This window comes from Panicum virgatum, chromosome 1K, assembly GCF_016808335.1.
Source record: "Panicum virgatum strain AP13 chromosome 1K, P.virgatum_v5, whole genome shotgun sequence".
Lineage (NCBI taxonomy): Eukaryota > Viridiplantae > Streptophyta > Magnoliopsida > Poales > Poaceae > Panicum > Panicum virgatum.
In genome coordinates this window covers 46374848-46441427 of record NC_053136.1, presented here as the reverse complement: position 1 = coordinate 46441427, position 66580 = coordinate 46374848, and the positions used below count along the sequence as shown (strand labels likewise).

At 46.5% G+C, this 66580-nt stretch overlaps 5 protein-coding genes, 1 long non-coding RNA gene and 1 pseudogene across 7 annotated transcripts; 3 read left to right on the top strand and 4 right to left on the bottom strand.

Moving 5' to 3' along the window:
* Positions 1–2119: 2119 nt before the first annotated feature.
* Positions 2120–8104, bottom strand: LOC120712757. Its single transcript, XM_039998625.1, has 4 exons — positions 7533–8104; positions 4813–5037; positions 4373–4717; positions 2120–3106 (listed from the first exon to the last, which is right to left on the bottom strand). Exons 1-4 carry the CDS (start codon positions 7992–7994, stop codon positions 2639–2641), a joined length of 1500 nt encoding a protein of 499 aa, XP_039854559.1. The 5' UTR covers positions 7995–8104; the 3' UTR covers positions 2120–2638.
* A 2736-nt stretch (positions 8105–10840) lies between these two features.
* Positions 10841–13174, top strand: LOC120655910 (helicase with zinc finger domain 2-like). Its single transcript, XM_039933894.1, has 4 exons — positions 10841–12084; positions 12164–12491; positions 12585–12840; positions 12937–13174. Exons 1-4 carry the CDS (start codon positions 11005–11007, stop codon positions 13172–13174), a joined length of 1902 nt encoding a protein of 633 aa, XP_039789828.1. The 5' UTR covers positions 10841–11004.
* A 10866-nt stretch (positions 13175–24040) lies between these two features.
* On the top strand, positions 24041–24578 carry LOC120657520. The gene is made up of 2 exons (XR_005668223.1): positions 24041–24315; positions 24400–24578. It is a non-coding gene; the product is annotated as an uncharacterized LOC120657520 (long non-coding RNA).
* A 1217-nt stretch (positions 24579–25795) lies between these two features.
* Positions 25796–26969, bottom strand: LOC120712731 (transcription initiation factor TFIID subunit 4-like). The gene has a single exon (XM_039998600.1). The coding sequence runs from the start codon at positions 26955–26957 to the stop codon at positions 26094–26096; it is 864 nt and encodes a 287-aa protein (XP_039854534.1). The 5' UTR covers positions 26958–26969; the 3' UTR covers positions 25796–26093.
* Positions 26970–27464: 495 nt separating this feature from the next.
* LOC120712741 (tobamovirus multiplication protein 3-like) lies at positions 27465–30432 on the bottom strand. Of its 2 annotated transcripts, none has more exons than XM_039998612.1 (8): positions 30188–30432; positions 29473–29563; positions 29329–29381; positions 29068–29232; positions 28485–28603; positions 28106–28223; positions 27945–28022; positions 27465–27814 (listed from the first exon to the last, which is right to left on the bottom strand). In XM_039998612.1, the coding sequence occupies exons 1-8, from the start codon at positions 30320–30322 to the stop codon at positions 27716–27718; spliced, it is 858 nt and encodes a 285-aa protein (XP_039854546.1). In that variant the 5' UTR covers positions 30323–30432; the 3' UTR covers positions 27465–27715. The 2 variants fall into 2 exon arrangements, with proteins under 2 accessions (XP_039854546.1, XP_039854551.1); XM_039998617.1 differs by having other exon boundaries at positions 29068–29223.
* Positions 30433–32065: 1633 nt separating this feature from the next.
* On the bottom strand, positions 32066–33117 carry LOC120712725 (annotated as a pseudogene).
* Positions 33118–37163: 4046 nt separating this feature from the next.
* On the top strand, positions 37164–39373 carry LOC120712717 (pentatricopeptide repeat-containing protein At3g49240, mitochondrial-like). The gene has a single exon (XM_039998578.1). The coding sequence runs from the start codon at positions 37212–37214 to the stop codon at positions 39120–39122; it is 1911 nt and encodes a 636-aa protein (XP_039854512.1). The 5' UTR covers positions 37164–37211; the 3' UTR covers positions 39123–39373.
* Positions 39374–66580: the final 27207 nt, after the last annotated feature.

Here is a 66580-nt window from a genome sequence, read left to right as displayed (position 1 = left end):
ATGGATAATGACATTTAACTACTATGGCAATTGGCAAATTGAATTTACTTGCATAAACGAACCAAAAAAGTGTAACATTCTATACCCGTTAGTATTGTTGTCCATAAAATTTATTTGGGATAACAGCAATACTAAAATTAAATTTTATGCAACTTACCAACCATTTCCACTTTGTTTGCTTCTCATGTGAGGGATAATGCATACAATTTCTCTGCTTCAAAAAGTTCTTTGTTAATACACATTCAGAGTGTTGTTTACATCATTTGGAGTTGAGTTTTTATTTTGCACTAACTCTTTTCGGACCCTCTTGTATTTCTACCTTTGTCTGTTTTCATTCAGTAGGTGTGTGAAATCCTTGAAGATAATGCTGTGAATGCCAAGATTGGCAATTCTGATTGTGAACCTTGGGTGGTTGCGTCTTGGCTGAGGGATCATCTGCTGGTTCCTCGAGAGAGAAAGAATGCTTCCTTGTGGAAGAAGGTAGTTATCTTGGTTGTCATTTATCTAAATTATTTTGGGATGCCGTAGTTGTTATGACTTTAGAAAGCTGGCTGTGACAGGCTCAAAATGTCATGGCAGTGCTTGCCTGTAATCCAAGCAATGTATGGATTACTTGCCATAGTTTAGATAATAGATTCTTCTATTAAATGTAATTAGCTGCAACATTTATAGCAACAATACTTACAATTTCACGTGCATAAATGATTTATCAATGCTATTTTTCCTGGATAGTAATATGAAATTATAGTTTCAATCTAATAGTTTTGAATATGTTATAAGTAGTTAAAAGAAAAGACTGCTCTTTGCTGCAGCTTATTCAGGATACACAATTTCTCTGTCGATGGCAGTGAAAAGGGCTGTACTGTCTGGGGTACTTGTATCGTGCACATCTTTGTTATTGGCAGATAATCAATAGAGTTCAACCCTTTGTTGTTATATTAATGAGCCTCTAAACATTCACCACTTGCTATTACTCTTATATGTTACAAAAACTCATGCTTCGATTCTCATTTCTGTTTTGACGTAGGTTGAAGAACTGGTACTAGAAGATTCTCGCATAGATCAGTACCCAAAGGTGATTAAGAGGGAGTCTAAAGCTGTTTACGAGTGGCAAGGTACCAATACAGTTCCTGTTGCGGAGCAATACCAGAGTTAGTGGATACTTATTGTGTATTCTTGTTTACTCACTGTCCCTACCTTTGCAGCTGGTGGCTCGCTTAGCGGAAAGATTAAAAAGGTACAAGAGTCTGAATCAAGGACTGCTGTGGGTGCCATAAAACTTGCGGAAGAAATGGGTGCCTGCGTGGGTGAGGTGAGGGAGCAGGGTTCATGCGATCCAGCACGCAGAGACAGAACTAAGGCCTGACGGCTTGAGCCAAGCTCACCTGTAGTGTAGTAGCTAGGTAGGTTATGCCTCCTGAACGATGGAATTGTTTTCCAACTGCATGAGAAGTCCATGTACAAATGTAGTGATGTTGACTTGTTTGGATGTACTGTTTGTTTTGTGTTGTTGCAAGCAGGAATAGCTCAAGTCAGATTGGGATATCCATGCATGGGTCAATTGTACGCAGGACCTGCGGATTATTACGGCAAAACAGTCCGTACCTATATATACTATAGATGACTGAATGAACTGTGAGCATGCAAGGAAATGGATCATGCATGAATATGTATGCATTGAACTGAATGTGATCGCTGGAAGATGCTGCTGACGGCTTCTTTGCTGCTTAATGGGCCTTATCTATCTGTCGCCCGGCAGCCCACGGAGTGAATGAATTCTCACCCGGCCTGCCCGATGAAGAATGCGTATATATGTATGTATGCTGTTTGATAAAGTTCCAAAAATCCAGAGTATGAATGTTGCAATCAACTTGGCTAGGTCAATTTGATTTTTTTTTCTAGATATATAATTGATCGGGTGAAGAAGGACCATCCATCCAATCCATACAGTACCTAATAAAGAAAAAAACAGTGAAAGGATCAAACTCAACGGACGATAATTTAGTTCAGACTGATATTACAGGAGAGAAAAATGAACTGGACATGCCCTGGGCCTAATTTCAAGACCCAGAAACTGCAAATGGGTAGCTGGGGAAGAAAATGGATCTGTTCCTGGAGATAACATTGAACTTATGTATACCATGAAACAAAGAAAGCTGATAGTACAGATTCCACAAATTAAAGGAAAGCATTCTGAATTTGGCTATCGTTTCAAAGTAGAGTAACAGTTTCAGCGTCACAAATCTTGATAAGCGAACAAAAAAAAAAGCTAAGTCTACCTGTTTCCCTCTCGCATGCATGATACAACACACAGCTGTATTGAACTTTAATATGCAAGGATACAATTCAAGATAGAAACACGGATTGAACGCATTATAGTTTCCCCACTCCCCAAGAGGGTGCCTTCCACGGTGCATCATACAGTGAACCTGCTGGAGAGAGTTATGCACAGCAACCCAACAGGAATAGACAAGTCAAGGTCCATACCCCCTCCGGAAAATTGTGAATGGGAAGATCCATCTCCTTCATAGGTTCTAGTGGAAAGCAATGGTTTTTGAACCAAGTTCCCAAAACCAAACCCTTCCATCCAAATGCGGTCTGAAGTATAGTTAAAGATCTGAGAGACCTCGAACCAAATTCAGACAGCACGGTACTCGATAAACAAACCCAACTTCTGTACCAACATTGCTTGCGAACCATATATTGGCTTCCTCCCTTCACTGATCCAATTCTTCTCCAAACTTGCTGGTTTTGCATTTGCTCGCAGGTCATCAATGAATGCTGAAACTATCTGATAAACTGAAGTCCGAAGAACATCAGCCATGGCATAAACTTTCTTGTGCAAACCACCTTTTTGCGTAGTTGCAATTGCAATTCCAGATCCTTTTCGTCCTGTGGACAAGTTAGCCCACTTAATGTTTTCAGGACCCAGTGCGGGCTGTGGGTTCATTTTCTTCCCTAAACATGCCTCAATTGCCAATAGAGCAGACAGTAACGTGGTCATCACGGCAGCATTGCAGCCAGTGAGTTGAGCAACTCCATAACGGTCCTCCTGGTGTGAGCGTGCAGTTAATCCTGCCAATGTCCGAGCACACCATGTGCATATCTACAATCAACAAGTCACAAAATAATTTAAAATTGGGCATTAGTTTACGAAAGCACCATTGACTGATACCAAACAATTAGAAACATTCCAAATGAAAACACCAGTGGCTGCATGATGCTCAATATGAATGTTAACAACTGTAATGTTGTATTCACAATATAAAAACTACACTTTCAAAATTATCACAACATGATTTTTTTAAAACTAATAAGGCAGGAGCTCTACTGCTCAATTAAGATGAAAGAGAATAATGTACAAGAAAGTTAGCCACCCCACGCGACACGGCTGAAATTATTACAACATGAATGATTTTATAATGTAGAACAGAGTTCAAACTACATGTGTTGACCATAATACCAAAAAAAATTGCTGCTATGGATCAAGTTTTGCAAGAATTCATTGTGGATACTTCATGCCTGCTAGCAGTTCCATTCTGGTGGTATCTTACAATTATTAACTGGGGGATCCTTTTGGAGCCTCCACGTTAATCCTCACGAGACTTGTCATCTATTCATCATTTTGATAGTAATAGCCATTAAATCTATCATATTTTCTTAAGAACTAACCACACATGCCATTATGAAAATAGTCTAAAGTATGCTTTCATAAAAAAAAGTCTAAAGTAACCCCCTAAAATCTATATAAATTACTCACACCTACCATTATCAAAATGATAATACCTCTACCCTTAAATACATGACATTTAGGAGAAGCTAATTGGTTAAAAAATGAACTAGATTGCCTGTCCTAAACGTCACATACTTAAGTACCCTCCTAATATTCATACCCTCTAAATTTGCATTTAATTTACCCATCTCCCCTATTAACATTAACAATAACCTAAAAGTAACCATGTAGCTCTACATCTAAATTATTACCATCCTCCATTATTACAAAAAAATTCCCATGGTTCTCAGACATATGTGCTTACAGTTACCCACTTCTGATATTGTTAACATAAAAAAAACTAACTCAAATTATATGTATACTACGAACAAGGATGAAAATTGAAAACACATAAAGAGTAATTGTAACTAAAGTATATCAAAGCTCTATAAGATGAGAAAATATCTATACAAATATTATGTTATTAGAATATGAACAAATAAGAGAGACCACAAAGATAAGGAATTGTCATTGGCTGTGGCCCAACTAAGACTGCACCATGATAGCAACCAAGACATAAACACAAATAATTCACAGCATAAATTACAACATCAAAAGTAAAATAAAGTTTTATATCGACCCAAGTCATATTAGCTTTACCTGAGAATCATCAAATGCACTGAAGAGTAAGGACTGTTGTGACAATGATTCTGTCGAATACTCTTCAAGGGCTCTAGCAATTATTGAAGTAAACTCCTCAAGTGGTTTCAAACAAGCTGTCACAATTCTTTTATAAGTTTCACCAGATTCCTCAAAGAAGGCACCTCGGCGCCAAGGTTCCAAGTTAGACTCAGATACCACACACAAATCTTGGTAAGCAAGATATTGTATTAATGACCGTGGATCACTTTGTTCCAATGTTTCCAGGATAAATTCTGTGGGATTAGTCTCTGCAGCGGCAGTGCTCTGAGGTGGAGCAAAATTGCACCTCCTTGTATGTACAACCTGAAATTTGTTGGACGGGAAATTCAATTACAGATCAAAGGATTTCAAGTTAGTCATGCTCTAAACACTGAAGACTTGGATCACAAAAAGGAAACCTGGACAAAATGATGGCTTATTTCCAAACAGAAGGAAACCCCAGTTGTGACTATAAAGATGCTGATCTGAGTAAGTATTTGGCTTCCAATAGAGCCTCCAATTCTGAATTGCTGAGGAAGGAGTAAAATCAGGACAAAGGAAAGGCAGAAGGCCTGAAGCGACACTTTCAGGGCCCTTTTTCCAGATGGCAGAAGCCCCATCTTCAATCCATAGAATAGAGGTCGCTGCACAAAAAAGAAGTAGCAATTAAGAGTACTGGCCCGATGCCTAAGAGATTGGTAGAAGGAACTAAAGTATACTCCTTTTTCCTTCTATATGGCGTATTAGAAGTTTACAAAAGCTGTTGAAAGTATACCTAGACAAATACTATAAGTTGCTACAAAATCAATACCACAACAAGAACCCATTGATGCATCTTTGGTATAGTAAACATACAAATAATTTGAATAACTACTATTAAAAAGTTATGAAGTCAACATTTTCATATCCTAATACATCCTACATATTGCTCGAGAAAATACATCCTACATAAAGAAATGGAGGGACTACCACACAAGCCAAAAATAAACGATGATTTAGCAAGTGGTTTAGTTGGCCCTTTCACGTTTGCACAGGAACATTTTATCTATGTGCCCCTATAAATAGTGGTAATAGATAGATGACTATCGACAGCACAAAACCAAGTCATAGACTTGAGTTCAATTCCTCACTTTTATCTTTTCAAGGAGATTCAAAGACAAACTAATTCAGAAGAAAGTATAAGCAACTGAACTGGCAAGCAAATTAGAAATCATTTGCACTTAAAATTGACCAAACAAAACTTTCAAAGGATTATTGATTCTATTAAGTTTATACGAAGTCACCACTAGCCATCAGGTATCAGGTATCAACTCTCTGCACAAGAGTGAACCTAACTGGCTAAACACACCCAACCAACAAATAGAAGGAATAATTTAATGTATGCATGCAAATTCGACCATAACCCCTAGATGAAAGCACAAGCCTATATGATAGGACAGGTCTAATAAATCATTTGAAAACAGAATAATACTAATCTCCTTCCTCATGTCCATTTCTTTACCTCAGATTACAACCAAAGCTGGAAGCCATCCCCACATAAGTTCACAATACAATAAATAATAAACTACAATGAAGCTGTAGAAAGCAGAAGGAATCATGCAGCAAGCAGCATACTAGAATAAATCAGGAATAGCCTGAACACTTGCCGTTGCTTTAGTAACATAAAGAGTAAATTTCACTGGCGGTCCCCAAATTTGTCCCGAGATTTCAAGTAGGTCCCGGTACTCTCAAAATGCACATCTAGGTCCCTGAACTTGTCCCGAGTTCTCATCCCGGTCCCGGTACTCTCAAAATGCACATCTAGGTCCCTGAACTTGCTAATCCATTTCATATAGGTCCAAATCTCCATAACATGCTCTCCAAACAGTACGATTAAGTGAACTAACAGGTGGGGCCCATATGGCAGTCACAGCGTCATCGATCAGAGCGTGTACAGCCCCTGACTAAAAGAACTGAAGAGAGAATGAGTAGTGTTAGCTTAGCTCTACTCAATGTTCAATAGCTGACACCATTCAGCAACATTCAGCAATAGCCAATAGGACGTTGCTGAATGTTGTCAGCTATTGAACATTGAGTAGAGCTAAGCTAACACTACTCATTCTCTCTTCAGTTCTTTTAGTCAGGGGCTGTACACGCTCTGATCGATGACGCTGTGACTGCCATATGGGCCCCACCTGTTAGTTCACTTAATCGTACTGTTTGGAGAGCATGTTATGGAGATTTGGACCTATATGAAATGGATTAGCAAGTTCAGGGACCTAGACGTGCATTTTGAGAGTACCGGGACCGGGATGAGAACTCGGGACAAGTTCAGGGACCTAGATGTGCATTTTGAGAGTACCGGGACCTAGGGGTGGGCATTTAAAACCCGAAAAAACCAAACCGAACCGAACCGAACCGAATAGACCGAAATGTCGGTCTATTCGGGTTCTCGGGTTCGGGTTCGGTCCACACTTATGGTTTAATTCGGGGTACGGGTTAGGGTTCGGTTCCTAGCCTCCAAAACCCGAATAGACCGAATAACCCGAAATTCATTCAAACTCTTGGTATGCCATGATATCTTATGTGATTTTTGAACTTATTAGCTAATAGTTGTTATCTCATCTTAATATTTGTATGTCTATTTCATTATGCTATTTTTTCATAGTTACTTATCGCTATTACTCGTACTTCTATTTAACTATTCATTGCATATATTTTGATGGAAGATGATAGTGTGTTTATTATTCGGTTAATTCGGTGGACCGAATAGACCGAACCGAAATATTCGGTCTATTCGGGTTCGGTTCCTAATTTTGTCTTTAAAATTTCGGTTCTCATTTTTTGAAACCCGAAATTCGCAAAACCCGAATAGACCGAACCGAAATACCCGAATAGACCGAATGCCCACCCCTACCGGGACCTACTTGAAATCTCGGCACAAGTTTGGGGACCGCCAGTGACATTTACTCTAACATAAATCACTACCATCACCCTAAGCAGGTGATCGAAACGCATACCAATGTGATGCCTAAAACCTGAAAGTTCCTCTTCTATTGTTGCAACGGCCTCGTGAAAACTCAATAGACCATCTTCAATTCGATAAAACTCAAAACAATTTGATGTATGAGAAACCCTAAATTCCCCCCAATCCACTCACCTGCACGACGGGGAACTGGAGCAACCACCTCCCACGGCCAAAGTAGTGCGCGGCGAAGACGGCACCCAGCACGGCCCCGCGGAACCCGAGCCCAGCGACCGCCGCCCACCCGGCGTCCTCGGGGAGAATCGCCGCGGCGGCGCCCACGGAGAGCGCGCCGGCCGCGGCGAGGAGGGCGGTCGCGAGCGCGCGCCGCTGCAGCGGGGGCTGGCGCGGGCGCGGGGACGCGGTGAGGAGGAGCGCCAGCGCGAGGAGCCCCGTGGCGGCGCAGGCGAGGAGCGGGTGGAGCGCGAGGAGGAGGCCGGCGGGGACGCCGAGGTGCGGGTGGCGGCGGCCGCGCGGGGACGCCGCGAGGTGGAGCGCCGAGGCGGCGGCCGAGAGGACGGCCTGGAAGGCGAAGACGGCGAGCCACCGCTGGCCCACGGCGTCGCGGGGCGCGCCGCGCGGCGGGGCCCGGTCCATGGCGGCGACGGCGATGGCGAAGGCGGCGGGGGCGAGGGTTTTGGGAGGTTTTGAATCTCTGGACTCTGGAGGCTTTTTTTTTTCCTTCCCCCTCACGCGCTGCGGTCTGCGGTGGGGGGTCGGTCGGTCTCAGCGCGTTTGAACTGGGAACTTGCTTTGCTTGTGCCGTGTACCGCGGACGCGTGCGTGCGTGAAGCGAGGTGGTTGTCTCTTGTCTGTTTTGAGCCGCTTCGCTCATGTGGTTGCCACGCGGAGTGGCGACTACTGATACCGGATGTGAGCGTTTCCTTGGTAGCTTAACCTCAAAGCTATGGCTATGGTGATGGCTTTTATATTTTTCCATAGATAATACTTTTTTAGCAGTAGGAACCAAAATTCGGAGCACAAGGGCCGGCTCTAAGATATCAAGGGCCCCCGAGCGAACCCGACTTTATGGGCCCTTTAGACTAAATATTTTTTATTTTGTAATACGATACAGAAGATAGTACTAATGATGTATATATAATTTTTGAAGAACAATGTTTACAGTACAAACTAAAAGAATGGAAAATAAAACGAGTATAATTACCTTAAATAATAAATAAGCTCCATAACTCGATCAATAATAATGCTTTATTCCTTCGCAAAAAAACTCATTCGGGCATTTTTTGATGTAATATCATTAAGAATAATATCAAGATCAATGTTGTCAAGGTATCCTTCTCAATACTGCACCTACCTAAGCCATTCAATCTTTGTTGTAACCTCAAATAATTTTTTCGTTGCTTCAAATATCTAACATTGCTAATAAATAAAATAAAGATTGAAATAGAATTACCATGCAGCGGCCAGCGGAGGTAGAGACGCAGGTGCCTAGGCGGCAGGTGCACGTGCCCAGGCAGCACGGGCTGCAGGGGCGGCAGGCCAGCAACGGCGCCGTCGTGCAGACTTTCATAGTTTCATCTGGCGTCTAATTAATCTCCTCCATCTCGTCCGGCGTCTGCCCATAGTCTCCTCTCTTGCGGGGCAGGCTGCGCGCGATCCATGTGGGGGACTCCGAGGCGGAACGTCTGGTTTCAGCAAGCAGCCTTTTTCTTTCATGCGACTTGGGCTTTTGTTTTTGACCAAACATCATGGTCTGCAGCCTACTAGTACTAGACTACTAGGTACTAAAAATTTTGGGCCCCCTTCCTCCCTACGCCCCCGGCCGTCGCCTCCGACGCATGGCCCCAGTGCCGGGCAGCACAATAGTCCCACGAATCTTTGTGGGGGTTGATTCATAATATGCTTTCATAAAAAGAGAATCTTGAAAAAGAAATTCCTTGCAAAAAAAAAGTGTTGAAAAGGTACAAGAATTCGACAGCATGGTCCAGTGGACAACCCTGGAAGTACTCCGGAGCCATGTGCTAGCAGCGGCGCATCTCGTAAAGGTTAATTCAGCAGTCAACCTCGGAACCGGTTGTTCGCGGCTGTCAATTTCGCGCGCGTAGCCAGTGACAGCGGTTCCTGCGACCGCTCGGTTGTTTCCGATGGATCGATTGCTCCTCGGTTTCCTCCCGCGGCGATGAATTGATGGCCATCCGCACTCAGCTACGCAGCCCAACAACCATTGAGAATTGGAACGGCGGATTGCATTGAATCCATTGATCAATCGCTTGGCCTCTGGCATTCCATCTCAAAATTTACTCGGCACTTCAGGAGGATCCCACTGGTCACTGGTGTTCGCCCCTATAAATCACCGAGGCGACGCCTGGCGTTCGTGCTAACCGCACGCATTGGTAGTCAGTCTGTAAGCAGTCGAGCATTTGTCATCAGTCGCCGGAGTTCGGCCGGAGGCGCGGCGATGAGCGACTACTACGACAGCGACGACGACGTCGGTTTCCGAGCGAGGGGGAAGGAGACGACCAGCAGGTACGGGACGTGGGAGCAGAGCGAGCTGGAGAAGCAAATGTTCTCGTGGTCGCTCCAGGATGTGCTCGACAGGAATCTCCTCAAGAAAAAGGTCTGCATCTGCGTTCTCCGCCTTTCCTTTTTTATAATCTTTGCCTGTTCTCATGCACAGCTGAAATGCATCGCCATCTTTTTATTCTTGAATTAGGAAGGATGGGGCCATACATTTTCTAAAGTGATTTGGTTTGCTGATGAATATGCCCTGATTTGTCTGTGGACGAACTACACATACCGTGACTTGTAAAATATCTGATCACAAATGCAGGTTAAGAAAATACCCAAGACTTTCGCCTCGCTGAAGGATTACATGCAATCCTTCATGATGCCACTGGTCGAGGAGACCCGAGCCGACCTCTGCTCCGCGCTGGAGGGCATCAAGCACGCGCCGGCGGCCGATGTGGTCAGGATGGAGCAGCTCGCCGGTGACCAGCCCATCTTCAGCATCGCCGTCAGGAAGGCCGATCCCAGCGCGCCCCAGCGTGACCAGGTCTACGCCCCGAAGGACGCCGACGTGCTGGTGCTGACGGATCGGAAGCCCAGGCACAGCTCGGACCTGGGGCGGACGGGCAAGTCCTACCTGATCGGCTCCGTGCTCAAAGCCGAGGGCGGCGACGGCACGGTCGTCCGGCTGTCGCGCAGGCCTGAGGGAGGACTGCCCCTTGTCGCGGTGTTCCTGATCAACATGACCACGTACAACCGCATACAGAATGCTGTGGACGTGCACGCTGCGGCGTGCAGGAACACGAGCATCATTGAGAAGATGCTCAGCCCAAAGGTATGGATGGCTCCATTTCCCTAGCTAGTGAATATGCTGTGATTATTTACTTTTATTACAGTCTGTAGATTTCGTTTTCTCTTATGACAGATTGGCCAAGGGTACAATGTGTCGTCGACAGTGCTGCCGTCCTGTCTTCTGGATGGGGACCTTGACGCACTTGAAAATTTCGAGCTCAACGACTCGCAACTGAAGGCCGTGCGCGACTGCGTTTCAGCAGTGCAGGAACCGACGCCCTCCGTGCGCCTGATCAAGGGCCCACCCGGGACGGGGAAGACGAAGACCATCAGCGCGCTCCTGTGGTCCATGCTGATCAAGAACCACAGGACTGTGACCTGCGCCCCGACGAACACCGCGGTGGTGGAGGTGGCTTCTCGAGTCCTCAGTCTCATCGAGGAGTCCTCCGGCGGTGGCAGCAAGAAGTGCTTCCTGAGTGATGTCGTGCTCTTCGGCAACGAGGACAGGATGGGCGCGGGCGGCGACCTAAAAAGGATTTTCATGGAGTCCCGTGTTCGCCGCCTGCGTCAGTGCTTGACGCCAGGGTCAGGGTGGACACACTGTCTGAGTTCTATGCTCAGTCTTCTTGAGCATCCTTTGGTTCAGTATGAAAGGTATATTGAAGGCATCGAGAATGACATAGATGAATTGATTTCAGAAGAAAAGGAGGCAAGGGATGATCTTGTCACTAAGATGAAGAAAGTGCAAACTTCATCCAGAAAAGAAGAAATCAAAGAGTTACAGAAAAAGCTACAGGACATACAGAAAAGTATACAGGAAATAGAGAGAAATAAAATGTCGTTCAAGACCCACTTTCAGAGTAACTACAAGCGTCTGGAGAAAGATTTGTGCAGCTGTGTGGAGATTTTCTGCGATGATCTTCCCAGATCTGCAGCCTCTGAAGAAAATTTTTGCTGCATGGCTGAGGTTCCGCCCTTGCTCAACGCGTTTGCAGAGCTCGTACAATCTGAATCTGATGAACGCCTGCGAACCCTGTTTGAAAGTGACGACGATGGAACAGACCGTTCTTTGTTCAGGAATTTTTTGACCCATGTGCACGACGGTGTGAGTTTTGAGCTGAAGCAGGCAAGGTCGTCGTGTCTTCGGAAGCTCAAACACCTATCTGTTCACTTTGAGCTGCCAGAATTATTCGACAGCCGAACCATTGAAGAATTCTTGCTTCAGAGGGCAAAGAGCGTGCTCTGCACAGCATCGAGTTCTAACCGTCTGCACTACCAGCCGAAGGCCCAGCCGTTCGAGGTCCTCGTCGTGGACGAGGCTGCGCAGCTTAAGGAGTGCGAGTCGCTGATACCTCTGCAGCTCCCCGGCGTCCGTCAGGCCGTTCTCATCGGTGATGAGCGCCAGCTTCCGGCACTGGTGAAAAGCAAGGTAACTGCCATGACATGAAATCTGCACTGTCAGTTTGGATGAAAAAATTCTGATCTATTGACAATTTAAACTCTTGCAGGTTTGTGAAGATGCTGGATTTGGAAGAAGCCTGTTCGTGAGGCTGACATCCCTGGGGCAGCACCAGCACCTCCTCGACGTACAGTACAGAATGCACCCGTGGATCAGCAAGTTCCCCGTCGAGAGCTTCTACGGCGGCCGGATACTCGACGGACCCAACGTCCTGAGCAGGAGCTACGAGAGGCAGCACCTCACCGGCCCCATGTTTGGATCCTATTCGTTCATCAACATCGAGGGCGGCAACGAGAGCACCGGCAAGCACGACAGGAGCCTGATCAACCCCGTCGAGGCCGCCGCCGTGGTCCGGATCCTGCAGAGGCTCTCCAAAGGTAGCCCAGCTCCCTCCCCACTCCGAGTCAATTTTTCTACTCGGTTATCACATCCGACGATTTTTCACACGTCGTGCACGTGCACGCATGCAGAGTCCGCTGACAAGAACAAGGCGGTCCGCGTGGGCGTGGTGTCGCCGTACAAGGGCCAGGTGCGGGCCATCGAGGAGAAGCTCGCCGGGGCGTGCGCGGCGCACGCCGGGTTCTCGGTGAAGGTGCGGTCGGTGGACGGGTTCCAGGGCGCCGAGGAGGACGTGATCATCTTCTCCGCTGTGCGGAGCAACACCGCCGGCAAGATCGGCTTCCTCGCCGACATCAACCGCACCAACGTCGCGCTCACCCGGGCCAAGTGAGCGCCTAGCCAGAACGTGCGCGCGCCTGTGCCTGTGTAGGCACGAACCTTTTGTGCGTTTCACTCACCGTGGCGTGTTCTGTGTCGTCGCAGGCATTGCCTGTGGATCCTGGGCGACGCGAAGACGCTGGCGAGCGGCAAGACCATCTGGCGGCAGATCGTGGCCGACGCCAAGGACCGGGGCCGCTTCTTCGACGCCAAGGACGACGAGGACCTCTCCAACGCCGTAATCAAGGCCGCCATCGACCTGGACCAAGTGGAGAGTCTACTCAAGTTCGATGGCCTGCGTATCCGTGGCGGTGGCGGGTCGCGGTCAGGGGTCCGATGGTAAACGCTACCAAATTGAGAAAACTTTGGCCGTACGAGGCCGGCTCCCATTAGCAGATTATTGTCCATCACTAGAGTTTACCTTGCTTTGTGTATGAGGTGACGATTGATCTGGACCCCTGAACAAAAGAAGGTACCAACCATCTCGCTTGCTTGTTCAGTGTTCACTATCTTCACGCGCGTCTTCGAATATAGAAAAAATCACGAGTTCTGCATGCGACGTTTTTTTAATCGAGATGATCAATCGAACCGATTTAGTTTCTGGATTCGCTGACGAATGGTGGAACTGTGGAAGCTGTCGCGAGTGTCTGTATAAAAAAAGAGCAGCACCCAGTCACATAGGCACGACGTCCATAACAGTCAGCAAAGATGGTCGTCGGCGAGAGCGGGGGCGCAGACGCCTTCTTCTCCAAGTACGAGGCGCTCGCGTCGTCCCTCCCGGCCCGGCAGGGCTTCGGGATCACCCCGTACCGGGAGTACCACGGCTTCCGATCGCCGAGGATGCCAAGGCGCCGATCGCCGAGGATGGAGGCCGCGGCTGTGGCGCCGGCGGCGGGAGCTGTGGATCGGGAGGCGACGGATTGGTTTTGGTTTGATTTGGGTGAGGAGTCGTTGCAGGGCAGGGCAGCTGCTGCTGCTGCTGCGGCAGCGGCGGTGAGGGAAAGCCGTCGTCGTCCTGGACGGCCCCATGGCTGCGGCCGTCTGCTGGTCCGCACGGTGAATGAGCAGCAGCCGCACAAGGGCAAAAGGGTCAAACACCTCTCCAAATACATGTATTTCAGTTTACCAAATTGATTAAAAAGACCAAACATCATGTATAGCAAAGAGACAATGTTTCAAATGTCATTTTAGCGAAGTTGATGTTTGAAGTCCTAAAACAGCGAAGCGCAACATTTGGAGTCCCAAAAACACAATTTTCTCGGAAGGCACACATGACGCCGGAGATGGCGCAGAAGCTCGACGGCATCGTGGAGGAGAAGCTGTGAGGATCTGGGCTCTCCATCGCAGGTGAATGATGGAGGTAGCGCCTCGTCCCTCCAAACTGCGGATCTTCAAATGTGTTCTGCTTAGTCTTTACAAAATATAAGTGTTTTGTTTTAGCTTTTGGCTCTGGTTTGTCTTAGGCCAAAAGTCCGACCTACGTTGTGAAATGTGATGGCTTCGTTGCCATACATGAATTATAAATGTTTCCCATGTTTAAGACTGGGCGGAATAAAAATATACTGTCATACCACTGTAACATGTATTGTACTGTGTCAGGAACAAAAAGATTGCCATCTTGAGCTGGTGATTTTTTTCGTTATATGCAGAGCCTCTTAAATTGGATGTAGCATTTTGTTTTCTTGCTGATTTTAAAAAGAAAAAAATCTAGTTTACACCCTCGAGCCATCATAAAAATATATATTTTTGAACCTTCAAATACGAACTGGATAACAGAGGCCATCTGACTGGTCAGTAGTTTCGAAGGTGGATTTCCATTTTGTGAGAACTAAAATTATTTAAATTGAAAAAAAATAAAAGTAATTTATTTTAAATAAACAAAATGCAAAATGGGTATCAAAAGTTTTCTAAAAGTATAATCAATTTATTGGCACGATACTTTTTAATTTGTTCAGATCCAATTTTTGCGTTTATAATATTTAGTAGCTTGCAGTTATACCTACTATTTTGAAATAACTAATATTCAAGTAGAGAAGTAATAGATAGGTTACATTTTAAAAAATGGTACCAGTTTCATATTTTTTAAATTTAGAATAAATTAATTTTGATTTTTTATATCTAATTAGAATTTTTTATTTTTTTAAGAAAATATAAACCTACCTTCGAAACCACACGAAGGAACAAATTTACCCGATTTTAATAATTGGATGACCTATGTTATCCGGTTTTGTAGTTGACGGTTAAAAATTGAATTTTTGCAATAGTTTGAGTATGTAAATTGGACTTTTCTTTTTTAAAAACTAATATGATTTGCGACAAGATTTAATTATGGTTGTCTCCGCAACATTCTCCACCAAAATGCCCCTACTGATTGTTAATCACTACTGATCTTAGACATCCAATCAAAATGGACAAAAAAATCAAAGCAAGTACATTAACTTTTTGTAGAGTTCACTTTCCATTTTCAGCTTCGCCACCAGACATTCAGCTGTGTTAATGTGTTTGGTATGAGGGTTGTAGTGGGTTGGAACGGATCGGACTCAGATGAATCGGCATTTGGTCACAGATGCATGTATGTTGATTTCATCCCACGAGAGAATATTCCGTGTAAATTCGGGTTCATTTGATCCGCTCAAAACGAGCGGTCCGGTCGACCCGCTTCTCAACCCACTTTTCAACCCGTATGCCCCCACAGATTTCGGGCCCACACGTCAGTGACTTAAAGTCACGTTACTGAATCCGCGTCCTCCGCGTACGTCTCGCGAGCATAGGGCGGGCGGCCGTCTGGTGAGCAAGGTTCACATTTTCGGCGAAATTTCGGCGAAATTCCGGAAAAAATTTCGTTTCCGCTAGTTACCGGGAAGAGAAATTTCGCTATTTTTCGGTGAATTTCGTTTCGAAATTCAAAAATTCAAAAAAAATTGTAAAAAAATATGATAAAAAACTAGGTGCTTTTTTGAACGAGTAGCACTTGAAATCGTTCAAATATAAGTTGATTTGGTTGGTTAAAATCACTAAATGAGTTCGGACCCGTTAACCCGTTAACACGGTAAACCTTATCTGCTCGTCAGTCATCACCCCTCAGGGTCGCCCGAGCATCTTTTTTCCCCTCCACGGTCTCCTCTCTGGTCCCCTCCGCCGCCGCCGGCGATTTTCGCCTCCCCACACCGAAATCTCGGCGGAAAGGCGGCGAAATCCGGGCGGGATGGGGCGGATCCCGTTCCCTGGATGCGCTGCCGGAAGGGCGCCGTAATCCGGGCGGATTTCGGTCCATTACCGGCGGAAAACCGGTGAAACTGACCGGATTTCGTCTCGGCTCCGGGAACTAAGGTATGAGAAGGGTTTTTTTTTATGTTGACGCTTGTTGATGTCGATCTAAGTTAGTTGATTTGAGATTCTAGAGACCATGTGACATAGAAAGCATAGAAAAAATCAGTTAGTTGATATGTATGAATTTTTTCATGTTAGTTGATATGTATGAATTGGTAGTTTTAATGAATTGTTAGTTTATGTGATATTCATGGGTTGTTAGTTGGTATTCATCAAAAAGAACACGAGTTGCTACTTCATGTGTTATTCATGAACTTACACCTTGCTATTTTTCTGTAATTGTAGGACAATGCCAGACCTAGTGTGGGAGCATGGCCAAAAGATCAGGGGTGGTTTCAAATGCAAGTATTGCAGGGAGGAGAAGAGTGGGGGAGGAGCAACAAGGTTCAAAGAGCATTTGGCACATAGGGGGAAAGATGTGATGGACTGCCCTTCGGTTCCAGCCGAAGTTAAGGCCTTCTTTAGTGAGCAGTTGGACAGGAACAAGGCTAGAGCTAAAGCAAGGGCCCGAGAAAAGCTGCTGAGGGACCAAGCTGCAAGGGGGCCGCACATTGACCTAGAGAAGGAGGGAGGCTAGGGGCTCGACGAGGATGCAGAACTACAAGCGGCCTTACACCAGTCCCGCCAAGAGTATGAATTTATGCAGCAAGCTGGGCCACGATATGATAGGGGTGGCGGATCGGGATGTAGTAGTCGTCCTGATCGAGGGAGTGGTGGTGTAGGAGGCAGTGGTGGTGTTGGAGGCAGTGGTGGACCGCTGCCTTCGATGTTCAGAAGGAGCCAGTCACAAGTCCCCGAGAGGGTTAGGGACTACCATCTAGGGTTGAGCAGTGGTCCACGGCAGCAAAGGATTGATACCGGCCCATGGACTGTCAAGGGGAGGACATCAAAAGAGCTTCTAGGGAGGGCATGGGCGAAGGCGTGCCATGCTGTCGGTATTCCCGGCCGGAAAGTCGATGACCCATACTTTAAGGCTGCGATCATAGAGACCCAGAAACAAGGTAACAACATCTATTTTCAGTTACATTACATATCCTTCATTGTGATTTTAATGCTTTCTCTTCTATGACCGCAGGTGTTGGAATCAAAATACCATCAGGGAGGGAGATAGATGGAAAATATTTGGATGAGAATGTGAAGGAGATAGAGAAAGAGATAGAGAAGTGGAAGAACGAGTGGGATGAATGTGGAGTCACGATCATGTGTGATTCGTGGACGCCACTCGGTCATTAATTTCTTGGTGTATAGCGGTGGCACCATGTATTTCTTGAAGTCCATCAATGCGTCCGACAAAATACAGGACCATCAATACTTGTTGAAGGTAAGTCCATGTATCGATGCATTGTTCTCACCTTGGCATAAAATATAGGACCATACGCATATCACATTGGCAATGTTGTGCATGAGATACGAGCAGTGGTCATGAAAGTGGAGCCTCACAATGTGGTTCAGCTTGTCACGGATAATGGTTCGAACTACAAAAAAGCCTGCAAAATTCTCTGTCACGAGTTCCCTACCATTGCATGGCAGCCTTGCCTTGCCCATACCATCAACCTTATGCTGAAGGACATAGGGAAGTGGCCGGAGCATGATGCTTGTATTCGAAGCGCGCAACGAATTTGCAGCTGGCTCTACAACTCCAACAGTTTACACAGCATGATGAGGGAAGCCATCGGTGGAGAGTTGGTTAAGTGGAATGTAACAAGATTTGGGACTAACTACATGTTCCTTGAAAGCATGTATAAGAAGAAGGACCAGTTCATGACATGGTTAGTGTCACCTGAGTTCTGACGGTCACGCCACTTCAAAAGTGAAACTGGAAGGTACATTTACGAATGCATCACAAGTCTTGAATGGTGGGCGAATATGGAGTATGTGATCAATGATGTTGAGCCTCTGTACATGTTTCTGAGATTTGCTGACACAGACAAGACACCTAATTTGAGTGAGGTGACAATGGAGTATCAAAACATGAGGCAGACATATGCCAGCAAGTTCAGCAGTGACTACCCCCGGTTTGAAAAGATCATGGCTGTGATAGATGCAAGGATGAACACAGTGATGTCAGGCACATATATGGCCACTGCTTGTGCTCTTAACCCTTACGTGCAGTACAGTTTGGGCACATCACAGACAGTCATGGCAGTAATGCGCAATGGGCTGGAGAAAATGTTGGATACTAATTCAGCAGCAATTGCATTGCATGAATTTGAAATATTCAGGACGAAGCAAGGTGAGTTCTCTAGTGACATTGCTAGGCGAATGGCCATTGACCGGAAAACTTCACCAGCTGCTTGGTGGGCTACATTTGGGGGAGATACACCAGTGTTGCAAAGGGTCGCCCGACGTGTCGTGGGGGTTCTAGGGGTACCCACAGCCGGGTGGCGGAACGCACCCGCCTATTCCCCGTGAGGGAGTACTCGGGGAAGTACTAGGCGATGGGGCTGAATCTACGCTGAGACTAGGGCCCAAGAACACACGATTTAGAGTGGTTCGGGCCGCCGGAGCGTAATACCCTACGTCCACTGGGAGATGTATTGTTCTTGGTGTGTATGAATCTATCCTCTGCCGGCCTTGGTTCTTGCCCAGCCTGCCTGAGGTTTTCTAGCGGCGCTCCCTCCTTTTATAGATCAAGGGGGAGCGGATACATAGAACGTTGATGCCCCGACAGGTGGGCCCAACGTGACTGTGGCTACAGTGGTAGCGAATCTTTTCCTCCGATATGCGTACTGCTGCTCCTCTGACACAGGGGGGTCTTCTCTTGTCCCGTCAGCTAGGTGCCCGTTGGAGTAGCGTAGCTTGCGGCGTGGTCTGCTGAGGCTATTATGTAGCGTCATAAAGGGCGAAGCCGAGCCGTCGTATCCATCTGTTACGGCAGACTGGCAGACGCGGCGTGGGCGGCGCCAGTGCCCCCACTACCTTGGTAATACGCGATCAATAGTGTCCCCTGGCTAGTCAAACGCCTCGGCTTCTGCTATATCAATGCGGACGTCCACCTACCGCAATGAATGCGAAGGTAGGTGGACCTCAATATGGAGACCAAGGGCCTCATACACGTGTCGGCCCCGGACCAACATGAGGCGGGACGTCGAAACCTTCCCTTGGAGAGGGGTCCGATTGCTATGCGGGGGGTCCGGGACCCTCGGGAGGTCCGGAGCCCTGGCTGCTTGTGCTTGAGCGCCTGTCTCTCCTGGGACACGTGGCGTCCCCGGACCTTCCCCGGCCGTGGAACGGGTCCGGACCATTGTCGGGAGGACAGGACTTCGGACCGCAGGGGTCCGGCTGTTTGGTTGTAGTCAAGGATGACTACTAAGGCTCTTGCCTAGACACAGCAAGAGGGGGTACCCCAGTCCTGGGGTACCGACAGTGGCCCCCGGGCCCACCTCGGGAGAGGTACGAACCCGCGGGTGGGGCCACCACCGTGATGTGTTCCTACGCAACTTGATTGCGTTGGTGTGCTCTTGGAGAGTGCGGGCATCCCGGACCCCTGAGGCCGGTATGCCTGTTGCCAGGTTTAGGTACTAGAGCGCTCTCCATGGGGCGACGAAGGTGTAGGCTTAGGGTACGGAACCAAGCTAAGCGGCTACACAGACTTCGGATCGCTCGGGGAGCAAGCACCACTTCCCGGACCCGGCTTTTGTCGACCGTGGCGAGCGGTCTCCGCCGGAGCGGGCCACCGGAGTGGACTTGGAGCGACCGTGGCGAGCGGTCTCCGCCGGAGCGGGCCACCGGAGTGGACTTGGAGCGACCGTGGCGAGCGGTCTCCGCCGGAGCGGGCCACCGGAGTGGACTTGGAGCGACCGTGGCGAGCGGTCTCCGCCGGAGCGGGCCACCGGAGTGGACTTGGAGCGACCGTGGCGAGCGGTCTCCGCCGGAGCGGGCCACCGGAGTGGACTTGGAGCGACCGTGGCGAGCGGTCTCCGCCGGAGCGGGCCACCGGAGTGGACTTGGAGCGACCGTGGCGAGCGGTCTCCGCCGGAGCGGGCCACCGGAGTGGTCTTGGAGCGACCGTGGCGAGCGGTCTCCACCGGAGCGGGCCACCGGAGTGGACTTGGAGCGACCGTGGCGAGCGGTCTCCGCCGGAGCGGGCCACCGGAGTGGACTTGGAGCGACCGTGGCGAGCGGTCTCCGCCGGAGCGGGCCACCGGAGTGGACTTGGAGCGACCGTGGCGAGCGGTCTCCGCCGGAGCGGGCCACCGGAGTGGACTTGGAGCGATTGTTGCTGACAATCCGATGAAGCATGTTACCGGACCTCATAGTAAGGTGCAAAGAAACCAAGCCTTATACTAGAAGAGAGCCCGGGACCTCTAAAGACAGCAGTCCTGGATACTAGAGTACTTGTAACAGGGTAGTGAAGTACGTAAACTTAGGGTACATTACCAGGCTAAGCCACGCGGAGCTTCTCTACCCCAGGATACAAATACCACTTCTCCAGAGCAGGTCCTTAGGGGTCCGGACTGCCTTCCAGCTAGAAGGGGTGTCTTCACCTGACCACAAGCCAGCAACTTAACTTGGATTGTAAGCAATAAGGGAAACTCCGGTCAAGAGGAAAGAATAGTTAAACCAAGGCGAATAAATGTAATCAGGGTGGAGCCTAGGTAAAACTGAGAGAGAAAATCTCCTTTATTATTGTGGTTGTCACGGTATACATCGGAGGTCGGGATTACGAGGTCGGACCTCCACCGCTCCGGACCGCTTTTGCCTGTTTGTGTGATAGGGCCAGAGGTCGGGTTTACAAGGTCGGACCTTGACCGCTCTGGACACACACGTAGACGCCACGCTATTACAAAGGAGAAAATCTCTCATTCCTTTCTTAGGAGTAACCTACGGCTGCATGCTATACAGCGCGTGAAGGCGCCCTGGACGTGCCTGAACCGCATCATCCAGCATCACCTCGGGAGCTCGGGGGACCTCTCCTTGCCTAAGAGCTGTCACATGCTTACATGGCATGAGACAAATTCTTTGGCTTTGAATGGAAGAGGCCCCTTCCCCTGCCGTCGCCGTTGCCGATGGAAACCAGAGCCCTTGCGCAGCAGATGGACCGGTGCGACGCGTGGAGAAGTGCGGTCGTTCGCCGGCTTGTCCTTGGTGCTAGCGCCAGGGGCCCCCGCGCGAGGAGGCGGGGTCCCGTCTGCAGCAGCACCGAGCAACGCTGAGGTGGATCTCCGGTGCTGGAGACGGCAGGACGACACGGTCCACTTCCTCCGGGATGGTCGTCGGCTCCAGGCTCCATGTTGAGAGGAAGCCTTGAGCCGACACCATGCCACCACAGAGGAGGTGTGGCCGTTGCTTGAGAGAAAACCTTGAGTCGACGTAGGGGCAGCAGCGCCCAGCGGCGCCTCTGCTGTGCGCCGCTACGCCGGCTCCGAGGTGTCGCAGTGGCGACGCACAGCAGGCGTCGCTGTCGTGCGCCGCCGCACCGAGGGCGTTGCTGCGCCGGTGCCAAGACAGGTGGAGTGTGTGTGGCCCTGCCTTCCTTCATCTTCAGGTTCGTCGTTGCAGAGGGAGAACACAGCCTAGAGGCCCGAAGATCCAACCTGCGCCTGACTTCCCCACGGACGGCGCCAAAATGTCGTGGGGGTTCTAGGGGTACCCACAGCCGGGTGGCGGAACGCACCCGCCTATTCCCCGTGAGGGAGTACTCGGGGAAGTACTAGGCGATGGGGCTGAATCTACGCTGAGACTAGGGCCCAAGAACACACGATTTAGAGTGGTTCGGGCCGCCGGAGCGTAATACCCTACGTCCACTGGGAGATGTATTGTTCTTGGTGTGTATGAATCTATCCTCTGCCGGCCTTGGTTCTTGCCCAGCCTGCCTGAGGTTTTCTAGCGGCGCTCCCTCCTTTTATAGATCAAGGGGGAGCGGATACATAGAACGTTGATGCCCCGACAGGTGGGCCCAACGTGACTGTGGCTACAGTGGTAGCGAATCTTTTCCTCCGATATGCGTACTGCTGCTCCTCTGACACAGGGGGGTCTTCTCTTGTCCCGTCAGCTAGGTGCCCGTTGGAGTAGCGTAGCTTGCGGAGTGGTCTGCTGAGGCTATTATGTAGCGTCATAAAGGGCGAAGCCGAGCCGTCGTATCCATCTGTTACGGCAGACTGGCAGACGCGGCGTGGGCGGCGCCAGTGCCCCCACTACCTTGGTAATACGCGATCAATAGTGTCCCCTGGCTAGTCAAACGCCTCGGCTTCTGCTATATCAATGCGGACGTCCACCTACCGCAATGAATGCGAAGGTAGGTGGACCTCAATATGGAGACCAAGGGCCTCATACACGTGTCGGCCCCGGACCAACATGAGGCGGGACGTCGAAACCTTCCCTTGGAGAGGGGTCCGATTGCTATGCGGGGGGTCCGGGACCCTCGGGAGGTCCGGAGCCCTGGCTGCTTGTGCTTGAGCGCCTGTCTCTCCTGGGACACGTGGCGTCCCCGGACCTTCCACGGGTCCGAACCATTGTCGGGAGGACAGGACTTCGGACCGCAGGGGTCCCGCTGTTTGGTTGTAGTCAAGGATGACTACTAAGGCTCTTGCCTAGACACAGCAAGAGGGGGTACCCCAGTCCTGGGGTACCGACACGACGCTTGTTGTCGCAGTGTGCAGCCTCTAGTGGATGTGAAAGGAACTGGAGCACCTTTGCTTACATCCACACCAAACTGCGCAATAGGTTGAGCCACCAGAAATTGGACAAATTGGTCTTTGTGAACTACAACCTCTGCTTGCGTCTGCAACGTGCTACTAGAGGGGTCGATCCATATGACTATGATCCAGTTAGCAGTTTCATGGATCTTTCTTTGTACCAGCAGTCATCAGCAATTCAAGATTGGATGAAGCAATCAAGGTTCAATGGAGACCCAGCATTTGATGAAGACTCAGACTTCATTGACACTCCATTGCCGAGCCAGATGTTCACTGACATAGGCTCTTCTCATGGTCACGATGAAGATGTGGAGACATGGGCCGAAGAAACAATTGGGGACACACATCTGGGAAAAAGGAAGACTAAGATTGGTCCCGAAATGAGAAAAGGGAAGAAACCACGCACTGAGGAGGAGTTAGGTAGTGACGATACCACACCTGAGCCTAGTGGTGGTGAGGACATTGGTGATGATGATGATGATGATGATGATGACGACGATGATTCCAGTAGCAGTGAAGGTGATGGCAACGAAAGTGGTGGTTATCGTATATCTCCTACTATAAGGTTCACTGGGGAGGAGGACTTCACCCATGCAACACAAGATACAGATCATGGAGCACCTACTTCACAACGACAAACAACATCGACACGTCGACATGGTCGACAGGCCCCACTTGCATATGATTAGGGCCGGGCATTCGGGTTACCCGAAATTTTCGGGTCGGGTAGTTCGGGTTTTAGGAATTTCGGGTTTCCAAAAATGATACCCGAAATCAGTTGGGAAAAAGAAGAACCCGAAAATTCGGGTACCCGAAAATTCGGGTTCGGGTTTTACCCGAATTACCCGAAATTCTGGAACTCCACATATGCAGTATAAAATCAAATCAAATACACCCAACCATACATCCAGTTCACACGTCCAAACTGACAGTTCAAACGAAATTAACTAACACTTCACACGTCCAAACCGTGACAGTTCACACTTCACATATCACAATTAATAAACATAGTTTTGAAGCACACAAATCAAATCATAGATGAAAAAACAAATCATTTCGGGTATTTCGGGTATTTCGGGTACCGTGGCCCAATACCCGAACTACCCGTATTAATTTCGGGTACCGTGGGTTGGAACCCGGATTAGGGTTCGGGTTTTTCGGGTTCGGACTTTTCGGGTTCGGGCTCGGGTTTTTCGGGTTCGGGTATCGGGTATCGGGTTTTCTGCCCAGCCATACATATGATGAAGATAGCTCCAACTCTGCCTCCAGTGGTCAGTACTACAACCCTTACAGTACTTCTCCCCCTGCAGGGGGCTTTCTGTGGCCACCACCAGGGGTGGTGAACCCGCCACTTCCGCAGGCAGTTGCAGCATTGCCTTATTTGGATTATCACGGCTACCTACCATATAGAGCTCCACAGTTGCAATATCACCCACCTACGTACGTGTATTTGCCACCAACAGACGAGCCGTATGAGGGACCACCGGGAGAGAGATTTGAGGACTGAAGAATGCAGGTACTTATCCTATCAACAGAACTTATCTATACGTTTTGCTTTCTCTACTTATTCAATTTATTTCACATAAATATTTAAATGCAGAGAATATGCTACATGGATTATTCTGGACTATGCCTTTGCCTCTGTTGTATCTTTGGATTGTAATAATTCTAATGGACTTTGGATGTATTGCGTTCTATGTGTGGACTTTGGACATGAGTTATGTGTAATAATTCTAATGGACTTTGGATGTATTACGTTGTATGTGTGGACTTTGGACATGAGTTATGTGTTAAATGGTGTATTTGTCATTGTTTTGTGGAGTTATATATATGTTATGTATTATAAACTGTCAATATACACATAATCAGGGGAAATTTTGCCAAAATTTTCAATTTTTCCATATATACACATCATTTTCTGTTAATTTGCATCATTTTACGGTGACAAAAACGAAATTTCGGTCAATATCACCGAAATTTCGGTCATCAAAACCGAAATTTCGGTCGGAATGCAACGAAATTCCGTTTTTCGAATTCAAAATCACTTTTCGGTCGAAATTACCGAAATTTAGCGAAATTTCGCCCGAAATTCCGTTTCCGCCGGATGGCGGGATTTGGTGCAAAAACGAAAAGGAGAACCCTGCTGGTGAGTGGCCCAATGGAGGCGACGAGCGGCCGGCGTGGAGTGAGGCAGTAGCAGGATTAACCAAACCGGTGGGAACCGGTCCTGTTGCTACCGGTCAAACCGCTCTGACCCGGTTTTGGTTTGGGTTGGTACCAAACCGGTCCAAATTCAAAATTCAAATTTGAATTCAAAAAAATAAAAAAATCCCAAAAATTTCTAAAAATATTTCAAGGTGCGACGAATTTAATGGTGTCAAATTTTCTCAAAAATTCGTCCATTTAGTATAGTTTGCGGGCATATAAAGTTAAAACAAAAAAGAAAAAGAAAAAATAGGCCGGCCCATTAAGACCCACCGCATATGGCGACCGGTAAACTAGTCAAACCGGCCAGTAAACTGGTCAAACCGGGAAATCACTTTTAAATTGTTAGATTTTTTGGTTAAAACACCGGTAACCGGTCGGAACCGGTTACACATGTGCTTTTGAATTTGGATTTGAATTCAATCGGTTTCCACCGATTTCCGATCAAATCGGTCCAATAAATCACTATCAAAGGTCGGCGATTTAACCGGACCGGTCAGTTTTGTAAACTCTGAACAGCAGCGGTGGAGCGAAGCGGCAGCCTGCGGCAGAACCGTAGAAGAGCAGCGGCCGGCGCGGGGTAGGGGCGGGCGGCGCGTGTGGCGACCACGCGGCCGGCGTGTGGCGAGGGCGCGAGGCAGCAGCGGCCGGCGCACGGCAGCGGCGTCGAGACGGGCGGAGGCAACAGCGCGTGTCTTGTTCTGGGGTCTCAAGTTCGAAGTTTAAATTCAAGACAAACTCCTACATTGATTGTCATCGGAACGCCAGCATAAACGTGCATGGCTAGATTGGTAAAATATTTATCGAATTAATCATGACCCTGAAATAACCACCAGCAGGGGTGAGGAATCCGCACACACGTCCAAATCCAAGGTTTCAATCGATGTGATTATTATCACTCAAAAATGAAAAATGAAGTGCCCATCAGCAACATTTTGAAGGTATCATGAGCGGTTCAATTTATTACTGTAGCCGCCATGTAAACGGACATCTTTACTCAGATCCCAAAAATCATCAGCAATGACGTAAATTTTCCCTCTAATAAATCCGTATCACCGGAGCATACTACTCCCAAGTCAAGTCACGTGGTCAAACCTTTGCCGGCTCTGGCTCTACCTCCTCCGCACCCGACTCCGCAGGCACAGCGGCCGGCAAGACCACCGCTGCGGGATCCACGAATAGCGCGGCGCAGTCGCAGCCGACCTCGCGGCAGCGCTGGAGCGCGGACTCGGCCTCCGCCTCCCTCCCCAGGGCGCGGTACAGCACGCTCAGAGAGAAGAGAGGGCGGTAGTCGGCGGGGTCCTCCCGCGCGAGCTCCTCGAACGCCGCGATCGCCTCGTCTACCTTGCCGTCCACGAACATCGCCTGCGCCGCGAGGAGGCGCGCGCACCTCTCGCCTCCCCCGGCGGCGGACAGGCGGGCGCGCGCAGCCTCCGCGTCGCCGGCGCCCGCGTGCGCGGCTGTCTCGATGATGAGCTTCTCGAACGGGAGGGGGGCGTCCTGGACGGGGTCGTCGGGCTCGGCCGCGGCCGTCAGGGGAGTGGGTGGAGGCGGAGGCGCCGAGGGGGTGCACGCGAGGGCCGGGGAGGTGGCGGCGAGGAGGACGGCGGCGGAGGCGGCCATGCGGAGGGAGGAGAGGATGGGGTGCGCAGAGGTGGCGGACCCGGACCCGGACCCGGAGCTGGCCGTCGCTTTGACGGCCGCGGGGAGCACCGAGCGGCGTCCGGAGGAGGCGGCGGCTACGTAGGCGGGGGCGCGGATGGAGGAGGCGGCGGCGGCGGCGGGAGCGAGGAAGGCCATGGCGGCGGCTAGGGTTTGCGGCGCGGAGATTGCCACCGGCTTTGAGTTTGAGGTTGGAAGGAGCAGAGCGGCGGCGGAGGAGCTGAGGTGGGCGGGGATACGCGGAGCGGATGGGAATCGAGGGGAGCAGGTTTTCTCCGCTCCCAACCGCATGTATAATCGATTTTGTCAGCTCCATAGGAGAAGTTGGCGACGATTTTTGTTTTTGGCAGCGCTTCGCGGAATTCGGCGTGGAGCTGAGCGGAGAGAGCGCTATCGATTTTGTCAGCTTCACCGGAGAAGTAGGCGACAATTTTTATATTTGGCAGGGATCCGGGGAATTCGGCGTGGAGCGGAGGAGAGCGAAGCGATGCCAAACTGAGCTTTTGGTGGAGATTTTGTGGAGAGAAAAGAAATGAAACTTTGGTTGGTTCGGCAGTAGCTGCCTAGCTGGTTGGTGGCATCCGTGTCTCTGCCAGGTGGGCCGGGGTCGGCGGCGCCCGCCCGGCGCGGCAGCCGAACCACGAGTTTCCTTCAAAAATATTTCGCTGGTTCATTTTCTTTCTCAACACAAGGCAAACGCGATTGACCTTTCGACCAACTGGAGCCGGAGCTGGTGTGCGTTTGACCACCGGTGAGCATGCCTTTGACCACCGGTGAGCAGCAGCGGAGGGTGGGTGATGTTCGAACATCTTTCCAGTGTTGCAATGTGCTCTCAATACCAATGTACCATTAAGAAACAAATGATTGCATGGAAGCAGCACATTCTACGCTGAACTAACAGGGTCAGCTACAGATGGTCTACAGGAAAATTTCGGATGTATCTGTACAAGTGTTGTACAAAGGGCTTCTCTTGCATTGGTATATGACTCCGCATCGGCCACCACGGTTTCAGGCTTTCAGCAGCTTAGAAGATGACAACGCCTCCTTCTCTAGCCGCTGCTGAGGAGGTGATACTGCGATAGCTGTAGCTTTGCAGGGATCCTCCTCAGTATGTACAGGACAAGTGATGAAGGAAGAATTTCGACAAGCTGCAGGCGGAGAAGATAAGGACAGTAGATCATCTCAATACCAGTTTGGAGTTACCAGACTGCAGCAGATGATCTCAATGCAAACACTAGAAAAGCTGAGTTTGGCGCTCTTTGCAGAAATGGTACTTACCAGGTAATAGAAGAAATTAAGGACGGGATGATCAAGAACGTCGAGGTCAGCTTCTTTGTTAAACGCATTGAAACACACCTGCAAAGCAAATGCAGCACGGTTGTTGTAAAAGAACCGTGGAAATCAAACTTGCACAACTGCCAGTGAGCAGAAATCCTTACCATTATGCACCGTGCCATGAAACAACAGAAACATATACTGGCAACTCTGCCGACCTCTCTCAGCTTTTGTTGCCTCCCTTTTGACTCAAGGGGGAAATATTTCAGCATGAGGAAAAGCCTGCTCAACCAAACCTCAGTCCATTATGTACATATTTTAATGTGGTATGATAGCTGCTTAATTGGCCACATCAAAACCTGAACTAATGGATATCGATTAAAGTATAAATTTAATTTTCTTATATTAGCACAATAGCACTTCGATGATACATGTTTTGCAGACAGCCTAGGCAGTCCGTTTGGCCAACAAGAAGATACAAAATCGTAATGCATCACAGTTCAGAATTTCCAAAGAAACATCGAGTAGTATTCCGAATTTTACCTCCCTCCATATAGCAGAAAACCGAAGGCAGTGAAAAAGGAAAGGCCTGCGACGAATAACTTCGAAATGACTAGCATTGAATGATTTGGATTCCACCACAAACATAGCCATAAAAAACCCTGAAGGATGCACTTTCATCAGTATGTCGTGACTACAATAATAGGTAGGTGGCTGAATATAAACATGCAAGCAATTGAGGTGAGAAGATTCCTGGCGAAGATAAACACGAGCAACCATATGTAATGTAAATTAAGCAATCATTCATAAAGGACAACCAGGAAGTGCTAACAGATGATTCTTTGACGATCAGAGATACTTCGTTTTCCATTGTTTCTATCTGCTGCTAAGTGTTACAACTGCATATTTGTGTTAGTAAGCATATCTTTTGGCATTAGTGTTGAGCAGATTGTAGGAGTTCTTTTTTTCCTGCCAACTTATAAAATTCACGCTTCCAATTGGTTTCTAAATAATGTGGGATAACATCACCTCCAATGAAAATATTATCTGTCGCTTGTATGAACAATCCAAGAAAAAATTGTACAGCTTAAAGTAGCAGTGCAGATTTAGAAATATCAAGCTTTACCTGCAACGCATATACAACAACATTAATGGTGTAGAAACCTAATCGAAGTCGATTGGCCATTAGTCCACGGGCTTGATAAAGTATCTCAGCCCAAAAAAGTGCTAACACGGCATAGGTAGTGAAGAATGCAAGCCCCGGAAGGTCAAGGATAACATGCTGAAAGATCTGAAATAGAAATGAACATGAGGCATTTAACTCCGGTCGATCAAATCAAATGAAAACTGACATTTATGTTACAGGAGAAAGTTAAGGCATGCAAACCGGAGGGTTCACTTGCTGCACTAGGCGACGGAAAGCAAAGATAGAACACCTGGCTGCAGATTTACAATGCAGTAAGGTTAGCATCAAGCAGTAGACAGCAGAGCATGTAACTTTTTTTTTTGTACAACAGATTGAACCATGTACCCCCATTGACCCCGAAATTCAGGAACTGGAAGACCTTTTGGATTGTCCACCCATATTCAGGAACTCTGCACTGTATTCTGGCAACTTGGATCTGCATGCCACATTATAAACATTTTGCCCTCAGTTAACTTATTCAACAAACAGGGAGCATTTACATGGCAACCATATGTATAAAGAAAGATATTTACACTCTTAGTTCATATACAAATATCCAGATGCTATGCACACATTCTTATCCTGCAATAAGGTGAGATTTCAATTATCCTGCAATATCCATCAGGTGAGATTTCAATGTTTCAGAAAGATGAGTACTGACAAGCAACCTCGAGTCCTTGTCCAACTATCAATCTCTATTCCAAATCGCACTTTTCATCTTGTTTGAATCGAATGTGCACATATTCTCCCTGGTTATCTCATCATTGGCAACGTCCGGAACTCCGGATGCAAAACACTGGTACGCTCAAGGTACAAAGCAGAAAAACCTCTTTATTCCCAACTAAAAAATTTGCTGATTGTGATATGGCAAATTTATGGCACTCATGTCAAATAGGCAGAAAAATCAAGTATCTATTCTCCTGCCATGGCATCGAGGCAAACAGCACAGGCTTATTCCTTCGACGGTATCACGGCTAAGTGAGCAAAATTCAGCAAAGAAGCATCTTTCCAAGCCGGCGTCCATGGCTACACTAACAGAAGGAGGAGACGAGACGCTTACGCATGAGGCGGCGGCGACGATGCCGTAGAGGACGGCGAGGGCGCAGAAGATCCCGTCCTGCCACGCCGGCGAGCCGTTCACGCGCTCCCACCACCCCGCGACTTCCGCCGGCAGGGGCGCCGGCGCCGCCGTCATCGCCGCCCGGCGCGCAGACAGAGATCTTTGTTTTTTCAAAAAGAAAGGACAGGACAAAACCCAAAAGGGCCCCCCTCTCCGACCGGAAATCGTGCGCTCGCGGCGGGAGTCCGGCGGCGACGGACGGCGTGGATTTATACGGGGCACGTCGCGAGGTCGCGTCGCTTTCGTCGTTCCGCCACAGGGGGGGGGCGGGCACAGGGTGGTGTCCGGCTGTGCTCGATTCGGGTCACGGGCCGCTCGCGCTACGCACCCGTGCCTGGATTAATTTGCCCAGTTAAAGCAATCCATTAATTAGGTGGCTCAAACTGGATCTCCGCAGCCAATTCGAGTTTGGAAAACGTCGATTTTTTTCGTTGTTGCTGGGTTGCTGCTGATCGTGATTGACCAGGTCTGGGGCTTGGTCAACACCGCCGAGATCAGCGCATGGTTTGGGTTTCGCAGTCATGAGAGGCACGTTTCTCACGAGCAAACTGGACGCCCGGCCGGGCTGGAGAGTTGACATCCGCGGAGCGCCCGAGCTGAGGCATTACTGTGTTCGGCTGCTTGTGACCGGTGGCTGGTGTTGATTTGCTGTGAGAAAAATACTGTTGACTGATTGATGGTTGGTGGCTAGTGCTGATTTGATGTGAGAGAAAAATATTATTACTGATTGCCAGCAATGCTGTCTGAACCACCTACCACAAGTCTGGATCATGTTACCATGTGCTTTGGTGTGGTCAAGCCCGACGAACGAAAATTTGCAGGCAAAATGCCAAAATCATATCTTCTTGTTGGTGTATGCTACGGCGTCTGTGCCTGAGCTGTTGTTGGTGCACCGGTCCCGGGTTAGGAGATGGATGGGGTGAGATCACGGTGTTTGGTACATCGTGAAATTTTTCAAGCTGTTTGGTCATGGGATTACTGAGGTTCGAGAGGCGATTTTTAAAGGGTGTTCTGAAAGTTCAGAGGGAGCAATTGGTCGGCAGGATTGTGGATTTGAAAGCAGAACGTGCTTCCCAAATGGATGGTGCAGAGCAGATCAACGCACCTGACTGCTCCTATCATCGATCCAGTTTCTGATTCCGTGTCAATGTGTCATCTCCAGCACAAATTCCCTGACGAAACGAACAGACCACAAGTAGAGAACCAACGAACGCGGATTCCCAGCGTCGCTTCTATCCTTCTTTTCTTTGCTGTCTTTAGGGCTCATATCTTCAGATTGTTGCGCATAGTATTTCTCAGCGTTTCTCTGTTCATGAATAGTAGCATGTCCTGAGGACAGTCAAATGCTGATTGCATTTTTGCTGTCGGGTACGTGAACGGAGCTGCTAATCCATCACAACGTATTCTCAAATGTAAAATTAGTAATTACCCAGTGCTTGCTGTATAATGCAAGGATAAGCCCTGCATGCGTATGACATAAGATACCTTCCTAGCTCGAACCAGTTTATCATCACTTTTTGGCTGAGCAATTTGACAGCTACAAGAATAGTGCTTCCCTTTTTTTTTATAGATCAAGAATAGTGCTTCCCTTTGCTACTCTCCGTATCGTCCAGTGATTCCGATCCACTGGCGAAAACTACGGAAACCTTTGCTGACTAATACCTGCCATTGGCTCTGAACAAAGTCAAACTTTTCCCAGCTAACAATTTTTTTACGATGTCCGAAGCAGAGTTTTCTTTACGGTGTTCGCAGGCAGCAATTTTAATTTGTTTTGGATTAGTTTCTAAAAAAATTGTTTTGGATTTCACCACCTGAGCTGATTTTTTTTTAATAAAGGACCGACTCTCGTTTTCTTCCCCTGAAATTAATAACCTGTGCATGCATGCTGGTTACAATGTGTTCTTCATCAGGCATCAGCTAGAGCTCCGCGCGCGCATCCCTCACATCACGGCGCAGGCGTGGACGTTGTCCTCGTGGAAGACGGCGAGCGCGTCGTCGCCGACGATGTGGGTGAAGGCGTGGCAGGGGTAGGACCCGATCATCGGGTCGTTGTAGCCGCGGCGGTAGTACCTGTAGGTGGCCTCGTATGCCTGTTCGGCTGGGCTTTCAACCAGCTTCAGCCGCGGCCAACTCCAGAAGGCTAAGTGCTATTGCTACAGTAGTTTCAGCTAGGTCCAGCCGACTAATTGGTCCAGCCGAACAGGGGGTGTCGTCCACCAGGTACTGGATCACGAACGGGTGCGGCTGATTGGCTCAACTCCAGAAGGATGAGTGCTATTGCTACAGTAGTTTCAGCCAGATCCAGCCGGCTGATTGGTCCAGCCGAACAGAGAGTGTCGTCCACCAGGTACTGGATCACGAACGGGTAGTACTCACCGTCGTAGGGCCACAGCCAGAACTCTTCCGCCCTGCCGGTCTGCCGCGCCGCGCGCAGCACCTCCCCGGCGATCCACGCGCCCCGTCACCGTCGCCTTCTGCCGCTCCATGTCGATCTCCACCGAGCTCACACCTGCACGCACGGCCACACCATTACTGGCACTTGGTTGCTTCGTCTCAGCAGGATGGTGAGGGAGGGCCGTGATGGCCGTGCGTGCCTTGGAGCCGGGACATGGCCTTCCTCACACGCTTCTCGCAGCCGTCGCAGTCCATGTGCACAGTAGCAAATCTAACAAACACACAAAGTGCACGTTCATCTCCACGATCTTGGTCACGAGAAAACACACAAAGGAAAATCGAACTCAGGAGACAGAAACAATACCGAACCGGACTTTTTTTTTAAAATAATTTTCGAGAATCTGTTTAGCTGTTTTACTCACGGATGAGGCGTTTGACAAGGTAGAGCTCCTGTGCGTCCTCCAAAACCGCAGCATTTTTTTTTTCAGGCGCCGCCAGAACGGAGCCGCCGCCGGCGATGGGAGCTGGAGGAGCGCAGGGACGGGGCGTATAAATACTGCCGCAGAAGGAGAGGGAGGCCCCACGACACGGTAAGCTGCGGGAGATCGACATCCATGGCAGATGGATGCCAAACCCCGCGCGGTTGTGCTGCCGGGATCGATGCCTCCCTACAGGAGGGGATATGAGCGCCGATGCGCGGAGAACAAACATTATTCCTGGGAATTATATCTGCTGGCCCTCGGTCGGGACTCGGGAACGCTTTGACAGCTGAACTATCTCTCCACACATGTCGGATGATATATTAGACAATAAATTTGATGCTTAAATCAATTGCTGATATATTTTTAACAGAGTGGAAAGGGCGAGAAAACTTTAGCCTCCTCTTTCACAGGGGTTGGGCGTCATTTGGAGAGAGAGTGAGAGGCCAGAACACGTACAACATGACCGAGAGAAGTGAAGAAAAATGAGAAGCAATTTTGTTCATATTTGGTGGCTTTGAATCGATCTGACTCAAATTAGTGATCAGATATTTAAATGTAGTTGGATCAGCGTTAAAATTGGGTGGCCTCATTCTATGTTTAGAGTACTTTGATATGGTCAGCTGATCTAAGGATTGATCCATCCACTAAAACATCATATTCAAAAGGAGTTTGTCAGTGAAAGTAACTGCATTTTTTTTTGTAGAAATGGTTTGTAGATGATTAGTTTGAGTAGTGAAATGGTGTCCAATTAAGTTGTAACTTTGTTAGTGACGGTGACTTGTGGATCTACGTGCTAAAATTGCAAATTAACTAGGTGATACGGTAACGTTCACTTCCAAAAATATGGCTTCACTGGTGAAGTTAAAGCGGGTAAAGTAAAAAAAACACTAGCTTCGTCTTACTTTCAGTTTATTTTAGTATGGACTTATATATAAAACGACTTTGAAACAATTAAAGCTAAATCAGTGCATAACTGCATTTGTACGGCTCCGTTCAGCGAAGGCGCAACGAAGAAAACCGTCTCCTACCCCTGTCCGCTCCCTGTTCCGGGCTCTGCTAATTGGCGAGCGCGCGCTGGCAGGGCAACCAGCGCTAGATCGGACAGCATCCGAATTTTTCTTTTTTGGAAAGTTTTGTTCTCCACTATTTTTCTATTTTTAGAAATTTAAAACTTATGAGCCGGTATAACTTCTTCCAAATAACTATTGGATGGTGTTTTCCAGCATAACTATTAGACAATAAATTTTCAACACATCTTTTATGATTTGCATAACTTTTATCTATAACTTCCAATCCATTTTTAGGATACCTTTTAACACAACTGTCATGATACATAGATCTTTTACGTATAACTTTTTCAGCCTACTTATTAATGAATAATTTTGAACCTAACTTCCATGTGAATGTTATCAGAAAAACTTTTCACACAACTTTGATACATAAGTTCATCATACAAACTGTAAAAGAAAAAAACTTTTCACATAACTTTTAACACAATATCACGGTATGTACATATTTTACGTATAACTTTTTCAGCCTACTTATTAAAGAATAATTTTGAACATAACTTCCATGTGAATGTTATTAGAAAAAATTTTGACACAACTTTGATAAATAAGTTCACCGTACAGATTGTAAAATAAATACAACTTCTCGAGATAACTTTTTAGCATACTTTCTATGAAAAATTTGTCAAAAGAATATCTCGGAAACACAACATAATGACGGTAAACATCTCATTTGGAATATTTTGCTTATAAGTTGTTGAAACAATATTGAGCAAAAATAGGAACAAAATTCGAAGCACAAAATATGGAAAAACAAATGTTAGGGAAAAAAGAAAACATTATTTTCTCGAGACAACATGAGAGAGGGGAAAACCAGAAAGAGAATGGAATCTGGGCGGGGGGATGTGTGCAGCACTGTGAACGGAATCTGGGCAGAGGGAGGTAGCCAGGTAGGGGCGCACGCAGCAGTGTTTCATGGGGTGGTCGTCTGGACACATGTGCGTCGCGCGTTGGTTTCTCAATCAGCGCTCGACCGCTGATTTAGCGTCGCGCTCTGTTCCCCACCAATTCTGAACGCCCCCACCCCACCTCACCCCACCACCCAAAGGGGAATTTAATCATTTACCATTATAAATGAAGGCCAACTCGTGAGATAGCACTCTTTTTTTAGCATTATGAAATTAGCATTAGAGAGAGAAAATCCTTACATTTTTACCACTCTCACGTACGTGGACGGCAGCGTGTCGTTCTAGCTAGGATCCTGATCAGCTCTGGCCCCGCGCCCCACCCGAGCCTATTTTGTCCGGCCCGCCCGCCCAAATCCAGCCCATTCTCCACTCTCCTCCTTTCCTCCTCTCTGCTCCGCTCCTCTGCTCCACAACGGCCACGCCCGCACCTGCAGCGCCGCCGGGGCCTCCAAGGCGGCGTCGATCATGGAGTGCAGCCGCGCCTGGACCATCCCGTGCGCGAGCTTGGACAGGCCGCTGGCCGCGCGGGTGCGGGTGCGGATGCTGTGGCGGCAGCGGGAGCGGCTCAGGCGCCGCGTCCGCGGACGAGTGCGACGCCGACGAGGACACGCTCAGCCGCAATGCCACACGCTCAGCCGAGCAGTCGCCGCCGTGGCCAGGCACTTGCTGCCGCTCGATGACTATCTCCACCTCGCGGACGTGCACGACAGCTTCCGCCAGGCGCTGGTCGCACTCGCATCGCTCCAAGCCGAGACGCGCACCATGCGGCGATGCGGCGACGCCGCCAGGCTCACATCCGCGTCGCGCCGGACGGGACCTCGCGCACCTCGCGGCTGCCGTGTGCGCCGTGGCTGCTAGGGCCCCTCGCTGCTTCCCGATGACGTGCCCGCCGACACCGCGGCGCTCGCGGCCGCGGCCGCGGTCGCCGTGGCCTCGGGCTCCGCGGCCGTCTTCTCTGGCCTCTCCTCGCTCTCCAACTCCGCGGCCTCCGCCAGTGTCGAGGTCGCCTCCACGCCGTGCTGGGCCACCGCCCGGCGAAGCTCGCCGGCTCATCAGATACACCGAGAGCCAGCCACCACTGCATATGGTGGGTGGCCAACCTCGTGCACTAGATGCCGCCAATGTCGCCGGCGAGTCGGTGGAGGTCGCGGAGCAGAGGAAAGGGGCGGGGCGGGCGAGGTAGTCCCGGAGCAGAGGAGGGGCACAAGAAGAGAGTGGAATGGGCTGGGTTAAACGCGTGGGGTGGACAAAATAGGCTCGGGTTGGGCGCGGGGCCCAGAGCTGACCTGGATAACGACACGCTGGCGTCCACGTAGCCGAGAATGGTAAAAATATAAAATTTTTCTCTCTCTAATTCTGTAATACCAAAAACAAAAAATGCTATCCGAAAAGATGGCATTCGTTATAATGGTAGATGATTAAATCCCCCCTAGGGTTGAAAATGGGACGGGAAAATCCCGTCCCGACCGGCTCCGTTTACCGTTTAAACCGACCGTAAACCGTTTCCGCGAAAAAATGGGAAAATGGGAAAACAAAACGGGAAAACGGGCGGGAACGGGAACGGTTGGGGTGTTTTCCCGACCGTTTTCACGGTTCCCGTTTTCAGCCGGGAAAATTCCCGCGGGAATTCCCGTATTTGTCGTAGTCGGCTGTGTTACCTGTGTTGGAAACATGAATTGTTGTTTGCATGTGTTCCAACGTGAATTGTGAATTCGTGATTCACTTTACCCGTGTCTCTTAGTTATACGAGTCTTGTTTCCATGTTATTTATACATAGTTGTAATTATTTTATCGAGTTAAATGTTTGAAGTGGTTGTATGTATTTTCCCGTTTTGAGTTATCGATTCCCGATCGTAATCGGCATGCTCCCGACCGATTGATTCTGTTCCCGATATCCCGTAATACCGATTTTGTTTTCCCGTCCGATTTTCCCGTTCCCGTTTCCGTTCCCGACTAAAAAATACAGTTGCGGGAACGGTTGAGGGGTTTTCCGACCGTTCACGACCGTTTTCATCCCTACCCCCACCCCCACACACCCAAAAGCAGAAACCCCCAAACCCCTCCGTCCTCTCCGTCCGGCGGCCGCGTGCGGCGCCGTGCCCAACCGCGGAAGATGTCGCTTTCCAAGCCTCTCTCGGCGCGCCGCCTCGTGCCGGCGCTCTTCCCGCTCGCGCACGCGGACGCCGCCTCGGCCGCGGCGGCACGCCTCGAGCGCCGCCGGGACACGTTCGTCGCGACGCCCCCTGTCCCCGCGCCCTCCCCGAAGGCCGTGCGCCTCGCGGAGCCGCTCCCCACGCTGGCGCCGTCCCGCCTTGCCCTCCACAACCGGATCCTCGCGCTCCTCTCGGGCCCCCAGGCCGACCTCCCGGAGGCGGCGCTCCTCACCCGCCACGCGCTCCACTCCAACTGCCGCCCTTCCTCCTTCACCTGCGCCGCCGTCCTCGCCGCGCTCCTCCGCGCGCGCCGCCTCGACGACTTCTTCGCGCTGCACCGCTTCGCCCTCCAGGCCGCCGTCCCGCCCACCGCCGCCACGCACGTGCTCTACCTCTCCGCGCTCGCAGATCGCCGCCTCCCTGACGACGCGCTCCATCACCTCCGCCTCCTCACCCGGCCCGGGTCCCCCGTGCCGCCCTCCCCTACGGCCTATCGCGTCGTCGTCGAGTGCCTGGTGGCCGATCACGGCAGACTCGCGGATGCCGTCCTTCTTAAAGATGAGATGCTCGACTTTGGGGTTGTGGGGCCGGATCCCAAGGTCTACAACCTCCTCATGGCTGGATTCGTGGGTGCTGGGGATGGCGCCAAAGCTGTGGAACTATACCAAGAGCTCACGGACAAGGTTGGGGGCAAGCCAGTTCTTGATGGCATAGTGTATGGAAGTCTCATGAAGGCGTACTTCCTTATGGGAATGGAGCAGAAGGCTATGGAGTGCTACAAAGAGGTGTTTGGTGCTGAATCGGAGGTGAGGTTTGGGGCTGAGAGCTACAATGAGGTGGTTGATGCACTTGGACAGCATGGGAGGTTGGAGGATGCACTCAATCTGTTCGACAGAATGCTCGGGGAACATGACCCTCCACTGCGGGTTGCAGTTGATCTGAGAAGCTTCAGGGTGATGGTCGATGGCTATTGTGCTGCTGGGAGATTTGAAGATGCAATTGCAGTGTTCAGAAGGATGGGGGAGTGGAAGCTGGAGCCAGATGTTGCATCCTATAATAATTTGATTCGGCATCTGGGCCTTAACCAGTTGATAAGTGAGGCGGAGATGCTCTACAATGAGATGTGCGAGTGTGGTGTTGGCGCGAATGAGGAGACACATGTACTACTCATGGAATCATGCTTCAGTGTTGATCGCATTGATGATGGCATCTCTTACTTTGACAAAATGGATGGATTGGTGCTGAAACCTGATGCGATTGCATATCATAAACTTGTTGGTGGCCTGGTGGGTTTCAGTATGCTTGGTAAGGCTCAGGAATATTTTGATCAGATGAAAGGGAAGGGAGTTAGCCCAAGCATCTCAAGCTACGAGACATTGCTGAAGGCATACGTTGCTGCTGGTCAGTTGGATGATGCAGCCAACATTGCAAAAGCTATCCTTTTGGACGAGAAGGTTGTGTTCAGTGATGAAATGAGGGAGCTCTTGGAAGGAGCGCTACGTGGAGGTGGGCGGGAAGATGACATTACCAAGTTATATGAGGACGTGGAGAGGGAACAAGCTGAAGCAGAAGCCCGTGCCGCGGAAGAGAAGGCGAGGGCAGAGGCTCTTGTCAAGGAAGAGAGGGAGAGAAGGAGGGCAGAGGCTGCTGCTGAGGATGAGGCTGCGGCTAAAGCCAGTGCTGCTGCTATTGAAGCTATCCTAGCCCATAAAAAGAAGATGGAGAGTGAAGTATCGCCTGCTCCTGATGCAAACACCCTGGATGGTGGCTTTCTCAGTAAGCTAGGCCTTAGATCAGCTGGAGAAGGTGCACTTCAAGGCACTCCGCAAATTACAGAAGGGATGGGAGACGACGGGCAGGGACAACTGTGATGACCACGAGAAATCCTATACATCCAGACAAGCTTCTAATGTCAGCAGTAGTTCACAGTGTCTCGTATATGTTGTTTTTGTTTGAGGATAAAACATGTAGGAGATGATGGTATTCAGGCATAATTTTACTTAGAACATGAACTGCAGATGGTAGATGTTTCAGTATATTGTGCCAATTTCTATTTCTGTTACCATGGAACTCATGATTTGCTCAAAAAAATTTAAGTAAAATAAATCCTCTTTGGCATGTCCTTCAAATCAGCACATAAGCAAAACCTCCGGAGAAAATGAAAGCTGGAGGCACTTACCACGTTACAGTGAAATATTAGAAAACTGGAAGATGTATTTGACTATGCCATATCTGATGATGTATTACAAACTGGTGAGCATTCATAAGCTTCATTTTCTGATAGCGCAAAACCATGAAAGTTTAGATACCTGAGCTCTACTTTAAACTGTTAGAACACTTGCTAAAGGATGTAAATGTTTAGTCCAAAAGTTATCCTATTATGATTTTACATTGCAATCATTTCTTTTTTGCTTGGAATGCAGCATAAGAACTCGATGTTTGCTTCCAAGTTCTGGGGTTCTTGTAGGCATAAATAAGATTCGTGCAGCCCACCGCTCGTTCTAGAAGAATGTTACAGTTAATTCATTGCCTGCTGTTTGCATCTCTTAAGTATAATTTTGGTTAAGCATTGTAAGCAGGTTTGCTCTGGTCAGTTTAGTACATTTATGGGTATTTTGTTCTTCGGATCCATTTTTTTACATTTATTCATTGACATAGTTTTAACCCCTTCCACTAAGGCAGTGAACATTTGTAATTGTGCTAGCAGGTTATAATACCAGGAAAGAACAAAATGTTTGATGTAAGATTATTGGTTCACCTATTCCTGTTCGTTTTGCCAACAGTTCAGAGTATATTTTCTGCCTACAACCATGTGCATAGCCATTAGCCACTAGGCAGACCTTTTTTTATCAGCCTACAGGGAAACACTCAAACCTGCACTTTTCATGGTATTTGCTTGCGTAGTAGATATTACAAACTATTGTTCGACAAAGTATTATATGCATATGCATTTAATGTTCCGCAAATCCTGTTGTTGGGTCTGATTGCGATTGATGGTTGTTCAATCCCTGTGTTTTGTTTCAAGATCATTTTGTGCTGGCCTTCATTTGTCTTTGATAAGGCATGAAATCCTCAATGTGGTGTTCTTAAGGCATACTTAATAACCTTTTGTGATGCTTTGTATGTTACAGATAATCTTCCAATTAAATTGGGATTACACGTACATTCATGAGAACAAAATCTGTAGATACTTCTGCTGGTAGAATAAGATGCTGGAAGCTGAAAAGAAATTGCTGGCCTTTAAGCTGGTAAGTGTCCTTGCAGGATTACATTTGAATTGTGTATCCAATGGTGGAACTTTTGATATTGGGGCTTCCTTGGAGCATGACCCTGGGAGTTAATATGAAAAACTCGCTACTGCAGCTTTATGTCCTTTGATGGTGTCTATAGCATATATGTTGCTGAAATGCCTATTCAGTTAATGTTTCTTCAAAATTTAGTTCAATGTAGAACAAATGCTATGGGCTTGATTCAATAAGGATTTACTTCCTTAGTATTTGGGTTTGGAAAATGTCTTGTGCATTTTATTAGTTAACTTTCGATGAGCAGCCAAACGTGCTGCGTAATCTTCGGTTGTGTGTAATTAATACTTAATGGTTAGGGTCAGAAATGCCATATCCCATGAGTAGAGCCTGAACCTTTGTATAGCAGGTTCCATTTGGACCACCATATGAAATAGTCGAGGTTTGAAACATAAATGTCTAAGGCTGTGGATGTGATGCTGCTGACACTCCCTCCCATATTGTCCATGCAGCAAAACTGAAAGCTTCAATGGACAACTCTGAGTGGTGGGTAACAGTTGTGTGTGGTCCTCAAGGTGATCAGCAGAAGCTAGAATTCCTTGGGGAGATTAGAGCTATGTCTTGGCAGTGGGCTGGGCCTATATGGGCTGAGTGGAGCCCAAAGGAGGCCTGTGGAACAGTACGCGTGACTCGCGCGTAGCGCTAGATTTGGCGTACTCAGGCCGCTACGCTAGCCTGATACGTAGCCTGATTCATACTGCTCGCTTTCCTTGGTGGTGGTGAGTGGTGACCGGCCAACCTTGCGGTGTCTAGTTGATCGAAGAGCAGGTCCAAAACTTCCAGTCGGAGAGTTGTTCAAAAAAAAAAAAAAACTTCCAGTCGGAGTAGGTAGCTGGGAACTTCTCGAAGGACCAAGTGTCCGTAAAGGAATGTCAACTAAAAAAATGCAACTCTCACTCCGTTTCACCCCTTGAGAAGTCAACAAATTCAAATTTGATTGAATTTGTACAAAATAGTATTAATATTTTTAATATAAAATAAGTATTGTTAGGTTAATCATGTAATATATTTTTATACTATATCTTTTGAAGATATAAATATCAATAGTTATTTCTATAAATTTGGTTAAACTTAAAATTATTTGACTTCTTGTCAAGACGCGGGATTTGCATTTTTTTTAGAGATGGAGCGAGTACTCTTAGCCACGATCCCCCCTCCTTTTGTTTTCAAGTTTGCCTTTCGTTTGCTTGCTTCGTGCAAGTTTGCCTTTCGTTTGCTTGCTTCGTTTGAAAACCCGCATTCGCCATGTAGGGGCTTCACGAGAATCTTTTGGGCAGGGTCGGTCGACGCCTCGACGACACAAGCAACGGAGCTGATCCGTGACATGCGCACACACACACACCGCACACGTGTCGCTGGGCTTGGAGACGAGACTCAAGTTGTCTATAATTTGCGACACAAATTTTTTAAGTCTAGTTAGACCCTGTTTGGTTACTATAAGTCTCTGGACTTATTTTAGTCCTTGGGCTAAAATTATAAGTCTCATCCTGTTTGATTTGAGAGACTAGAGGGACTAAAAATCATTAAATGAAGCTCACAAAGTACAAAAGTGCACCTAATCTACAGTAAATGAGGGTGAGTGGGGATCGCAGGGCACCATCTCCATGCATGCATGCAAACCACCGGGGGAGGGAGGGGTGAGGGTGGAGGGGGGGGGACCACAGGGGCTAGGTTGGAATCCTAGCAAAAAAGTCCCAATAAACTCCTCTTGAGAGTCTTTTTTATTTTAAACTCTAAAGGACTTTTAGCCTAAAATAAGTCTCATCTGTTTGTTTTTTTAGACCCATAAGTTCCTGGGATTTTTGCATAAGTCCCTTGAAACAAATAGGGCCTTAACACATAGCGGAACAATAATTATTAAATATAAATGAAAGTGCTATAGTATTTTACACCTAAAATTTTATTAATTACTAAATACAAACGAAAGTGCTACAATATTTTACACCCAAAATTTTATGCATATAAATAAGGCCTGACCGTGCGGCGTGACGCCATGGACAAGAGTGAAACCCCAGTCACATCCGGAACGAGCTTCGAGCTATCCTAAAACTTGCTTTGAATTCGAACGACCAACCAAAATCTATCCGAATTCCGAAGTCCAATACACACTAGGGAAAAAAAAAACAGCCCTGAATCTCTTCTTCATAAGTTACGACTTGGACGGAGAAATTAAAAAAAAAATATTTACAAGGATCCGTGGAACCGAAGTGCTCCCTTGCTTGAGCAGCTTCTCAACGAGGAAGAGCCGCGGAGCCACCACCAAATCTACGGCAAGCAGCTCTTCCAACCCCAAGGTCCGAACGACCAGCAGCGTGCGTGCGCGGGCGGACGGCGCGATGCCGGCGTACGCGGCCGGCGGGGCCGGTTCAGCTTCAGCCGCGCGTGTCGACGTGGAGCGCGTGCGCGGGCGGCGGCGGGAGCGGCGGCGCGGCGAAGGTGGGGCTCCGGAGCATGAGGAAGCGCATGCGGCGCGGGAAGGGCGCGCCGTGGAGCAGCTGCTCCAGCACCCGCGCCACCAGCACCGTGTACTCCATCATCTCCGCCACGATCGCCACTAGGATCATCTCGCGCTCCCGCTCCCGGGTCCCGGCCCGGCCCGGCTGGTGACTTGGTGAGTGGTGTGGTGATGATTGGCGCTGTCTGTGACTGGGGATGAATGGGTGATTGGTTGATCGCCTTTAAAAGGGCTGGGATCCAAACCGCTACCGTTTTGGGGTCCGGTGGGCGGGCGTAGGGCTGGAAACGAGCCGAGCCGAGCCAGGCTCGCTTCGGCTCGGTCATGCAGCGAGCCGAGCCTGGCTCGGCTCGGCAATTTCACGAGCCCATAGAAGAGGCTCGGCTCGTTATCGGCTCGCGAGCCACAACAGCCCATTGCATTACAGAGCAGTTTTTGTAGGAAAAATACAAACGACAAAGGCTATAATAAGGCAAACAACAATGTTCTTTAAGTCTTAACAACAAGGTTCTCTTAGCCCCACTAATTAAGTTCATGAATGTAACAGCAAGGAAAAAAACATAAAGTTCATAACAGGATGTAGCTTTGGTGGGCTGGCCGCTGGCAATTTGGGCTGGTTGTTTGGTTTGGCCTCAGCTCACGAGCCGGCTCGGCTCGGCGTTTTAGCGAGCTGAGAAAAGAGGCTCGGCTCGGCTCGGCTCGTTCCAAGCTCGCGAGCCGCTCCGAGCCGCACCGAGCCCGAGCCGAGCTTCGAGCCGTGAGCTTTTTTTCCAGCCCTAGACGGGCGGGCGGCCGGTGGTTTGCAAGTCGTCGAGCCGGGTGCGCACGGTGTCCTAGCGGGGGCTCCGCTCGGAGTGGCTTGGCTTGATATGTTCGGGGCACCGAGGGTGTGCCCACTGCTGCACTGACACGATTCCAGGGGATGGTCCATAGGAGTTGTGTTTATATGCGAAAAGTTTGTGAAAAAAAACTGAAAAGTACTGTAGTATTTTCGTTTATATGTGGTAAATATTATTCTACCATACGCTAACTAGGCTCAAAAGATCCATCTCGTAACGTACATCCAAACTATACAATAAGTTGTTTTGTTTATCCATATTTAGTGTTCCATGCATGTGTCATTTACTATATTTAATATTTCGATGTTATTTCGATGTGACGGAAAGTTTGAAAATTTCGGAGAAACTAAACACAGCCAGGATTGAAAAAGGACATGTATGGCACTCTATCCGATAAGCCTGAAACCTTTTGACGTCACGTGACTCGCCCGCCAGCCCACGGGCCACGTGGCATGTCTGTGTCCGTCCTCAATGATTTGTAGTTTTGGCGGGCCGGGTTGGATCGAAACGCACAGAAACGCACGCTGGGCGGAAGTTTGCCGATTGAGCTGGGGCAAAGGAAGAACTTGTGCTGCTCGCAAAGGAAGAATTTAGTCGTGAGGGCCCATGGTAATGTTAGGCTCAATTGGTACGTAGTTGTGTTTTTGTTTCTGGGCCGTGTCTGCTCAACACTGCATCTCCTGCTTATATTCTGGCAAGAATGCTACTGCAGTACTGTTTGCTTGGGCTATGATCTGTCTCCTACTTTTCCTCGTTACTCGAGTTTTTTTTTTCATGGCTAGACACTATCAGCCACGCTTAATTCTGCCCCATAAGCATATTTGACAACCGGACACGAACCTGATTTTCAAGGGGGACAAATCGTTTCAGTTGTGGATCGAGTGCCCACCGTCCAGGGGGCTACCTTCTTCGGTTCTGCAGATCTCCGGTCACATGCCAAACAGCAATGTGTGGACACGTAATGTAATTGCCGCGCGGATATGCCAAACTCATTTTCGTTAGCTCCCCCACCAGAGGCTCCTCAAACTACTCCTGCCCGACAGGAACAGAACCCGTGGGAACTGTAAGTAGAGCAGTCCGTCTCTGGCACAGCAAGTGGCGGCAGGCGGCAGTAGAGCGAGCCCGTGGTTGGTGGACCCGGATTTGCTACAGTTTGGAGCTGCTGCATTCCATGCATGCTGGTTCTTCCACCACACATGTATATACAGTATGTAGCTAGTCGTCAACTAGGTCATCCGATGTACTGTAGAGATCATCATCAACCACAAACTTTGTCGGAAAATCATATATATATATATATATATATATATATATATATATATATATATATATATATATATATATATCCTTGAGATCAGAATGAGCACCATCAGACTGACGCACAATCTTCAGAATTCTTTGCTTCCTGCTCTGCCTTCATTCGTACGTGTTGCAATAATACAGTTTGCACACTGCGCTACGGAGAATCGAAACTGCGTCTGGCTAAAGGCCTATACACCATCCATGGCTGGATCTATGGATGCCGAAAAAGGGCCAGGCAAAAGCAAGCAAGCGTACGCTCCCATGCCTATTTATACGTCGCCAAGAGGTCTCCACATACTCCAGCTACGTACTATACATCCTACTCCCCAGAATGCGACCCCACTTTCTCCCGGCGCGCGCGCGCGGGGACCGGCCGGGGTCAGGGCCGTGCATCTGGCGAGAACGAAGAGTAGGGCGTCGCTGTCACGGACGGGGATACCCTCCGCGAGCACGCCGCGCGCCCGCCCGCCCACGGGAGCACATGCGCACGTCGAGGTGGCCGCCGCGACAGGGATGGGGGGAGAGAGAGACTGGGAGCGATAAGCAAGGCAGCACGGGAAGGGCCTCGCGCGCGGCCGGCCGGCCGGCCTGGAAAGCGACGTGACGAGGGGGCCGGGGGAGCTCAACGGTTTGGTCAGATCTCGGTGTCAGCCCGGCTGGTCGATCGAGCAGTGCCGCCGGCCGCGTGCAGCGGCGGATCGGAGACGAGGCCCGGGAACGGGAGCGCGCATGGGGCCGAGCCCCCGGCACCCGGCACCGGCAGGCAGGCATGCGGGCCGGAGGAATTTGTTCGGCCGGCAGGGGCGCTCTCCCGCTCCGCCTCGCTGCCTCCACTCCTCCGGCCACCCCACGCGTCTCATCATGCAAATGATGCAATAATACGAGCGGCCCGGCCGGCGGGCGGGAGCTAGGGAGATCGGAGAGCGCCCCGGCCGGCGCCAGATCAATCGATTCCATCGCGGATTGCTTTATGCTCTCTCTCTCTCTCTCTCTCTCTCTCTCTCTCTCTCTCTCTCTCTCTCTCTCTCTCTCTCTCTCTATCCCTGTTGTAATGCTACGCAAAGCCCGGACCATATGAATCTCCCTTTGTCCCTGGAAAAGACAAAGACCCCGCGCGCAGGAATTGCACTACTGTGTCTGAGCGTGCCTTAATGTACTCGCTATATATAAATCCCCTTGTTGGGTTCTTCTTGGAGGCTTTCCATCTCTCATCACATGCGCCCATAATTAATCTCGCAGGGGGTAAAATCTGGGGTACAGGTCAATCCGATCCATTGGCACAGACGTTGGTCGTTGCAGGTAGAGCTGCGACTTGGGCAGTGCTATTTTTGGCGGGCCGCGGCACGATCTAAAGCACGGCACGGCAAGAAATATTTTGGGCCGTGCCGGCACGACACGAAAATAGCCGATCGGCCAGTATGTAGCCCCTTGTTCTGTTATCATAGTTAATTTTTCTTTCTAATTAACAGCAATCATAAAAGAAAATATTATTCATTCAAGAAAATCATGTAATTTTCATACCATCGATAGTTTATGTGCTTTCTAATTGCATAGTAATATTTCTGTATCGATACATATAAATCTAATTGCAAGTATTCGGAGGATCGTGTTTGGGCGGGCACGGTACGAAGACGTGCTGGCGTGCCATGAGCCGTTCTTGGGCTTGATAATAGACTTGTCGATGTGCCAATCATGTCTAAAAATCTAGTCCCGACACGGCACGAGGCATGAGAGGGCCGGCTGGGCTGGCACGGCCAAGTCCCAGCTCTAGTTGCAGGCGTTCCGTTGTGGTGACGACTACGCAAGCAGGATGAGATCTGAAATGTGCGTAGGACGACAGAGTTCTGGGAGGCCGAGTTTTTTTTTGAAAGCTTGAGGAGCGATGCCGTGAGATATGAGCAGCACGGTTTTAAGAGGAAATGATTAAAATACTACTAGAACCCTATACACAACGGCGATTCCGTGACTGTGAAACCAGGGTGCAAAGGGTCATACGTGTTAGAAATGAAAAGTTGTTTGCTCCGTACGAATTATTTATTCATTTTCTTTTTGCAAGTGGTGCATATGCGACTCAAGATTCAAGCTCTATAGCACTTAATCTAATTTTTAGATAATAGCATAAAAATTTGGTATCATGGGATTTATATATATATTTTTTAAAAAACTTTCATATGATGCCAATGTTTAGTCATGAACATATATAATAGTGTATTTAAGATCATAGGAGGTAAAATAAAAAACAAGCCAAATGATTTCATGCTGAAATATGCAAATAGCCTAACACATTATTACATTGTTACGGCACATAATTAACAAGAAACATACAAAATTATAAAACATATCCCCAAGATGTTGGAAGTACAAATACCAATAAGCAGCACATGTCATGCTACTAAATCTCCGCCGCCGATTCTTTTTGCCAATAACTCAAAGCATACATATATTTGAGTCTCACTCCACCCCTCACAAGATTGCCTTTTCGCTCAAGAAAGTGGAAAAAAGATACATAAAACAACACAAAACCATCAGCTAATAATTAGCCTCGGGTCTTTAGTTAAATCAAGCAATCCTGCCTCTCTCGGTCACTGTTCTGTGTGATACTCCTAATACTTAGTACATACGGATAATCATTGATCTGATAATTTCGGTTGCGCCGGGATGAAGCTAGGCAAATTATGGGCGTGTTTGGATCCAAGGGCTAGAGCTATTTTTTGCCTAAAATAGCTTAAAATAGCCCAAAATTCCCAAACATGAGGGCTAGTTCTTGGCTATTTGCAAATAGCCTACCTCAAAAAACATCCCACCCAAGGGGTGATTATTTGGGCTATTTTAGGTGGAGCCCACCATAGCAAGAGAGGTAATATGACTCCAATGATTGGGAAAAGATACTTTAAAGGCTAAATAGCTCTAGGATCCAAACATGTCAAGGGCTATTTTATTGGAGGGCTATTTGCTTGAGCTAATTAGTTCTAGTTTAAATAGCTCTAGCCTTTGGATCCAAACACGGCCTATGTGGGGGGAATAAGGGATGTTGATGGTGACGAGGTTGGACCACGTACGGGTTCGAATTATGGGCTGACAAAGGTCCCGAGCCCTCGAAGCAACAAGATGGCTCGGCTCGGGAGCAAGGCTCCTCTGCGCCCAATCAGGCTTGCCGGCCGGCCTGACCAGCTGGTTTGGGCTCGGATGGGCGCAGGAGCCATGGCGTGGGCGCGCAGCTAGCTAGGAGAGTAAGAAGAAGGGAACGCTCTCGCAGATCAGACAGGCGGGCAGCATGTCATGTGCGTGTCTGTGGCGAGCACCGCGACGCGGTAGGCGGGCCTCCGTCCCTCCCGGCCACTCCCCCGCCCGCATGTAGATCAGACGCCATGCGCGGAGCGGGGCACCGGCTCGCCGTGCTAGCTTGCCTTCCGCCCTGCCTGCCAGAGACCCAGAGTGCCAGTGCAGCGGCCAGCGGCCAAGCATGCCTTGCTTGTACTCCTTTCTGCAGCCCACGCAGACCTCAACGCTGCGTGCGCTGATCTGATCCCGATCTCCGATCGATCCGGCCAGTGCGTCGGCTCAGGGTTTGCATGCATGCCGCCACCGCCGCTCATAGAAGCCGGCCGCGTCGCATGCATGCCAGTGTGGGAGCGGCGCTCGGCCGCCGGGCGGTGCGGTAATAGCCGGGTAAAACCAATTCAATTCCGGCAGGCCAGCGGTATAGATGAGCAGAAGGCCCGATGCCCGGTAGCCCGGCCCAAGCACGGGCGACACGGCACGGCCCAAGCACGGCACGGGCCCGAAGACACCGGGCCCGGGCTAGGCACGGCACGGGTCCCGGGCCGGGCTTGGGCCGCTAGGCAGGCCCGTCAGGTGGCACGGCACGGCCCGCAATTAGTGGAAGGCACGGTAGAGGCCCGTTAGCTTATATATAACTATAATTATATATTTATATATGAACTTATAACTTGTCATTTGTCAATAAGTTAACTTATAGGTGTAACTTATGTGTTTTTTTAATATTTATGAACTTAATAATATTTGAGAAATAATATTTAGCTTATACGATTCTTTAAACATTTGTGAAAATAATATCGTCATATGTTTATGGGCTATTTGGGCCGGCCCGGCACGCTATTTTGGTCGGGCCATTTGGGCCGGCCCGGCACGAAAATAGGCCCATGGGCCGGGCCTGGGCCGTCGGCCAAGCACGAAGCCCAGGGAAGCCCGGCACGGTGGCACGACGGGCCAAACATAGCCCGGCACGATCGAGCCGGGCCCGAGCCGGGCCGGGCCGGGCGGCCCGTTTGCTCATCTATAGCCAGCGGTCGGTCGCGCACGGTACCAACGTGCGCCGTACGAGCGAGGTTAGATGCGCGACCGACCAACCGAACGATCTACAGTGTTGGAGCTCGCGGCGAGCCGCATGCACACTGCGGGCTGGTGTGTACGTTGGTTGGGTTGGATCATTAGCCAACACTACATTTTGCTTTCTGTGCCGGTTGCTAGGTTCATTTACTTCCTCTCGTATATATACTGGCACATGCATGCATGCGCGCTCGGTGCAGCGAGGAGTGATGTCGCCGTGCATCCATGCAGGCATTAACATGCAGGACAGCGTGCGTGTCGCCGAGCTAATTCAACGATCACATGATGCTATGCATGCGTCGACCTTGTACGTTCTCTCTGAAATAAGAATATATATATAAGTTTTGATGAGGATGATGTACAAGTGGCTTGCATTGTTCCAGTTATGTTGTGGCAGTACGCTCTGCCACATGCAGATGCCGAGCACCCAGCTAACCCCAGTCCGCCATTGAATAAATCGTTTGTCGCTAGATATACAGCTGCGATTGTACACCCGGCACCGGCAGTGATTGCCCGGGCCTTACATGATGGCTATCACTCGCATGACGTATGCGATCTGATGCTTACACCATGTTTAATCTGGCGCAGATCTGTGTTGTTCCAAGCAAGCTAGCGGATCGGAAAGTGTAGGGACCATGCATTGGCATGGTATGCGAGAAGTGATCGATCGATCGGAGGCGACGAGGGGATCGATTGGCGGTCGGGGAGTCAAGCTGTCAATTGTCAATGGTCTGAGATCCAGACAAATCTACGCCAAACTACTTTTATTAACTTAAATCACTCCAAACCACCGTACCCCATAGCATGTGAAAAATCAAACCGCGCTACCCCATCAAAAGTAGCGTAGGGATGTGCTGGTGGTGATACTTTTAATTGCTAAGACGATGAGCATGACTGGTCAAGCAAGCAGGAGGACGTGCACAACAACTATTTGGCGCTATTAGTATCTCAAACCAAACCAAACCGTTTCTCTTGTAAATCAAATCAAACCGGATTGATTGCTAGAAAAACTATTTTCCACCAAATTAAAATAGCACCAATGCAAAATCCAAACTGTTGCAACCGGTTTTCACCCAAACCATTAGCACGCAGCTTGATAAGGAGGGGATAGGAAGCGCCTGGCTGTCCTCTGAGAAAGATCTCGAGAAGGCAGGCACCTTTTGTTTGCATGTTCTATCGTCTATGATAGCAAAAGGCTGCCGACCGGCCTTCTCTTGAATTGGCCGCCATCACATTTTGCTTCCGCGACCCCCCTTTTCTAGCCAATCGCCGTCGCGCGACACCCATTTACGTACGTCCTCCTTCGCGTCTCCATCTCCGGCCACTACGTGTTGTGCCCGCCCCTCTACCAGTCCTGCAGAGCGGCTTGAGCTCTTGCAGTCGTCCACCGTGTTCGGCAAGCTGGAGCTGGAGTGGTGTGAGAAAAAAATACTATTATCTGACTGGTGGCTGGAGACTAGTGCTGGAACAATGTGAGAGAGAAATACTGTAGGGCTGGAGGCTGGTGCACCAGCCGAACACTGTGGAATTAGAAGCCGGTACGTCCTGAATATAGATAGAGTTCGACCTCCCTGTAGCTGCCATGCTGTGCACGCACAGCCCCAACAGTGCGGGGCGAGGGAAAAGATTAGACATCATGATGCATGTGTCTGGTGTGGAATTAGAAGCCTCTGCAGGTCTGAAAGATGCCAAGCGGCGGCAGGCATCGACCCCTGCAGTCACATGCTCATGCATCGCACTGCCATTATTACTGCAGATGCGACCAACACCGTGCAACATATCATCTGCGGATCGATCACGTACGTATACGCGTACGTACGTAGCGCCCCCAGGTCGCCAGTACTCGTTTAGTCGTATTCTTGGCACTTGTATAAATTAAGTTTTGTACGTATACGCCGCATGTGTACCGTCTATGTACGTCGTCGCAGTTGTACGCGTACGTCTCAGTGTTGTGTGTGGCGTGTGGCCAGGTACTGGTACGACCACGAGTCCTACTACTATCGCCGCTGATCGATTTTGGCGAAAAGCTAGCTAGGCAGCTGCTTCAATTCGGAGGCAGAGCGGCGCATATGCATGGGTCTCCGTGACGGCATGAATGTGAGCAGTGCCATGCCATGCACCCTGCTCGCTGCTGCCGCGGCAGGCAGCTGACACACCTCTTCCTCGCTTGCATTGGAGCATTGGACCACGCCGCCCCTCTCTCCTCGCTCTGGTGGTGTGGGCGTGGACCGGAGCTGCAGCAGCAGGCGGGCGAGCTGTAGCAAATGGGCCTGTACTCCGTACGTACTTGCAAAGGGAGCCCGGCCGGCCATGATTCCGGCCTTTAAAGTCATGTGTTCCCTGCTGAAAAAGACGTGAAAAAAACTTGAGATCTCCCCATGCAAAAGGCTCAAATGATACTAGCTAGAGGAGTAGAAGCAGCTAGCAGTACACCTACTCCATACAGCATGCATCCATCGTGCGTGTCTGCGCAAAGGCGCCCGGTTTGTCCCGTCTAAGAGTGCGTGCTCGCACGCCGGTCTTCTCGATTGCTTTCTTGACGATCATCAGCTGGCTGCTGCAGCAGCAGCGCCATGGGCAAGCTTTTAGCTGCAAAAGTTTTCCTTGGGTACGCGTACATGCATACGTCGATTGGTCGTACATCACAGGCTTTTTTTGTTGAATGAATTTGCAAGTTCCCGCAGGTTACTTCTACTATATATAGGTTGATAGCGGTGGTAGTCGTGCCACATACTTATATGAACTGGTATATTTTGGAGTTCTTTTTTGTTTCCTAATCAGCTTATCAGTAACCAAAGGTTGTTCATTCTTGACATCATCAACATTATTCTGTTCTGATAGATGGTGGTGCAGTACTGTGCAAAAGTTGTAGGATCATCAAGTTTAAGTTAAACCTTAAATTCTCTGAACCTTAAACTACTAGAAAACGGGCCTTCGGTCCAGCACAAAAGTACCAGTTGCCATATCACCCGGTACTAATACATGCATCAGTACCGGTTGCAACGGCCACTAGTACTTTTAGCTCGGACCAATGGATCAAGGTGGCTAGGGAGAACCTTTGGTACCGGGTGATGGCACAGTCCGGTAGCAATGATCAAGAATTGGCACCGGGTCGTTTCACAGCCCGGGACCAATCTGCATGCTGATTTTTGGCACCGGTGAAAACTATCAACCGGTACCAATGGCCGATCTCTCGCTGGGGATATTGATTTTTGGCACCGGTGAAAACTATCAACTGGTACCAATGGCCGATCTCTGCTCCAGATATTTTTAAGTCGTTGCTGCCGACTCCTCTTATCCTCTACCTCTCATCTCTCTCGCTACCTCCACTGCGTAGGAGCACGGGCAACCGGCCGCCGCGGCGGGCAACCGGCGGGAGCTGGCCGTGGGGCGCAGGCACGCGGGAGCCGTGCCGTCCGGGCTCGCCAACGCTCGCTCGGCCTGCTACGCACTGGGGCACGTCAAGCGCCGCCCCATCCCATTCCTCTGCCTATTGCTCGGATCCTCCTCTTCCTCTCCCGCACGCCGCCACCGCCGCCGCCGCGATGGGCCTCTTCGACGTGCTCTACCGCGTGGTAATGCGCCGCAACGCCGTCTACGTCACCTTCGTCGTCGCCGGCGCCTTTGCGGGCGAGAGGGTACGCCCTCCCCCACCCTCCCCGATCCACGCCTCGCATATTGGCCCTCCCCCCTGATGCCCTCCCCGATCCACATCTCCCAGATCGGCCTCCCTCCCCTCAACCTCGTGCTTCCTCTTCGGTTCTCTCTCGCCGTCTATAGATGATTGATTTGACTTGTCTGGTTTGGTTGCAGGCGGTGGATTACGGAGTCCACAAGCTCTAGGAGATGAACAACGTCGGGGTAAGTTTCCCCTTCCCTCTCCGCCGCCCTCCCCTTCGGTGGTGGTGTTGAGCGTCTCTTGATTCGGGGGGGGGGGGGTACTGGATCTTATGTTTGCGATCCAACAAGTAGAGAAGGAAATCCTCGTTCCGTGCCTTCAAAAAAAAATCCTGAGTCATTGCTTGATATCATTTCTTGTGATGGTTGTCTTTTTTGTTGTTCCTGGAGTGGTCCTCCCCATCATGTATGAGCTACCTGAGTCACCACCCGGGTTCTTCGAGGAGGAGGGCACGGTTTGGTGGCACGCGCACAGCGACTTCGACCACGCCATCGTCGTCCACCCCAAGCGCGGCTCCGCCTACTCTTACACCAAGCCGCACAAGGAGATGCCCATCATCCTCAGTACATGCATATGGATCATTTGGATTTTCAGTACTGCTATGAACTGCATGCATGCTACGACTGGTATGCATGACTTGAAAATTGAAATTCTTCAGAGCTTGGATTGAGATGTATATGTGCCTTGCCCCCGTAATCGGCGACAATTTGTATCATTTCTCTACTACTAGTATGCTGATTTGGTACTATGTGGGATTGTATTGAGTGTATTAATTTTGTAATTGATTCTTTGAATGATTTGTGAGATTTATAGAATTTGTATCAATTGATTTAATATTTTGTGGTTGATTCTTCGAATGATTGTTGGCACTAGCTAGAACGGAAGAAGATCGGAGAGATTAGAACCGGAGAGGATACAGGAACGGGAGAGATTCAACGGGAGAGGTAGCTGTTGGTGGTACTGGTTGGCCTTTCCAACCGGTACCAATGGATGCTTAAGGCACCGGGTGAAAAACCCGGTGTCTTAGACCGAGGCCAATGGTCTCGGTTGGCGGGTACCGGTTGCAAAACCGGTACCTATGTGCGTTTTCAACCGGTTCTCATGGGTTGTTTTCTAGTAGCGACGACCCCCTACATCTGATAGACTGATACCATGGATTTCTTGGATCTTGCTGTTTGTTTGAATCTTCTTCTCTGCCATAGTCTGGTCGCGTCTGATGTAGCGTTGTTATGTGTAATCGGTTCAGCTTTTACTAGCAAAATAAACCGTGCACCAGGACTTAGTGCCAGCAGTAGTGGTCCTGTGCATGCTTCTTGACTTTCTATCGCTACGTATGACGACAATTCAATTATGAGCGTTGCTAAGACAGGGGATTGGGTTTTTATTATACCAGCAGGTTCGTACGGCCTAAGTATCATAGCGTGTACGACTATAGTAGTATACGATACGATACATATCCCGGGACAGATGATCTAGCATATATAGAGAAGAATATCTATACCTTTGGTTTAGTGCGCGACAAACGGTCTGTATAGATCAATATATTAATTACCCGTAAGCTTAGCTCTTTGCTTCCCCACATAAATGCCTCTCAATTAGTCAATTGGTCACTACCACGCACGCTCAGCTTGACCTTATTAGCTTGGTCAAGCAGATCTTCAAAACATGATTTCGTTTAAAATATTAATTAAGGAAATATTTGGAGGGCCCTGCATGTGAAGAACTGCTACAGTAATTTCATAGAGGGCCCTGCATGTGAAGAACTATGGACATGTTTGGAGAGCATGAACTCTTGCTGAAATTTCACATGAAACCATTCATCAGTCACAGAAGGAATAATAAGAGAATCAAGTAGTGCGATGAACTTTAATTTAGCTGTACTACAAAATTTCATACTTTCTGGGTATATCAAAATAACTCCTATGGTATATAAAAAATTAAAATACAACAAATAAACCCTGCATATTTATGCTTGGTAATTGTGATCTCGTGCATGTGTAAAATGTAATTAAAATTTTCTATATCTTGCAGATTATACAATGACCAAATAATGACTGGTGTTTAATGTTTCCTAGATCACTAGGGCCTAGCAATAATGTAACCATGAAGTTGCTATCCACTTGCCCACACGTACCCCTTTCTGAATCAAAAACAATTGTACGCATATATAGGACCGTTATGCAGGACGACAACTATACAGTTGATGAAAACCTCCCTCTAATGTTCATGGGATTTGAACCCTGTTGCGTATCATCAATCTAAGAGCTAGTACTGCCCAGTAGCTAGACAAAAAAAGCTTTCGTAACATTTTACTACTGGCTTTTCTTCTACAGACTACAGGCCATGCATGAGGCGCGCTAACTGTACAGGCCATTCATGAGGCACGCAAACTACAGTTAGCGCGCCCAAGGAAATGCATCTATGAACAATGCAAATAAAAGACAAACTGCATTGGTCGATCTAATTTCTGGACATTTCCTTTGGTTGTTTCATTTCAGCCGCCAAGAAAATTGCTGGTCACCTAGGTACTTCCAGTTCGTGGTAGTGACATATGACAATCAATTCAACGTATACATCGTGTAACATGCCCCCATGTGGTACGCCAAAAACAACCCACAGTACAGGACTTCCTTCAATAGTCATCCGCCGGAAAGTGAAAAACGTGCACAACGTCTGTCTTAAACTCTGTTTAGACACCTATCAAGACCGGCCATACATTTAATAAAAATTAATGGAGTGTTGATCTCAGCTCGCAGGGACCATAAGACCAGCTAAGATGTTCCAGTTCGCTGGCCTCGAGTCAGCTTAAACAGGATATGAGATGGCGTGGGCAATGCTATCGTAGCACTATACATGCAATTTGCAATGGCCACCAGTAGCCATTCAAGCAGTAGCCTGACTCCTTTAGAATTCAAATTACAAATAAACTCGAATGGTATCAAGAGCAGAAATTTATACATGACAATATATAGGGGAAAATAATACGACTTGGCCGTTACGTTTATTATCAAGAAGCACATGGCAACCAATCAACTGGCCGTTTATCAAACATTAAATTGAATGGCTCCAATCACTACTAAATCGATCAACAAAAATTTTCAAGTTCTTTTCTTGAACGGCCGATGGTTATTGGTATTCTTTAATTTGGATTTTTCTCAAATAGCCAAGGATTTTACGTCTGATTAAGCTATTTTTTGATAGTTATTTACCTATCGGTTGATGGGTTATCGGTAAATATTGTTTTGGGTGTTTCTTGGTTCCGATCTGTTTTCCCCCTGGGGATTGTACTAAGCTAGTTCAATAACAAAAAACTTGGCCACAGCCTTACAAAAATATATGAAGAACAATAATCCTCGGCCATTCGAGACAAAAATACTCAAGAAATGTTGAATACTGCAGTGAATCATTGTCGGTACTAAATTGATCCTATGAAGTTTTGGTAACTAACTACCGGAGTACTGCTCCGCTTTGTGTTCACTATCGATCTTGTATAGTAGTACTTCCGAGTGACGAGCGAATTCGAGGCATGCGCTTATTTAGATAGCTAGTCTTCTTTAGGTTAATTATGCTGCAAATTAAATCATCACTGGCTCACTGCTGACTGCTGAGTCCACAAAGGACCGGCATGGAAAAGCTTCATATGGTTCTTCTTCGTACACCAATGCAAGCTAGAACTTTTTTTTTTGAAACTTGAACAACTGGCCGTTTATCAAACAATGAATTAATTCTTTTAACTTTTTCCTTTACAACGACCAGATGTGCATGTGGTGACAGAATAAGGGTCTTCTGCACAAAGGTCCAGCATCCTGCGCTGCAGTAAACCTGACAGGTGGGCCTGCCTGAGAAGTACCGGGAATACCGTGACTCAAATATCAATTTGCCGTCCTTTCATGTGCTAGCTCTTCTTGAACTCTCCAAGCAGGGCGCGCAACAAGCCAACAAGTCTCCATTCTCCAACACAGTGAAGAACTCGGATCCTATGCCGCTTCAACAGGGACAGCACGCGCATGTTTGCATTGTTAAAAGAGAGGCTCGTCGACGACCCCATTTGCTTTGATTGGTTACGTTATCACCAAAGTTATAATAACTAGCAAGGTGGCCCGCGCTAATAGCGCGGGTAACATAGTTTTTTATTTAATTCTTTAATTTTTTTACATTGACAGAAGATATGTATTTGGTAATTTATTTATCTCTCGTCTCATCTTGCTGAATACTACCTGCAGCTTTCCCTACATAAGAGTTCAATTCAATCATCAATTTTTATGTTAATTTGTTCTATATTATAGCTGCATATTTTAGTAGTTTAACCTGCAAAATCTAAATTTGGGGATTGAATTTAGTATTGGGTCACCTTGAATATGGATGCATATTGTACATGTTTGTATTTATACAAAGTTCTTTATAAGTAATTATGAAATATATTTATATGTATATGTTAGTGATGTTTCCCAACAATCCGTAACTTAGATGTTGAAGTTCGACTTGTATCTTGCAATATTTCGATTATTATTTAGCGAAAATATATCTAGTGTAGTTGTTGGAGCACCTAAGTAGCATCTAATAGATCTAGATTTGATTCATGGTGGGAGTGAAATAAAAATGATCATGGATTAGACAAAAAAGTTATGCTAAAAATAAGTTGGGGCCTCCTGCTGGCTTTGGTAAATAAATGTTATGCAAAACTTATATATATGTGTGTGCTATATTAATGCATATATGTTTTAAATTTTTTATTGAACCGAACCTATTATTATTTTTCTCACTTTGGTTACTGCACAATTTTTATTTGTTTTTAACCCATATGACTGCATAAATTGGCCTACTTTAGAGTTTTGTCATCTCGGTGACGGACAGTTCCAAATATATCTTTACTGTTGTTTCTAACTCTTTTTTTTATTTTCTATTTTTTTATCTATTTTTGTTGATTTCTCTGTCTTCCATTTTGTTCCTCCATATATTTTAAATCGATTAGTGTGTTCCGCGTCTGATGTATCTAATGGAGAAGTTCCCTGTTTAGTCGACTTAGTTGCTGAGTTTAGATTGTGCCTCAGGGCTTTTGTTTTTCTGAGCGAAAAGGAGCGGCGATAGCAGTTGTTTGAATCATTTGTTTTGTACTATAGGCAATCAGATTTGGGATAGATTAGCAGGGCTCTAGGCCTCTAGTTGTGGCTAAAATAACTCTGGTTGTGGCTTCTCTGATGGAGCGGCTTCTCTTATGGATATAGAGCCGTTTTGAAAACCATTGAGTAGAACGCGTCTTCTATTTTTTTCATGAATATATGGAAGATGTCAAATGCCCAACGTGCCCTGGCTATAATTTTATATTTTTCCATAATCTATAATGTGATTTCGTAATAACATAACTTCAGATGAAATAACATAGTAGTGACTGATGATATTAATTATAGACTAAACAAATAATTTCACTTTTGTCCTTTCTTTCCCCCTCATTTTCTCATTTTTCCTGCCTTCCTTTTCTATTCCCCTTTTTCTACCTTCCTTATCCGTTCAACCTTGCCGCTTCTTTATCCTTTTCTATTCCCTTTCTCTATACTTCTTTAGAGGTATAGATCACATTTGTGTTCTGTGCCTAGTGTTTTTTCATGTACTTATAAAAGATTATATGGGGATAATAATGTTAAGAATTATTTATGCTATTTGATTCCTCACACGATTAAGTCCCTGATTTCCCATGCATCTATTTAGATTGAGCTAATAAATAGTGACATTTATTTGTAGGTTTCGGTGCTTTACTCTTTATCCCAGTGATTATTACTTGTATGGAACTATTTGTATGCCCACATAATTGTGAATCTCCGTTGACCACCATCAGATTAGTTTGTATAACTGAAGTTGTTAAGGAATGCAACATTTATGATGATAATCCTTGTTTAGAGAAAGCATTAGTTCTTCAGCGGATGTTTCTTTCATATTGATTGGCCTGCGTATTCATTGGCCCACAGTGACAATCATAAGATGCTGATGGTCTTGCAATAGATTGCAATATCTGAAACTCTGTGCGTCGTCACTATCTTTTTCATCCCTATCTTGACATTTGGTTGCTCCAGAAGAAATGGACTGATTGAGTTTGGCAATGGTTTTGAGTTGAATCCAATGCGCTTCATGCAGCTGCATGTACTGCAAGACGTTCTTGAGACTCAAAAAGTTGTGATTTGGAATCTCGGGCAAAGACTATGGTCGCGCCGTAGTGAGGGCGTTATGAAGATTTTTGAAAGCAATTATCTCTTTCTATAGTACACATACAATACAATTATGGTCGCGCTGTCATGCTTATGCTACTGCCTTTTTTTCATCTTTGAGGAGGGTTAATGCGAGCTATAGATGGAAACGTGAGTTTTATGTCATGCGGACTCTGTATTTAACTTTAATTAGATGCAGCTACTTTTGGATAGTTTAGAATATTGCATCTTCATTAAATTGGACATGAACTCTTCTAGCCAATTTAGACCGTTAGATATTCATTAAATCCAATGGTATAAATCCTATACACAAATACTATTTAGACCTTCATTAAATTGGAGTATTTATTAACTTTATTTGACATGAAACTCAAATTTGGGTTTTTATTACTGCATTTGACATATACTATTTATTTAGCTATTTTCCTTCTTAATATGCTTCTTAATCACTATACACATCAACTATAATTTTTTTATGCGAACTGAGCGTAGGTCAGCTGGTAAGGTTCCTTGTGGTGGAACCTACCCACCAGGGTTCGAGTCCTCGACTCGGCACTGGTGCGCGCATTTTTCTGGATTTATTCCAGGATTTAACCGGCACTATTCTTTCAGTGATAGGCGACGTGCCCGTTGATAGCGAGGCACCAGTGGTGACTTCGTCAAACTTGAGGATCTGCCGGCTTAGTCTTTTGAAGGTGCTCATAGAGGTAGGGTTGCGTGCGTGTATTCATAGGGGTGAGTGTGCGTGCGTTTGCGAGTGTCTGTGTCTCTACTGTGTTTCACAAAAAAAACTATAATTTTTTTATTCTAGTTATTGCATTTATATATTTATTAGTCATATTCGATACATTTTTTTATAATTTTAATTATTAATTTAGCTATTTGGCTAATATTAATTTTTTTGTCGAGTTCTAATGCTAATTTTCTTAATTTTATAATTTCAAATTTACCTATTTAGTAATTTTATTCAACGTGGACTCTTTGGTTAAGTCCTAATTTCCTTATATTTTAATTTCGAATTTAGCTATTTACTAATCGTATTCGGCATGGACTCTTTGTCATGTCCTAATTTTCTCAATTTTTTAATCCGAAATTAGCTATTTATTAATCATATTTGATATGGAATCTTAAATTAGTTTGAACCGTTAGATCTTCATAAAATCCAACGGTTCAAATCCTTCTCTTTTTTAGATTAACATGGGAATTTCTAGACCCTCTCGGCGAATATGGTGGCTTTTTTAACACTCTCTTAATAATATAATATAATAGATATTTAGTAATTATATTCAACGTGGACTCTTTGGTTAAGTCCTATTTTTCTTATTTTTTAATTCCGAATTTAGCTATTTATTAATCGTATTCGGCATGGACTCTTTGTCATGTCCTATTTTTTAAAATTTTTTAATCCGAAATTAGCTATTTATTAATCGTATTTGATATGAAATCTTGAATTAGTTTGAACCGTTAAATCTTCATAAAATCCAACGGTTCAAATCCTTCTCTTTTTAGGGTTTGCATATGTGTGTTCATCAGGGTGAGTGTGCGTGCGTTGTGAATGTCTGAGTTGTACTGTGTGATCTAAAAAACTGAATGTTTATTTCCATCCATTCAAAATCTAATATTTTAAAGTTCATATTCACTATGTATATGTGTAATCTTTTTTTTTGGATTTAGTGTCTTGGCGAAATCCAAAGCCTTGCTCTTGCCTTAAACTATGTGGAGATTTCTATCGGTGTACCGAAGTTAGATAGCTCCGGACCTTGATTTGTTCTACGGCCCAGAATGACTTCTAATATAATGCTTGCTTCAGAGTGCAGGGTTGTACTGATTAGGACCTGCATGCTTCAGTTTTTACATATTTCAGAAACTGGCATATGCAAATCTTGCGAGTTTAGGCCGTATGAACCAAGTCTTATTTTTTCTTATTTTCTATTTCCAAATTTAGCTATTTAAATAATAGTATTCGACAAGGACTCTTTGATCCGGTCTTAATTCTTTTATTGTTTTATATCAAAAATATATATTTATTAGTCGTATTTGATATGGACTTTTGAGCTAGTCTAGACCATCAGATCTTCATAAAATCCAACAGTGCAAATCCTTCTCTTTTTTAGATTAACGTGGGAATTTTGAGCTCCTCTCGGCGAATGTGGTGGTTTTTTTAACACTATTGTATTAAGATAATAGACCGTGGCTTCTAGACCGTCAGATCTTCATAAAATCCAACGGTGCAAATCTTTCTATTTTCTAGATTAACGTGAGAATTTTGAACTCATCTTGGCGAACGTGGTGGCTTTTTTTAACACTATTGTATTAAGATAACTAGCAAGGTGCCCCGCGCAATTTGCGCGGGTATCTAGTTTTTCCTCTCAATTTTTAGATTTTTTTACATTAGAAAAGTTGAATGTAAATAGTTTTGTTTAGTTGTATCCTTGTGATTGTCTTGTTCTAATGATCATAATGATCATGGTCCAGACACACAGGTACATCTTTATTTTTTTATTATATTTTGTGGTGTGTTTTTGGATTATAATTTAGAAAAATGAATGCTTTATATAGAAATACATCTTTTGGGTACTTACTGGAGTAACTAAATATTTATATATTTTATTTTGACATCAATATTACTTTTAAAAAATACTTGTGATGTATGATTTTTCTTGAATGTTCTAGTTATGGTGCATGATAAATAAATTACTCCAAAATTTGTAGAAGAAGATTTTGGTAAGTGGTTTAATCTAGATACCAATAAAAGTAAAATATACTTTCTTTTCATTATCCTCCAATCACCCGTTGATATAGCGTCGTAATGCATGCTCTCATATTATCTTAGGTATAGTTATCTCCATAATGATTCCAAAAACCTTTGCCCGCTATACTATGGTAACCGAAGATGCATCACTGATGGTGCACGCTATTACTTTTGAACACTACATTTGGCTTGCTATCAACGGGCGTGCATCTCAAACATCAATTTTCAAGTTACTTTGTTCTACATCTCGCATCATCGCTCCATAATGGTTATATCATCTATTGTGCCTTCTTCTCTTATAAATATTTTTAGCTCTCGGTCATCATCAAATGACAATATTACGTAGCAAAACATCACTATCTTAGTTTTTCTTGGTGTCGCTAGTGATGATCGTCAGGCTTTGGTAATAGAGACAATGCAATCCATGTTTGAGCAATCATCAACTTGGTGATAGGGCTAATATTATATCGTGGCTATGATATAGATGCACCACCATGCAGTCATCGCTATGCTTCTAATTTTGTTAGGCTAGTTATCTATGTGTTTTTCATGTTTAGAGACTCTCATCCGCTCATCATTCTCCATATCAAAATCACTTCTTAGCAACTTTTATATCTTCCAATTATGTAGAATATGCTACTATTCGGCTAAGGTTTTTCATGGCTAACTCATCAATTTTTTCTTTTTTAGTTAATATCTTAATTTTTAAATCATCTTGGCGAATGTGATGGCTTCTTTTAACACTTTGTTTAAAATTCATATACAAATTAACTACTAAGTTTATTCATTGAAATTCTAAATTTAGCTATTTATTAATTAATTGAACATGAAATGTTTGAGAACTTGTAGTCCCGTTTATAATTCAAATTTAGAATTTATTATTTGCATTTGACATAAACTGTTTATTTAGTGATTCTTAATCATTATACAAACTAACTACTAATTGTTTTATATATTTTAATTCTTGCACTTATATATTTATTAGTTATATTCGATAAGGACCCTTTGGTGAACTGCTAATTTTCATATATATTTAATTTTAAATTTAGCGATTTTGCTAATAGTAACTCTTTTATATCAAGTGATAATGCTAATAATTCTAATTTTATTATTTTTATAATTATGACTTTATATATTTAATAATTGTATCCAACATGAACTATTTGGTTATTTCCTAATTTCCTTATATTCTTCTAATTCCTAATTTATAGCCACAGGTAGCTAGTTTTTTATTGAATTATTTTTGTATTTTTACCTTAATAGAAAAGATGTATTTGCTATTTTATTTACCTATCTTTCGCCATCGTTTAATATTACATGTACCTTTCTATGTATAGAAGTTTATATCAATCATTTATTTCTATACCATGTTTGCATATTTTAATACTTTAATATGCAAAATATCAATTTGAGAATCATATTTAATATTGGGTCATGTTGAATAGATGTTTGACCTCGATTTGTACCTTGCAATATTTTATTATTCTTTAGCAAAAAAGATCTCAAACCTAGTTGTTAGAATACCTAAGTAGCTTCTAGTAGACTTAGGTCTAGCTTATTGTGGAAGCAAATTAAAAATAATCATGGATAAAATATTTAGAAAAAGGTTGGGCCTCTTTGCTGGCTTCGGTCAAAACATAATATTTTTTTATTCATTTTCACTTGTCCATACAAAACTTATATACATGTTATATTACTATATATCTATATATTAATTTTTATTCAGTGGAACCTATTGGTATTTTCCCCATTTATGTAGATTTTTTTATTTATTTTTAGCCCATCTGACTGATTGCATAATTGGTCAACTTCATACTTTTGTCAGCTCGGCGATGTATAGTTCCAGACATGTCATCACTGTTGTTTCTAACTCTTTTCTTTTGACTTCCATTTCCTTGAGCTATTTCGATTGATTTCTCCATCTTCCGTTTTTTTCCTCCACACATTTGAAATCAATTAGTGTATTTCACATCCGATGCACCTAACGGAGTAGTTCCCTATTTAGTTCGACTCACTTGCTGAGTTTAGATTGTGTCTCTTGCTATTTTTTTCTAAGCGAAGAGGAGAAACAACACCAACTAGATTGAATTATTTTGTTGTAGACTATCAACTTAGGGCTAGTTTGGCAGGACTTCGGCTATGGCCGAAACGACTCCGGTTGTAGCTCCGTTGATGGAGCAACTTCTCTAATGGAGATGGAACTTGTAAAACGTTTGGTAAAACTACTTCTATTTTTTCATGAATACATGGAAGATGTTAAATATGCAAAGTGCTCCTAGCTTATGATTCCGTACAAATAAATTTTATTATTCTCCTACAATTTATAATATGATTTTATAATAAAATAATTTTATATGAAGTAACATAGTAGTAATATAATAATAGAATAAGCCAAAAATTTATCTTTTCTTTTCCCCCTCACTTTTGTCATTTTTTCTATCTTTCTTTTCTCTTCTATCTTTTTCTAGTTTTTTATCCGATCTACTTTGCTCCTTCTTTATCTTTTCCCCACACAAGTTATGTATAGATTATGGAATATGTAATATTTTAAAACACGGTATAAGTCAAGACACTAATGGAAATATGGATTCTTATGCGAACTTTGTATTTGCTACGGGCTCTGTTTTGGTAATACGGACTTTGGGTAATTTAGAATATTGCATCTTCATTGAATTCAACATGAACTCCTCTAGTTAGTTTAGACCACGTTGTGTCTCCTTTAACACTATTACATTTGATAATAGATAAATAATTAATTATTATACTAATAAAGGTTAATTTTTTCTTAATATTAATGGAAATTAACGCTTCGCCTACACATCAAGACTATCACACATGTGTATGGTTCAGCGTGGCGCATGGAGGGTATCGTGCTTTCGTCTATTATGGATACGGGCTCAACCACATTGGTGCCTTGCTATTCATAATGCGCGCTGCTAGCTTCTTGCTATTTGAATAGTTCAACATATAGTTTTGCGCACTCCACAGCATCAGAGAATAAACCCGCTGAATGCCTAAGTTGAAATAATTTAATATGGTGCAGATCGATATATGCAGGGCGAATATTTGAACCACAATTCCATAGGCCCCAGTACTGGCATATGCAAGTCGTGCCTCTTATTTTTGTCGAATTGCTAGTCAGGCTGATCAGTTTCTATACGCATAGCAAATAAAACAAATTAGGTTGTGTTTAGATGCTGAAAAAATTTAGATGAAATTCACTGTAGCAATTTTCAACCGAAAGTAGAAGGACTAAACATGATCTAATTATAAAATTAATTACACAGATGGACGGGAAATCGCGAGACAAATCTATTAAGCCTAATTAATCTGTCATTAGAGGTTGTTTACTGTAGCACAATATTATCTAATCATAGTCCAATTAGACTTAAAAGATTCATCTCACAATTACACTCGGGGTTATGGAATGAGTTTTATTAGTTATCCACATTTAATATTTCTAATAAGTGGTCAAACATTCGAAATTATTCCTGTTCGTTTTGCCAACAGTTCAGAGTATATTTTCTGCCTACAACCATGTGCATAGCCATTAGCCACTAGGCAGACCTTTTTTTATCAGCCTACAGGGAAACACTCAAACCTGCACTTTTCATGGTATTTGCTTGCGTAGTAGATATTACAAACTATTGTTCGACAAAGTATTATATGCATATGCATTTAATGTTCCGCAAATCCTGTTGTTGGGTCTGATTGCGATTGATGGTTGTTCAATCCCTGTGTTTTGTTTCAAGATCATTTTGTGCTGGCCTTCATTTGTCTTTGATAAGGCATGAAATCCTCAATGTGGTGTTCTTAAGGCATACTTAATAACCTTTTGTGATGCTTTGTATGTTACAGATAATCTTCCAATTAAATTGGGATTACACGTACATTCATGAGAACAAAATCTGTAGATACTTCTGCTGGTAGAATAAGATGCTGGAAGCTGAAAAGAAATTGCTGGCCTTTAAGCTGGTAAGTGTCCTTGCAGGATTACATTTGAATTGTGTATCCAATGGTGGAACTTTTGATATTGGGGCTTCCTTGGAGCATGACCCTGGGAGTTAATATGAAAAACTCGCTACTGCAGCTTTATGTCCTTTGATGGTGTCTATAGCATATATGTTGCTGAAATGCCTATTCAGTTAATGTTTCTTCAAAATTTAGTTCAATGTAGAACAAATGCTATGGGCTTGATTCAATAAGGATTTACTTCCTTAGTATTTGGGTTTGGAAAATGTCTTGTGCATTTTATTAGTTAACTTTCGATGAGCAGCCAAACGTGCTGCGTAATCTTCGGTTGTGTGTAATTAATACTTAATGGTTAGGGTCAGAAATGCCATATCCCATGAGTAGAGCCTGAACCTTTGTATAGCAGGTTCCATTTGGACCACCATATGAAATAGTCGAGGTTTGAAACATAAATGTCTAAGGCTGTGGATGTGATGCT

Excerpts from the sequence above, each read along its gene's own strand:
- LOC120712731 (XM_039998600.1), bottom strand. The coding sequence starts at position 26,957 with ATGCGGTTGGGAGCGGAGAAAACCTGCTCCCCTCGATTCCCATCCGCT.
- LOC120712717 (XM_039998578.1), top strand. The coding sequence starts at position 37,212 with ATGTCGCTTTCCAAGCCTCTCTCGGCGCGCCGCCTCGTGCCGGCGCTC.
- LOC120712757 (XM_039998625.1), bottom strand. The coding sequence starts at position 7,994 with ATGGACCGGGCCCCGCCGCGCGGCGCGCCCCGCGACGCCGTGGGCCAG. Across the intron at positions 5,038-7,532 it reads TCCAGTTCCCCGTCGTGCAG|CGACCTCTATTCTATGGATT; the intron begins GTGAGTGGATTG and ends TTTTTTGTGCAG. Across the intron at positions 4,718-4,812 it reads TAAGCCATCATTTTGTCCAG|GTTGTACATACAAGGAGGTG; the intron begins GTTTCCTTTTTG and ends AACAAATTTCAG.
- LOC120712741 (XM_039998612.1), bottom strand. The coding sequence starts at position 30,322 with ATGACGGCGGCGCCGGCGCCCCTGCCGGCGGAAGTCGCGGGGTGGTGG. Across the intron at positions 28,604-29,067 it reads TTGTTGTATATGCGTTGCAG|GGTTTTTTATGGCTATGTTT; the intron begins GTAAAGCTTGAT and ends TGCATCCTTCAG. Across the intron at positions 27,815-27,944 it reads TTAATTTCTTCTATTACCTG|CTTGTCGAAATTCTTCCTTC; the intron begins GTAAGTACCATT and ends CTCCGCCTGCAG.
- LOC120655910 (XM_039933894.1), top strand. The coding sequence starts at position 11,005 with ATGCTGATCAAGAACCACAGGACTGTGACCTGCGCCCCGACGAACACC. Across the intron at positions 12,085-12,163 it reads CGGCACTGGTGAAAAGCAAG|GTTTGTGAAGATGCTGGATT; the intron begins GTAACTGCCATG and ends AAACTCTTGCAG. Across the intron at positions 12,841-12,936 it reads GTCGCGCTCACCCGGGCCAA|GCATTGCCTGTGGATCCTGG; the intron begins GTGAGCGCCTAG and ends GTGTCGTCGCAG.